This window comes from Orussus abietinus, unplaced genomic scaffold (genome assembly GCF_000612105.2).
Source record: "Orussus abietinus isolate OABI.00-Male unplaced genomic scaffold, Oabi_2.0 scaffold248, whole genome shotgun sequence".
NCBI lineage: Eukaryota > Metazoa > Arthropoda > Insecta > Hymenoptera > Orussidae > Orussus > Orussus abietinus.
In genome coordinates, this window is record NW_019394480.1 from 53,485 (window position 1) to 125,573 (window position 72,089).

Genomic DNA, 72,089 nt, shown 5'->3' on the forward strand with positions numbered 1-72,089 from the left:
CACTTGGATGTGCCGAATTTTTAGGTGCCGCCCTTTACCGCGTCTTCGAGGGTCCCAGTGACTTGCACTTTGCACGTGGGGTCGTCCGAGATCGACAAGAGTTGCCCGGGCTCGGAAAATTCCAAGTACCCCTAGGTAGTCGAACACTCGGGCGCCTTGGAGTCAACCTTTTTATGGGTTTATTAGGGTTTAACCATTTGAAACCGGAAATTTAGCAAATCCAAGGGTGTTTTTTTGATAACGAATTAAGGTGAAGTGAAACACGTCGAGGAACTTGATCGACGTCGATAAAGAAGATTTTTCTAAATGCCTACGTTGCCGACGTTCATTTTTATATTGACAGCTGTGTCGAATTATATTGGATATTTTACCAAATGGCATACTCCACCTGTCGTTTTTGTACAATAAATATCAAGAAATCGAAGTAAAACTTCAGAAATCCTCTGAATTCATGCTTTCTTGGGCCCTAATTGACTGCGGAGGGACCCCTTGCGCCATCTGTGATTTCCAGGTCAATTAAATTTTCACTCCGAGACCTCGTATTACCATCGTTTTAGCAAAGAAGCGCATACAACACTTTTTTTGCCTTTATCCCGTTCAAATGCGAGTTTATCGATTACCAGAGTGTGCTAAATTGTCGTAAAATTGTCCTGACCCTTTCGATTCTCATATCAGAGCCTTCGATAATTGTATATTGATCGAAATATGAGAGCTCGACGCCATTTTGGTTCTGGTCTGGACTGAGTTAAAAAAGTTTTTTGAAAAATCTTAGATGATCAGGAGTGATGTGTCAAAGTTTCGGACAGTGTGGTGTAATACCCTTAAAAAAAAGTGTTGTATTCGAATCGACTGATTTGAAGGATGTTTCACTTCACCTTAAACCGTGATCTTAAAGCAATATACGTCGCTCGGTTCGACGTTTCAAATAAATTGCTCCGACCATAGTAAAGCGATAAAGAAACGCGAAGGAAAGTTGTTTTCGGCATTGGAGCTAAAATCCTGAGAATTTCGGAAATCCGATTATTGAACGCATGAGATTGAATCTAATGTGTCATGGTGTATGTATGTACGCAACCCTGCAATCGAAATACATAAAAGTGGTATTGGAAATAAAAAGAGAAGCAGCAATTTCATGTCGAAGGAATGACGATAATGCAATATTTAGGACAAAAAAATATGAAAATTGCATTGTTTTAAATATTGTATATGGCATTAAAGCACTAACTTACCGTTACAGCAAGACTGAACGCACAAATGACGGAATTGAAATTCGTATAAACTACGAGAGGACGAAAATGAATTCTAGAAATATCGAGCGCCGTAGCCATAATCATCGTAAAACGTCAAGAGAATTCATGACCGAACAGAAAATATAAAGAGTAACCAATGAGGAAGCGAAGTTCGCATGAACCTCCTCAGGCAATAATCGTTGAGTTTCCGCCAAGGCTTAGCCTAGGGCATAGGTATGAATCAATATTGGCTACCAAGGCTCGATGTTCAACAATGGCACAAGTTGGGTAATATTCTTGATAAAACCTCGGGGCAAGGTCGGCCCAATCATTCAAATTTCGAAATGAATATGGTGATGGAAAATTCACGGACCAAAATTGGTTTAACCCTAGATCCTTTATTGGTGTATTCCAATTCTTGATGGTTTACCATGTCTCGAGAAAACTGTGGTCCAACTGGTGGACAATCAATGTTCGATTCTTTGACCAAAATTGGCAGTTGAATTCAGGTTTGTTTAGATGCCAATCTTGGTCACGGGATCGAACGAGAGTTAGCCCATAGTTCTCTAGACACATGGTAAACAATCGAAAATTAAAAAACGCCAATAACGGTACTAGGTTTGAACCAATGTTTGGATGTGAACTTTTCAACGCCATGTTCAGTTTGGAATTTGAATGATTGGGCCGACATTGGCCTGAGATTTTACTAAGGATATTACCGAAGTTGTGCCATTATTGTATGCCCAGCCTTGATAACCAATACTTATTCATACCTGTGCACGGGCTAAGTTTTTGCAGAACTTCGATGATTATTGCCTGGAAAATGCTACCAAATTTTTTAATAGTAACCTCGACGGGGGGGGGGGGTCTTCATATCAATGCCAAGGTTAGTATTCTTAAATTTGTACTACAGAATCGACTTTGAAGAAAAAGTGCGAATTGATGGTTCGATCCTAAAACCAAAATTAGCATTCAACATTTGTTTTAATTTTGTACCAAACTTGGTCTACATCCGTTCACAATGTTAATACTTTTATATTTTAGAATCTTTTACGAAGTATGGCCAGTACGAACCATTTTTGGCCCAATTCTTTAATTAAAGTTTAATCAAATTTGCAATAAATCTTAAATGCCAATACTCGATCGGCATACTCGATTCCAATACTCGGTTTATGCTCGAATCATCAGTAATGCAATTGTTTTTTCCGAGTTGAATTTTTAAGTACTTTTCGAATACCAACCTTGGTAATTGGATGAAGCCATGGCCCAAGCTGTTACCAAAGTTTGATGGAATATCGCGTTTCTTCAGATACCAATCATGATCACAAATTCAAACCAGAGTTGGCACACAGTTTTTTTGAGACATGGTAAACCATTAAGTATTCGAATACACTAATAGCAATACTTGCTTTGAACTAAATTTAATTCAGATTTTTCAATGCTTTGCTGATTTTTAAATTCGAATGATTGTACCTACTTTGGCACGAGGTTCTACGAAGCATGTTGCCGAAATTGTACCATCATTGTACGCTCAGCCTTTCCAATCAATATTGGTCCGTATCTGTATCATGGTCAAGCGTGGGAGATTATTCCCTAAAAATTTCGACGAGTTTATAGAAAAATCGCCATTCCGCTGCAAAGTCTTAGCCTAACCATGATCCAATTCTACCGAAGAAATAATCACAGAGGTTCGGTTAAGATTAACAACGGCATTCGTCAGGGCAAAATGTGGACATACAATTGATGGCACGATTTCGGTCAAATTCTTCGGCTACATCTTAGGCCGAAATCAGCCCAATAATTTAAGTTTTGAAGAAAATATGGCGACAGAAAATTCTAACCTTAACATTCATTCGCTCTAATGTTACCGTTCTATTTCACATATATTTTAATTTTAATAGTTCGCCACGTCTTGGAAGAAGTGTGATCCAACTGTGGCCCAACTCTGGTTGCAGTCTGAGACCAAGGTTGACATCTAAAAAAAGTATTAAGTTTCAACCAACCTTGATAATAGTATTATAAGCCGGAGCTTCTTTATTATTGATCAACATAATTTACCGATACTTGCAATTTTGTAGTATTTAAATATTGGTTGTTCGTAAACAATTTGTAATAACATCTAGAACCCACAATTATAATTGCACAAAAAAGCCTACATACTTACGGAATGCCCGGTAACTATATTATTTAATTTGAATCTAATTTAATTTTAACAGTACCTTGGTGATCAAAGTATGATCTGTGAGCCAACAGTCTCACATAATATAAACCTCGAATCGTTGTTGGAGTTTGTACATTAGTCCAGATAGTACGGTCAACGTATATTCACCTGCCAAACCAGAGGTCCCGGATTCAAGCCCCTTGTGCGGAGAACAAAAAGGAATCTTCATTTACTAAACACATGAATTTCTTCGGACGATTTGAATAGAGGCCAGATAGGAGTATTTAAGTTCAGTAAAAGCCATTGTAAATAACATTTCTAGTATTCATTTTTTTTATTTTTAGATTTATTGTAGCCAATGTCGTGTCAACGTTGGGCCAGTGGTGATTCGATAATAGCAAAACTGTGGCAGATGATTATCGGCCTTAGACACTGTGGTGACCCTGTAAAAACACCGTCATCATTTCATGTCTGATCCAGCCTCCAAGAGCAATCGTGATACGAGATTTGTAAAGAATTCTGATTCCAGAATATCAACCGTCCGTGGCCCTAGCTAGGCATCGGTTGTCGCCCAAATGTGGCAAATGAATCCGACGCTCCTAAAATCGCTGTTATCATTCCGTTTGGGTCAAGCTTAGTTATCTAACTTTAGCCAATGACGTAAAATATTGGGTCAAAGATGTGCCGTGATTCAATCGTTGCTTGGGTCGGCAAAAACTCTCGTTAGGTGGGCCCAGCGTTGGCCGCAGTTGCTCCAGGCGAAAGAGGACAGAATACATATAATTAGGCAATACTCGCTAGAAGGTATCCGGGAGTTTACGAGTAAAATCAATTAGCTAGGATAATCAAATCGGTAGCGCATTTGCTCGCGCAAGCATCCGGTATCGTATCGGAGTGGCATAAAAAAGGAATTGGGAACGAAGGGGGCAATATCAAAGGTATCGCGGCACTGTCCTTCCGGGCGTATTTGCCGGCGGGGTACATTCGGTCCGTGTGCTCTCGTGCACGTACGCAGAGCGACGGTGGACAATTTCACGCACGCGGGCAAAATGTAGAGAAAACACGGTACCAGAGGAGTAGACGCCAGAGAGGGTCGGTGGACGAGCGCGGGGGTGTTTGTAGGTGCAAAGAGAGACGGAGAGGTTAAAGTGGAGAGCGCAGAAGCGCTCGTGGTTGGCAATCACGCGATGCTCCTCGCGTTACCTTCTATCCTGTTGCGAGGGATGGAACGAATGTCACGTAGTATAGGAAGTTTACGGCAGTATCCATCACGAAAATTGCGATTTCCGCAACAAAGCCGGAATTGCGCCCGGAACGCGCACTTATTTCCTCGGATATGGCGCCTCGATGCGAGACGCTCAACCGAGGATCGTATGCCGGGTTAGCTTCTTCGGAACGACGCCGAGATAGTACGCCCCGTAAAATGAGCAGAACCCTCTTGTGTGTCGTTTATATGGATGGAGACAATACGGTATACCGGTGAAATGAGTTTCTTCGGATAAGTTTGTGCCGGGCGTGCGTGCACGATTTCGCCTCCTGCAAAGAGAATATTTTCAACTATTTTTAGGATAGGGTGAAACTATACGTTACGCCCCGTCGTAGTTTCTGGAAATGAATGCAACGTCGTCTCATTGACGTCCCGCGTTCGTCCAAGCTTTAACGTACAATCGACGTGGTTAGTCACCAAACGACTAAATTGCGTCACTCTATGAAAGTATTCTAAGAAAACACCTTAACGTCCCTAAACATGTGGGGAGTGACATATAAATGTAGGTCTTGCTAGTCATATTGGGTAATGTGTAATATGTAAAGGTAGGTTATTGTTGTAGAAACTACGGAACCTAACCTTAAATATTGTAATATATGAATATTCTCTGCATTCATTTTGCGATTCTATTTTTTAAGAGGGACATTATAAACCACTGAAATCATAAAACGTCCCGGATACATTACAGGTAATATATTCCGGGGAATCCGACATGTATGTTTATTATCCCTATTAAAAACTATTCAAAATTAAAATACAACGTCGATGCGGAGCTCGTGGATAGAACAATTGCTACAAAAGGAAATTACTACTCAATAAGAAATAATTTCACAAGACTCATTTGTTATTAATATATTACACTTAAAAAGTTTCTAATAATTACGTTCTCAGTCATTTCTTGTTATATTTTTAACTTATTTCAGATGTTACCGGAAACACTTATTTGTTAGATTATTTAAGTCGGGGTGTTTTGTCACACGTTCGGGATCTTTTATCCACCATGGTGGTAGCGAAATGCCCCGCACAAGGTTAAGAAAAACATTGTTACTTTATTACTTGTATTACGATCTTAAAAAATTTTAATTTAAAACTTAATAAAGAAACGTCCGTTAATGCTTATTATATACAAGAAATGAACATAGGACATATTATTAACTTTTTACCAATTTTATACTCTTTTAGCCATTATCATCTTGTTTAGAGGTGAGAGCTATGTTTTATGAATATATACAATTTCCCTAAATTCTTTAATCTACGTGTTTAATTGTTTGTCTAGTAAGAACTGTGGTATTCTAGCGACTTTAGACTGCTTGCACGCGTATCCCAAAATCGGCGCCAGCACAGACGTCTTCGCCGGATATAATTCAACACTAAACCTACCAACGATTTATACCCCCATTACAAATAGCATTTAAACCGGCCAATTTGATCGGTTTAAATGCTGGTGGTAGGTTTAGTGTTAATAAATGAGAGCATGTGCCCGTTGTCCGGTACTCTCCATTCCGGCCGAGCGTTGGATTCGGCAAGTCGAACATTGGAACGGCGGCCGTCTTGTCGATTTCAATGTATTCTTCTGTAGATTTACCCACTTTTGCCGAAATTTTCTGGCACCGGTGATCTTGCTCGGATCCTTATTCGACGCTTTCCAACATGCTAAACAGTCCTTTTCTGTCAGGTTGAAAATCAAATCGATAATGGCTACGGCAATGCCGATACATGTGAAAAGTACAATGACCGACGCCGGCTTCGATTTTTCCGGTAACAATGTAAATAAATGAGTTACATTGAGTTCGGTGATGTAAATAAATGAGTTACATTGTTCTGGATAGAATTGGCGATGCCGGTTTGGCTCTCGTTTGCCCTCCTTACTCTGTGGCATCGGATTTCAATTTTCTAATACCTTTTCTCACAATTAGTCAAATAAGAAGTAGATACCTGCCGACCTATTCCCTTGGCTTTGTGGGATGATTTCACTACTTTTTGTATGCAGAAGATTAATGTGGAACCTAAATAGTATTTTTTTTTTAAATGGGAAATTCCCAGCGGTCGTGTACTTAGCGAGATTTTCTTACATAGGCGTTTGTTTTCAAGGGATATATTTTACTTCGAAACTTATTTCTTTGTACGATGAATTCGTCCGATAAAAAGATTTGTATTGGATTGCTTGTTAAACTTGTATACCATTATTACTATACAGGGGCAAAGCAATACAGAAAATAGTTTCTAAATTACAGAGGTTCGATCGAATCTGAAACTAACTCGTGGATCAGCCGTCGGTCTACCCCAATTCTGTCAATCTCGTCGGTATTTCTTGTTAAATATGTACATATACTACAACGGTAATTGGATATTTTAAGATTTACGGTCTCTGAAAATAAGGACGTTGCAAGGAGCCATGGGTTTCGAAATAATTCTTCACCCTCGTTTGTTGTTAAATGCAAAAGTATCTATTATATTAACTAATCAAAATAATTTCTGCCATTTTTTTCCCTACTATGTATTCGTCAGAAAACAAGGCGAGCTCTTTTAATTGCAAATCTGTTGGGTTGATACAAAAATTCGTTCCGTTTTTGGCGCTAGATGGCATTGCAACGAACAGGACGAACTTTTGCAACAATCCAATAATATTTTTTTTATTAATTACCATTCTGAACTCTAGCCAGGGTTGGGTAATTCCCCATTTTTTGAAATTTTTCACGTATATTATGTAACAAAGTAGTATACCGCCGAAAATTGTGAAAAACCAATAAATTACGTTTCCAATATGATGATATATGGCTTCTGTCTTGTTATAAACGTCTTGTAGCACATATGTAAAGACGGACATATTTTAAGCAACAATTACTTAAGTTGCCGCTTGTATTCAAAATTGTTTAGAATTTTACGTTTTCAATATGGCGAATTTCACAGATGCATGATATATGTATTCGCGAGGTTAACGTCTTTTAACGCACATATAAACACGTAAAAATTGTTAAGAAATAATTTATTTGGCGTTTGTGTTCAAATTCTTTCGACTTAACCCTGTTTAATATCAAATCCCTAATTGAATATGTTATTTTCTATTTAAAAAGAAAAGGGCGTAATGTACTTTGCACTCGCGTAGAAAACTAGGGATGTATTATACGTTGCAATATACACCGCCTGTAACCCGAGTGGAAAAATTTCGGGCACAGTTTCCGGTCTAGATAGTGATTAGACGGATACGATCGAGATCATTTAATCTAAACGGTCCGACGAGGTTCCGAACAAGACCCGAACAGACTCAATAGGTGTAACATTTTTCTAAGACATTTGCCAACGGACTGATAAAAACCCGAATGCACTGTGACAAAAATATTACTATTTTATAACATTTATTTCTCTTTTATTCAGACATGGCGTATTAATTCCCCTTCAAAATTTCATAAAGTTACAACATGACGTTATATAAGTATACGTTTCTTAAGAAATTTACAATGAATAGTGATTCACTTTTAAGATATTAAATTTATAATTTTACTATAATCCGATGTGCTAAAAGTGTATGAATTTTATGAATATTTTTAAGAGGGCAGATTTAAGGGGATGTGAAAGTGGCATTCGAGGGGTCAATCGTTTATGATACTTTTTTCTTAACTGAACATACTGAATCGTTTCAATCCTTAAATTGTAAATATAGAGGTTAGAAGGAAGGTCCTGACACCTTTGAAAATTCATTTTTAATAAAAAATTTTTAAAATACCTATGAACAAATTATTAAACAATTCAAATTTCTTGGGTTTTTGGACCTTCCTTATAGCCTTCATTATCACGTTCTGAACTTTGAAACGGTTCGATACATCCAGTTCAAAGAAAAGTTTCATAAACGAGACCTCTGTGTAGCCACTTTCGCGTCACTTTAATTGATGAATGTAATAAGCGAAACATATGATTAAAATAAAGTTTGAGAGAGGCTACTAGGTCGCATCTAACAAACCATAAAAGGTGCTCCACGGGGACAACGATTTTGAGCGTATTTCTCAACCGATTGAGCTCAACAAGTGCTCGTTTTAAAGATAAAATGTTGACGTGTGTTTATATGGGAGCGATTTTCGATCAAGTACCTTCTTCCTAGGTAAAAGGGCATTGAAATTATGTCGTTGCACTTTTTTATATGAAAATAACCATTTATCGAAAATTGCTCCCACATAAATACAGGTCAACGTTTCATCTTCGATATGAGCACTCGTTAAGCTCGATCGGTTTAGAAATACGTTCGGAACCGTTGTCCCCGTGAGGCCCTGCAAAATCACTAGAGTGGTAAGCGCCCTTAAGTTTGGGCGTTTTCTAAATAACATATTTCGATGGTCTAATAAACATATTTATTCACCCTGTTCGTTTGGAATGCCTATATATATCATTTACGAATACTCAATACTACCTACCATTTTATATTGAAATGAGAGGTATCGAAAATATCAAGTAGGTTTCATAGAAATATCACAATTCATATCTTACGATGTTCAAACAACATAAGTGAATATTCGGACTATTATTAACGCTATTTAATTACCTGACCTGCTGAAATGAACTGAACGTTTAACAAAGATATCGAATGAATAAAATATTGTTTTCATTTACAGAGTCGGATTCTGGAAGATGCCTCAATTATGTGCAATTCTTGGTCGCCGAGACATAATGTAAGTAGTTAAGCATTGTGACCTTAATTTTGTAGTACTCTTCCTTCGTTATTTAGATTACGTATTAAAAACGCCATGAGAAATGGCATACCATAATAATGTTTCGATTACACTTAATGCAGATGCTATATATAATATAATAATCCCCCAAGGTTAGATTAATTTCAAATTCGAATCCTGACAAAGATATTAACTAGAAATTTTCGATAACTTATACAATGGAATTACTACGTTATTCGTAAAGATTCCGAGTAATTACTTTTTCCTGGAGAAAATTGAGTAGCATTTCCTGATATTGCATAAACAACAATTTGCTCTTATGTTAAATTCCGAGATAACCTAACAATTGAAACTACATCGAAGTCAACTGTGGCTACATAATACATAAACAAATCTTGTAAAATACTGCAGCTCTCTAGAAAACTTTGCGGATAATTTTACTTTAACGAACGGTTTTTCATTTATCTGCATTTTATATTATTTGCAATTCCGTGTTGTTAGATTAAATCTCTACTCCAAATTTTCATAATTAAATACCAGTGAGGTACAAACGTAGTATATATAAATACAAGAAATATGGAAAATTAAAATATATGATTGTTGATACTGTAACGTTTACACTTTAAATTTGAACTGTGTGTCAAATAAATTTTTAGTAGTATTACAAGCTTTCTTGGAGTAGAAGATTCAAGTATATAATCAGTTTGTTTTTAATAACGTGTAAGACTCTGTTTAAATAAACTATTATTGTTTAATTGTATTATAGTAGTCTAAATTAACTAAATCATATTACGCGTCTGTAAAACCGTTTTCGCAGCGATACCATCGTTACAATATATCTACATATATGCATACAAGTTGTCTCGTAAAACCTTTAAAATAGTATCAACTTATTGTTAATTTTGCACAATTCACAGTAAATGATCCGTTATGTTTACTAGTAACTCTTTGAAATTGTTTTAATTATTCCGAATATATTTTTTAACAATTTAGGATTCATTCCAAGTTAACGCCATACACTCATCAATTAATTTAATGTTGATGGTTTGATTGCAATTCCCAAGGACGCGCACTTAAACAATGATTAAATTTTAATTTGAATTCATTGACAAAAAGGCTCCAATGTTGATGACGATAACATTGATTGTCCTTATACCTGACTTTCTTTATCTGCTCAATTGTGGGTTTTGAAAGACGGAGACGTGATACCTTTTTGGGATGAGACTAGGCAAGTGAGGAGTTAAGTTCCAAAAAGCGCATACCTTCGTATTTTGACCCGCTGATTACGAATGTGATAGTGAAAATTGGCAAAAATGTAATTTTCAAGGTGAAACTGGCCATTTTTCGAACATTTTTATACTTATTCTTTCATTATTACGATTATTACAAGTTGAAGAAATAAAAATTATAACTCTCGTAAAAGTACATCTTTCATCTTATTACATTACATTTACAATTTTTCTGTTAATTTTCCGTTCATTTTGGAAAAAAATGAGATCCATTCCTGAATAACAAAAGTATGACTAACTGCGTGAGATACGAGAAAGAGGAAAGGGAGGAGGGTAGCAAGTGTTACGATAGGTTATATTTTTGGGAGGATCTGGGGAAAAAAGTTTGAACCCCTAGCCACGCAAAAAATACTCGGGGTAGTTTAAATTATTTATATAATCGAGAGGAAGGAATGGCGGCGCAGCCCCCCTCCCCCGTATGAACTTTAATTCACTAAAAGATGGCGCGTTCGTCTAAAATTTGCTGCCCTCGTTTAAGTTGGTAGCATTGTCTGTCATGCAGTGTTGTATTCTCCGCAGCGAAAGATCTACTGCCAATTATACCGCAGTAATTCAGGAATGTATCCCGTTTTCTCGAAAAGTAACGCTTTTAGTGAAAACAAATAACATTAGAAAAACATGACACGTAACGTCTACCGAATTTCAAACATTTTGCATCTATTAAAAATGCTATTATAACTCTAGAATATCGGTAGCTGCCTTCTGAGTGTATTTATGACAATTACCGCATTGAGTTCGGTCTTCGTCATTGTCTTTTAACAAGGAAACATTCCCAAGTGTCCGCCCCCGATCTTATTGATTTCCATATACGTTGAAGAATACAAAAATCTAAGAGACACGTGTTTTTTTATATCTGCAATGGTCCACATTTAAGGGGTGAAACAACCCCCCAAAGTTTGGCGAAAATTCAATTTCTATAACAATTTTCGTAGAAGCAATGGAGGGATTTCGACGAAACTTGGTATAAACGTATTCCGTATAAGGACGGTGAAAACACAATATTGTCCAGCTATGCTACACCCCCCTAAGGGGGTGAACTACCCTTCAGGCGACATTTTTTTGTAATATCTAATAAACAAGCACTCCTACTTAAGTTCCACTTACGCGATGTGATTGCTCACAAAAAATGAAAAATCCGTGTTTTTTGCTTTTTACCAATAAACATTTACACAACGGTTGTAAACAATGAATGTAGGTGGTATACGGGTATATTCCGAGTAGCTTTATTGGGTTATATCGTGACCAATTTTACCGTTTCACCAAGGAGATTGTATTACTAGTTGGAAACGGATGATTGAGTCATCGGATCTGTTGAGAAACTATTTTAGTCTCTTAAACTTTTTTTTAAATTTATTTATAAATAATTGCATGCTATGAAAACCAAGGACATTTTGAGGAATAAGCACGTTCACAAGATTTATGTACAATGAATTGGTCACGATGTAATCCAATATAGCTAGTCAAAATATACCCGTATACCACCTACATTCATTGTTTACAACCGATGTATAAATGTTTAATGGCAAAAAGCAAAAAACACGTATTTCTTCATTTTTTGTGAGTAATCACATCGCGTAAGTGGGACTTAAATAGGAATGCTTGTTTAATAGATATTACAAAAAAATGTCACTTGAAGGGTAGTTCACCTTCTTGGGGGGGTGTAGCATTGCTGGACAATATTGTGTTTTCACCGTCCTTATACGGAATACGTTTATCCCAAGTTTCGTCGAAATCCCTCCATTGCTTCTACGAAAATTGTTATAAAAATCGAATTTTCCCAAAACCTTGGGGGGTAGTTTCACCCCTTAAATGTGGACCATTGCAGATATAAAAAAACACGTGTCTCTTAGATTTCTGTGTTCTTCAACATATATTAAAATCAATAAGATCGGGGGCGGGAATGTTTCATTCTAAGCGAACTATATAGACCGTCTGTCTGACTCTCCTTGCTTGACTTTTTTCGTTGATATGTCTGTTTAAATTTTATTTTTAAGTTTTTCGTTTACGCTTTAGCTTTTTCTTTGGTTTCTTTTCTGTCATAAATTTATAGGGAAATGAATTAAGGATTTCACATCTTGCAGACTTCCGTTTTCGTGCTAACAGATCGTTTTTTCGTAGCGTCAGGCAGAAAAACAATTTTAGAATGTTATCCTAAATATTTTGTATACTGCTTATTGGCGGTAAAACGTTTAATGTATCCTCAATGGTATACCTAGATACAATCTTCGGAGCATTAGAAGATTGCACAGATCCTTTCTGCCAAATTCGAAATCAGGTCGCTCGTTTATGGCATTTCTTTCTATTCTTCTTTTTTTTTCTCTTTTTGGCGAAAAATATTTATTTCCTCTTGAAAACAAAAACAATTTTAAACAGAAGCACGACCAGACAATATTAATATGTTAAGCGTCCGGGATTAGGGGACAATATTTTATCCGGTACTAGGCGAAACTATAGCCAAAATATTATCCGGCTACTTAAACATAAATATTAAATATGCAAAATCCTTAATTAAATGTTTGTTCTAGCAAACGAAATCGGTCAAATACTTCCTGAACCACATAAAAATTCATATACAACATTGCAACTCATGACAACCTCCCAGGTATAGCAGTTGCACAAAATTACACGATAAAATGTCTTCTCGCTCAAATGAACAATTTACTATTTTCAGACAGGGTATTTTCGTCATCGGAACGTATTGAAAGATGCACATATTTTATTTCGTCCCGTCTTCCCTTTCGCACTTACACATTGCTTTGTCGCATTTCTAGTCTAGCAGATAGTACGGAATAATTTCTAAATGTTTTGTTGAAATATTTGCTAAATATTTCAAGCGACAGATTAGTTAAGATATATAAAATATTTGTTAAAACTCTAAATGACATATTTGGTTCTAATAATTTATAAACATACATCGAAATTATATTTTTTAATTTATGAACATGTAATAAAAATACATTTTTTTCTTTACGATTATTATCGAATACTTCATTTGGTATTAAAAAACTCGACACATTTTGGCAATATTTTTGTTCCGCTATTTCATTATAAGAACGAAACATGTGACTGATTTTTAATATTTTTGAAACGTTTATAATGTTTTAGGCAGGTAATATTAAAAAAATACTTATATTAAAATGAATCGAAATGTTTTGAATATTTGTAAGAAAAATATTACGAAAACACGTGGAAGTAATATTATACCAATATTTCAAGTGTCTGGTAAATATTTACAAAATGTACGATATTACTAAACGTACGGTAATCAGCTGGTCAAAGTATGTAAGCATACAGGTACTTTGCCTACTGAAGTTTCAAATTAATCGGAGATATGCGCCTCTCGGACTTTAGTCCCAAGTTACGTAAATTAAAAGCAGGCAGATGTTCCAAAATATTTGAAATGCTTACGCGAAAAATGTGGAAACTCTGGTGGAAAGGGGGAGTGGCTTAAAGTGGCCCTAGAGTTTCAGGACATCGGCTAAAAGGTTAGCATGCGTTTAATAATTAAGGGTTTTACTATGGGTGCTGAAAATGACTAAATAACGTTGAGGTGATCAGGTACAGTGGACGAGAAATCTTCAAAATATAACATTCAAAGATTTGCCCAAATTTAAGGTGAAGTGAAACACGTCGAGAAACTTGATCAACGTCGATAAAGAAGATTTTTCTAAATGCCTACGTTGCCAACGTTCGTTTTTATATTGACTGGGTCGAATTATATTGGGTATTGTACCAAATGGCATATTCCACCTGTCGTTTTCGTACAATAATTATAAAGAAATCGAAGTAAAACTCCAGAAATCCTCTGGATTCATGCCTTCTGGGGCCCTAATTGACTACAGAGGGACCCCTTGCACCATCTGTGATTTCGAGGTCAATTAAATTTTCACTCCGAGACCTCGTATTACCATCGTTTTAGCAAAGCAGCGCATACAACACTTTTTTTGCCTTTATCCCGTTCAAACGCGAGTTTATCGATTACCAGAGTGTTCTAAATTGTCGTAAAATTGTCCTGACCCTTTCGTCTCTCATATCAGAGCCTTCGATAATTGTAAATTAATTGAAAATCAGAGCTCGACGCCATTTTGGTTCTGGTCTGGGCTAAGCTAAAAAATTGTTTCCAAAAATCCAAATTTTGAATGTGTCAGGACAATTCTTAGATGATCAGGAGTTATGTGTCAAAGTTTCGGACAGTTTGGTCTAATACCCTTAAAAAAAGTGTTGTATTCGAATCGACTGATTTGAAGAATGTTTCACTTCACCTTAAGCTCCTCGAACGTGGGGCAGGATTATAATATAGAAGTATTTCAATTAGATGATCCAAACTCGGCCTCAACCTAGCGTCCGGTGCATTGTGAAACAAAAATGAATTGTTCATTCGATGTAAACAATAAGAAGATATTACAATGTGATTACAGAAGGCCTACAAGGGATGATATATTTTCTGGTATCTACAAGGTTACAAAAGTTCCATTTACCGTATAGGACATCGTACGATATTTCGCATAAAAATTATAATCGGTAAGATTATCAAACGCATACAATATTTATCTCCTTCGAAACGGTCAACGCGAAATAGCCGCCCTTGTAATGACGCCAGAGAAAAATAAAAAGGAAGTATTAGAGGAGGAACCGCAGAGACGAGGCGGTAGAAGAGCCGATGTCGCTATTCCGCCAAACTCCCCATAATACGTATGCTTTACGAAGCCACGTAGTTACCGTAGCACACCACACATAAACTCGCTAACTCGTGGTTACGATTATGGGGCAGGAGTAAATTGATTATTTAGATATACGAGGAGGTGGCGCGGACCGGTTGAGTGCCGTAAAAAGAGTCAAGTGTCGTTTATGCTTTCTCGTGGATACGGGGAAACGCGACTGTAGCTGCGGCACCGTCTATGAACCACCCAGGACACCAAAATGTCCTGCATGGTCGACTCTCTTCGCCATTTCGTTACCCCCCTTCCGCGCTGTCAGCTCTTAAATCGTTAAAAAGGGACACTCGTCCTCGATTACAGGAGTTTGTAACATATGCTGCGCAATTTTTCTGCAACGTGCGTGTTTAACTACTTATAAATGTGCAGATAAATATACCCCAAAAGAAACACCTTCGGCGTTAAGGGCGCTCACCACTTTAGCGATTTTGCAGGGCCTCACGGGGACAACGATTCCGAACGTATTTCTAAACCGATCGAGCTTAACGAGTGCTCATATCGAAGATGAAATGTTGACCTGTGTTTATATGGGAGCGATTTTCGATAAGTGGTCATTTTCATATAGAAAAGTGCAACGACATAATTTCAATGCCCTTTTACCTAGGAAGGAGGTGCTCGATCGAAAATCGCTCCCATATAAACACACGTCAACATTTTATCTTTAAAACGAGCACTCGTTGAGTTCAATCGGTTGAGAAATACGCTCAAAATCGTTGTCCCCGTGGAGCACCTTTTTCAGGATTTTCGAGTTTCTAGCGAGGAATTTGGGCATTCCTTAGCAACCGTTGCCGACTCTAGGCGGAGCGTCAAACTGGCGTGTGCGTGCGGCCGGGGATCACACCCGTTTCGGCGCCTAGTCCAGAGGCGTCTAGCCGTTGCGTGAGTCCTATACGTGCAAAATACGCACACATTTTTCGCCCGTTGTTAAACATCGCCCATTATGCGTCGCGTCTTCCTCATCCGAGCGAAAAAGTACGTTTTGGTTACCTCCCACCGAATTCGATGCGGATGCCATCTAGCGGTGGAAGTCATGGTCCCCACTTTGTTGGTGAACGCCGTTAAAGACCTTGCGTCAAATATATTTATGTACGAGTTTACGTTTTTATCCATAATACCCATAAAAATAATCGTACTCCCAAATATAATTAAATCAATTACTTTTGCCAATGTTCTGTGCGCGACGGTCATGCATTTTAAATTCATCGCGGCCTTAGAAATGTCTGAGAACTTTCCAGGAAGGGACTTGTTGCCTGCTCGGGCCAATCGGGCCATTTACCAATTTAGCAATTTTCTCCCTCCGAAATCCGTTCGTAAATTTTAGTTTTCTACGATATTGTTATATCGCCCCGTACGTCCCATCGCGGAGATTTGGGGTTCTTTAGAATTTTCTCGGGTTGACGTCCCTATTCTTTACCGTCGTACCTTTTTTAACTTTACCGCTAACACGGGCGTGCAGCATGCACACGGGCACACAGCACGTTTTTCCATCTCCTCGGTAAACAGAAAATTTCCGTTTTCACCCAACCGTATTGAACAGCTATCGACCAATCATGAGGCCGACTACTCGATTTTAACCGCCCTTCTTAAAATCAGTTAGCCAATCGCTATGTAAGAAATATGCTACTTTTTCTCCTCAAAAAATGTAATGCGACCGGAGGAGGAATCTTGTATTTTTTCGGTAAGTCAGTCTCTCCTCTCTCCCAGACTTTATCATCGCTTTTGTAACTGTTATCGGTATTCACGCGTGAAGAGCTGACAAAATTCAAAGAGTCATTCGTCAATCTAATGTTGTATTAAATTCAAGTTTTGTTTGTTCGCAACAAGTCTCACTTCATTCGGGTACGTTTCTTCTTTCACGTGAACAGTTGTATGAATATCCCATTTTGCAATTCTAATTGCAAAAACAATCGGGATTCATACAACAACTGCCCGGCGAACTTGTCGGGCAGAACAGCCAAATTTCAGAGCTTTGCGCGTTATAACTATACAGCGAATTGAATTTATTTCCCGTTATAAATATCCTTAAAAATGTGTCCACAAAATGAAGATCAACTTCCACAGTTAATAAAATTATTGTCCTTAAAGAAAGAGTGCCGAATTTATACCAAATTGGTACGTCTCAATCATCCGCAAAGAAAGCGATGAGACCACTTATTTTTGTCAAATACGTGCATTTATTCGTATGGTCGACAAAAATTACAGTCAATGCTGATTGTTTCTACAACAACAACAACAACAACAACAATAATAACGACACACCAATATCACGTAGAAAATACTCAATCTAAATAAAACAGACGACATGTCCTCATCCCCAGCAAAAGATAGTGAAATCGGATCCTTTTTTTCGTATATGCGCCGCGCTTTTTGCATGCACAAATAAAATGCAAATCTAAAATTAAAAAAAAAACGATTTTGTAAGCTTCATTACGCCGTAATTGTAGGTATTTCTTCCTAATTATTTGTACGAAATTGCAAATAAATATGTAAGGGGGCTCGCCAAATTGTTTTTTTAATTTTTGTTTGCACTTCATTGGAAAACAAACTCATTTGATTCGACCTTTACGTGGTTATAGCAGGCAGTACCCTGCCAAAAGTTATTGATTTAATTATTTTTGTATTTACGATCATTATGTTATGAATCAGTTTTGTAAGTATTAATTGTAAGGATAAAAATGTACATTTGTACATAAATATATTTGATGCAAGGTTTTTAACGCCGACGGTGTTCTTAAGGGATTTCACTTTTTTGTAATCTGTAGAATGATTTCTTGTTATTAAATGATAGATATGATCGAAGTATAGGGTCTCAATACTTTTTATAACACAATTGTTGTTAATACTCGGATGCGTTCAATGTTTATTATATGATGATCTTATATCATATTCTTATTCCCATCTAATAACTACATTTGAAGAGATATTTCATTATTATTTTTAATTTTTCTCTTTCTCCTTCTCTTTCTTTTCAGGAATTCATGTCCCTTTTTAATTGTCTTTTTAGTAACTCACTTTCCTATTTAATAATTCATTTTTATTTTTATTTTTAACTTCTCCTTTCAATAACTTTCACGTTTGTAATTAATTCATCCTTTTGCTTTATAAATAAAAAATGTGTAAAATAAAAAAGTGTTTCTCTCTCCTTAACAATAAAGAATGGATCAATAACTATACTGCAGTAAATCTAGTAGGGAGATTGATTCTAACGAAGAATAATAGTAGCATCGTTATAATGTTAATTTTATTCTATTCGTTGTGATCATTTAAATCATAAGAACATTTCGTTATTTCACTGTACAAAATTATTTAAAAATGTATATTTATTTAAAAATTAATAATAGAGAATTGAAAGGAAGGGATTAGTAATTACTAATGTTTATTTTCATTTTAACACTTGACCAGGTCTCATAGTCAATGTCCATGAAATGATCCGAGGCAATACCATATTTTTCTTCACCTTACAGGATTTATATCAGTACCACAATTGCACGAGAATGAAGGTTATTGCTGAAAATACTTGTTGAAAAATTGAAGGTATTGATAGCATACTGCATCTCTAATTTTAAGTCAATTTGACAAGTGAAAATATTTTTTCAGCTCATCAAAGAATCAACACTCTCGTTATTATTAAAAACACAAATACCTTGAAGTAGAAATAAAGAATATCATTAACTTGATGTATAGTGGTCGACTTCAGTTTAGTTACGTTACAAGTTAACGACACTTTGGTATTAATGTGGTATCGATGATTCACTTTATCATCATCAAGTATTTTGCAATAATTCTGCTACCAGTGGTAGTGGTATCGATCCATTCAGATTAAGAATAAATATGGTATTGCTTTAGATTGGTTTATGGACCAAATAAATAATACTTTCAATAAAAATACTATCCAGATGTACCAGTCAAATAACAGTCCTATTATCTTCACGATGTTGTCCGTAATAAAATAGGAAGTTCCATATGAAATTCAATTAACTTCCCAGCATTGTTTATAAGAGATAAACTTAATTATTATAGCAGGGTGGGTTTAAGACAAAATACGCACATACGTGTTTATACAGCTATAAAACATTTATTCACAATTTCAAATACAAACATCAAGGAAGAAGCCGAACCTCAACGGGTTAAAGTGAAGTGAAACCCCCTTCAAATCACTCCTGATCATCTAAGAATTGTCCTGACACATTCAAAATTTGGATTTTTTGAAAAAATTGTTTAACTTAGCGCAGACCAGAGCCAAAATATGCGTCGAGCTCTCTCTCTCTCTCTCTCTCATATTTCGAACAATATACAATTATCGAAGACTCCGATATGAGAAACGAAAGGGTCAGGACAATTTTTCGACAATTTGGAACACTCTGGTAATCGATAAACTCGCATTTGAACGGGATAAAGGCAAAAAAGTGTTGTATGCGTTTCTATGCTAAAACGATGGGAATACGAGGTCTCGGAGTGAAAATTTAATTGACCTAGAAATCACAGATGGCGCAGGGGGTCCCTCTGCAGTCAATTAGAGTTCTAGAAAGCACGAATCCAGAGGATTTCTGGAGTTTTACTTCGATTTCTTGATATTTATTGTACTAAAACGTCAGGTGGCGTATGCCATTTGGTACAATATCCAATATGATTCGACCCAGCTGTCAATATAAAAGCCAACGTCGGCAACGTGGGCATTTAGAAAAATCTTCTTTATCGACGTCGATCGAGTTCCTCGACGTGTTTCACTTCACCTTAACTGTCGAACACTACTGCCATGGAGCAGAAGTCGTGTCCCGAATTAAGTCAACTCAGTTTGCCTCGGTCAGAAGAGGACAATTTTCATTGGTTTTCGACCTCGACGCGCTCAGAGAAACAGGCAAAGTGTCCATTACTCTGTACTTCGGGAAACTACAACTCGTTTTATACCAGTTAAAAAATTACGGTAGCACGGTAAATAGGCAAAATCCGCCGTGAACTATTTTATTGTCTAATTAATATCAAAATAACCCAATAGACAAGGCCTGTTAACAAACATACGCTGGGCACCGCCATAGGACTCTAAGGAAATAGCCAAAGAGGAGTTTCCTACCTAAGGGGACAAAAAACACGTATGACAGCAACGACGATAAGAATGGTAATACCTGAATACGTTGAGCGAACAAAACCTGACCATGAAAATCTTTAAAGCGCTTTTATATGAACAAAATGGCATCAATAGATCTGAAAAAGAAGGTAGGGTAACTGCGAGAACAATTAATAGTTATATATTTCAGTCGTTAATCATGAAGAAATCTTAGACACGGAGGTATTATTACAAGTTTAGCATACTCAAACTTGGTGTTAAGGATTTGTTGGCGTTTGTGAAAAACATATATGTAGCATCGCGCATATCTACGTATGTATGTACAAATGCATTTGACGCGAAACTCTTCCCAGTTTCCTGATCGATCAGAACTCTACGTGATTAAACATATAAACATTTATTTTGTACAATACAAATTCTTTTATTTTAATTGATATTGTATATATGATTTCAAAACTAGATAATGTTGGACAATCTTAGCTCAAGTTCAGTACATACATTTTTCTACACTATTCCCTGGATCTTCCCTCGTACGTACACCTTATACAACAATGCTGTAGTTACTATTAATTCAAATCACCTTCGATGTATCGGAAATATATCGAGGACGACCCTGCATCTTCTCGGAGACGCAACTTTAATATTTCCGTACATATATACATGTGTCGGCCTTGCATATACTTGTACTCTGTCTTCTAGAAATATGCCAATGTAAACTCGAGTACACTTTGACAAAACTTATTCCAGGACTCCGGTGTTTTTGCAGCCTGGATATTGTAAATATTTAAATCTAACTGTCGTCTTCGATCAGATATATTTAAGTCGCTGCCCGAGCAAGACAATTTGGGACAAAGAATAAATTATTTTAGGAGATTCCTACCAAGTATCGATCGATATCCAGTCCAAGTTGGAAAATCATGATTTTATCCAATGATTTTAATCACTTTACCTAGGCTCTCATCGGCTCAATTTTGGCATTACACCTTGTGGGGTGAAATTGATGTTTCCCATGAATGGAATATAAAACTTATTGTTTTTTTATTACCTATACGTCACGATGTTCCTATCCGAAACTGTACAGACTATATTAATCAGAAAATGAACGTCAACTACAAGTTAATATAACATGTTTAATTGCACATTTGGTTTATTGAATATTAAACATAAAAATAATAATAAGTTGGAGTAATTTTATCTAATGAATTTATGATACGATTAATTTAAATTATGAATCTTTAAACATCAACGTTCAATATTAATATCGACCTTATCGTATATTGAGAATGTAATATTTTTTTATTACTTAACCATCCTAGAACGTACGAGCTGGAATTGCTGTACGGCCGTTAAAAATTCAGTTTTCATTTATATTTTTAGGTAATGATTACTAAAACAATAAATCTTTTCAACAAAATTAACATGACAATATGTGGAGAAAGGTATAAGGCATTAGATACCTGATAGAAACAGCGGTACTTCACAAAACTTTGTGACTGGAAGGTTGAACGGTGCAATCAAATTGTATAAATTTTACTCGGGAATATTGCACATCGACCTCAGTGGATCATAGTGTTATGCCGCGGAGGGTGATGGGTTTCATCTCGAAGAACGATTAACCCTTTCTTGGCATTGGACCTCTTTTTTATTATGCACAATGTTTACGTTCTAGCTTAGTTTTTAAAATGGCGTCAAGCTCTTATATTTCGATAAATATACCATTATTGAAGGCTCTTATGTGAGAAACGAAAGTATCAGAACAATTGAACAACAATTTAGAACATTTTAGTAATCGAGAAACTCGCTATTGAATGGGATAAAGTAAAAAAGAGCGTCTTATGCGCTGCTATGCTGAAACGAAGGTAATGCGACGTCTCGGAGACAAAATTTAGTTAGCACTGAAATCACAGATGGCGCAGAATGGCACTCTGCAGTCAATTAGGGCATCGAAAAACATGGATCCTGGGGATTTCTGGAGTTTTACTTCGATGTCATTGCAATTATTGTACGGAAAAGGTATATGGAGTATGCTATTCAAGACAATACTTAATATATTCGACACAGCTGTCGGTATAAATACGAACATGGGGAACGTAGGTGTTTAGGAAAATCATTTCTACCGACATCGATCAAATTTCTCGGCGTGTTTCCCTTCACCTTAAAACAGCTTTCCATTTCTAAAGAAGTTTGAATTTCTATAACTCGGAGTTTATTAGGTACTCCTGATAAGTAATAGAAAAAACACCTTTATGTTGTACGTATATGAAAAACTATATCCGAGATTCTAAATGAAAGAACAAATCAATGTATATTGAAATATTGACTGCTTACTTATCTTGGTCAGTTCCTACAAAATGTCGTCCTTTTCTAAACGGCATTGCTTTCCAAAGGGGACAGCTTTTCAAGAGCACTACCATCTTCTGTTCAGAAATAAAAGCTGGAAATATTCTTGCTATTCTAGCATTTTCTGTTAAATTCATCAGCAAATCTCTTGTCGACCGATCGACATAAATTCAAAGTGAAACTTAATTCAATAGTAAGATCCAACATTAATTGCCATGATTTGAACGTTGATCTAGAAAGATCGGCAGATATTTTTCATTAAATTGTAGCATCATCTGCCGCGATCATCAGTCACCATTCTCGCGTAGACTCATGATTTACGAACTCCCGCAAACTCCGAGAACCACCCCGGGAAGGTCAGGGTTACAAATGGAGAAGCACCCCGAGAGCTTGGGCGTAGTAATTCAATTGTAATTGACTAATCCTTAACAGGCCGAGACGTGAGACATGTTTAGCCTTGGGGTCAGAACGTGGCAACGGCGAAAAAATGACTCTATTAGTCCTGGCTAACGGGGCTGGGGAAGCAGCAACAAGTTTGCCAAACAACGGGGTGCTAACCGGTCGTTCTAACGAGAGCAATCCGTATCCAATGTTGGTAACTCCGTTGCTTCTGGTTTCCTCCATCTAGGGGAAAGCGTCGGTTAAGCTCTTCGTCTCCTCCCCTTGCAATGGCGCCCCATGTATCCCGTTAACGCTCTCGCCTTAAGCCCGAAAAGTACCTTTATTTTCCGCCTCTCTTCCGTCCACGGGACAAATACCAGCCGGGATTTATCGCCCCGTTAACGCCTACTCTAAGTGTTACATCTATCTCCATGAGGTTGCCGGCGAATGGGCACAATTCAAAAATTAAGCCCTCCATCTGCTCCTCTAAGCTCCTCTTTCTTGGCGATGACCGCAGATCTCTCCTTTCGAATATCCACGATGGTAAACGTCATGTGCTGTACAAGTATAAACTAAACTTATTGCTAATAACTCGTTTCACTCCCCTACGAATAATTTCATTTGTTTTCCATTGGAAGGACGTGCCTTGTAGTCCCATTACGAGATAGATAATTTCTTGCTGTTAAGGTGAAGTGAAACATCCTTCAAATCAGTCGATTCGAATACAACACGTTTTTTTAAGGGTATTAGACCAAACTGTCCGAAACTTTGACACATCACTCCTGCTCATCTAAGAATTGTTCTGACACATTCAAAATTTGGATTTTTCAGACAAATTTTTTAACTCAGTCCAGACCAGAACCAAAATGGCGTCGAGCTCTCATATTTCGATCGATATATAATTATCGAAGGCTCTGATATGAGAATCGAAAGGGTCAGGACAATTTTACGACAATTTAGAACACTCTGGTAATCGATAAACTCGCATTTGAACGGGATAAAGGCAAAAAAAGTGTTGTATGCGCTTCTTTGCTAAAACGATGGGAATACGAGGTCTCGGAGTGAAAATTTAATTTACCTAGAAATCACGGATGGCGCAGGGGGTCCCTCTGCAGTCAATTAGGGCCCCGGAAGGCATGAATCCAGAGGATTTCTGGAGTTTTACTTCGATTTCTTTCTAATTATTGTACGAAAACGACAGGTGGAATATGCCATTTGGTATAATACACAATATAATTCGACCCAGCTGTCAATATAAAAACGAACGTCGGCAACGTAGGCATTTAGAAAAATCTTCTTTATCGACGTTGATCAAGTTCCTTGACGTGTTTCACTTCACCTTAACTGCTAGATACCTTCTTGAAGGGAAGCTTCTTTAGACACGGTAGGGCGAGTTCGCTGCTTGGAGGACTTAAAATGATACGAAAGACCCCGTAATATTTAATTGACGTCGATAAATAAAATTCATCTATATCTTTTTCGCGGAAACGGCGTTTTAGATATTCAAGTGGTAACATAAGTTGGCACGCTAAGTTACCGACACTTATATTTACGTTGAAGACAGCGTTGTATCATTTGATTGAAGTGATACATTTAGACAATATTTGAACATGGATAGGGCAAGACACGCTTTCGAGAAAGAGTAACTTGGTATTTATGACCTTGGCTAGGGTGTTTTGACGTGGTCACTTCAGGATCTTCCATGGCGATGCATTTCCAAAGGTTATCGTCCGGATAGCGGACATCGCGGACTTTCTCAAAGATTCGAGGCAGTCCGTTGCGCCTTGGAGCGAACCCTTTAGAAATATCTAAAACCTACCAATCAGGATTCAGCATTCCAAGTATATCCCTCCCTGCGTCTCGACAGAGAAAAGGGAAGAAAATGCATCGACGATGCAACTTTCCATTTTTTAGAAAATCAGACTCACAAGGAAACATTCCCAAGTGTCCGCCCCCGATCTTATTGATTTCCATATATGTTGAAGAACCCAAAAATCTAAGAGACACGTGTTTTTTTATATCTGCAATGGTCCACATTTAAGGGGTGAAACAACCCCCCAAAGTTAGGCGAAAATTCAGTTTTTATAATAATTTTCGTAGAAGTAGTGGAGGGGTTTTGACGAAACTTGGTATAAACGTATTCCGTATAAGGATGGTGAAAGCACAATATTGTCCAGCAATGCTACACCCCCCCAAGGGGGTGAACTACCCTTCAGGCGACATTTTTTTGTAATATGTAATAAACGAGCACTCCTACTTAAGTTCCACTTACGAAATGTGATTGCTCACAAAAAATAAAGAATCCGTGTTTTTTTGCTTTTTACCAATAAACATTTACACATCGGTTGTAAACAATGAATGTAGGTGGTATACGGGTATATTCCGAGTAGCTTTATTGGTTTATATCGTGACCAATTCATTGTACATAAATCTTGTGAACGTGCTAATTCCATGCTAAAACCCCCCTCGGAGCGTCCATATTCGCATAGTAAACTTTCAAACGATTTGAAGCACCCGACATAAAGATATTTCATAAACGATTGACCCCTCCGATGCCACTTTCATATCATCTGGGTCAGCACCCGTACATCTTTGAAAAAGAACATTTCCAATGCATCCACTGCAGATTACCAAAAAGCACGCTAATGACGTATAAAGGCTCGCACACATTATGCCGAGGCACATCGCATTTCAAAAATCCGCCCAGAATCGATGTCATGAATTTTATATGGACCATCGCATATTATAGACGGAATATTGCGATGCACTGCGGCCCGCCCCATCTGTAATGTGCGCGAGCCTTAAAATGCATAAAGATAGTAAAAATGTCGTTCGATTCATAAATGCACGGTCTGTGCTGGTAGCCTTTGTTAAAAGATGTATCAATCAAGTGGCAATGATTTCACTTTGAAGGTCTTAAAGACTTAATTGGCAGTGCAGGCCGTGAAGTCGACCCGCTTCTGTAATTAATTCCAGATGAAATTGCTGAAAGAGACGAAAAAGAAACGGCAAGAACATCGCGACCAAGGTTCAGCAACCTGTCGGTCGCGGTGTAGTTGAGAAAGAAAGCGGGAAATTCATAAATAATCGAAGCACCGCAGCACGACGGTGGTTTCCGCATGAAATATTGATCGAGCGACGAGAACGATGCGGCTCATAATGAATACAGGGAATCACCTCTCTCTCTCTGTCTCTCCCTCTTTCGCTCGCCCCAACCAACCAGCTCCGGTTAATGATATTTTTCTTCTTCTCCTCCTCCCTCTCAACATCTACTCCGCCGCAATTATTCTTCGAGCATACGATACAATCGATCACCGTCTTCGATCTTTTTTATCGGTTCCCTCGATCGTCCGAAACCAATTATATCCTTCATTCAATTAACATTTCCGTAAGATTCTAAAGACAGGAACGAAAGAGTCTGGAATACCCAACGCTGGTATTGTTAACAGTGACTTGGGATTTTGTATTAAATAAGAAGCTTGGGAAAACGACGGGATGACTTATAAGAATTTTTAATTTGATAAAATGTAACATTTTTGTCCTTTAACGACAACTCAAAAGTGTATTTAACATCTTATGTAATTTAAGATGTTTCGAACAATATGTATTGCTAATAATTGGAAGCATAGGTTCCTTCCGAGGTAAAGATTAATTTAGACGCTAAATATCGAACGATAACAGATTGTTGCTTCGCTTCTTGCAGATTCTTTCACGTAAAGGTCGTAAAATATTTTAACCGTTTGATAAAATCTTCCAGATGAAATAAATTCTGTTTGTATATTTTTAATCCTCGGTAAACGTCAAAAGTTATCAGATACTAACGATTAAAATACGGATATCAAAACATTCGATATATTACAATAATGATAACAAAATAATTCTGGTCCCTCTCTTACCGTCATCTATATTTTATCTTCCCTGATACAATTTGTGCAACATTTGACTGCAATAACAACATAATAAATTTACCAACGTATTTCATGTAACATATGTATATTGTTATGTGATTTCCTACGTAAAAGTTTACACGCTGATGCTCTCACGTTGACGTTGGACCTAGGTGCCATTTTTCGGTAAAAACCTATTTCCCCTTTCCTTTCTTGAGATTTGACCACGTAAAGTGTTCTAAACTCAACGAAGGAATCGCAAAAGACAAAATGCGGCATTCGTGAAGCAATCGTCGATCTAAATAAGTCTCTTGCCCTTCGAAATTTCTTCTCGTACACTGTAACTCATTGGATCTCAACGAAGAACCCGAATGTATAAATTACTATTATAATAAATTGTACTTTACCGTGAGTGTGTAAAGAAATTCATAACAATATACAATTAAAAAAATATGATCATGGTAATTATAACATACCTACTAATATGTTATGGATACTTACAATTGATTCATACTCGTCATAATGATGAGCGAAACAACATTCACGCGGTGCAGCTCTCTCCAATTTCTGTACTTAGCACTTTGTCCCTCTCCGTTTACCTTCGAGCCTGCTAGAAATAATTAACACATTCGCGATCGGCAAATTTTTTCCGTTTCAAATACTGAGTACCGGCGAAAATAATGAAGTTCTGAAACTGGTTGCCACCAACTTGTATCGTGTATCGTTATGGACGTGACTCACGTCAGCGGCAATCAGGAATAGAATTTAAAATGACGTGAATTCACGTCAGCGGCAACCAGGAATAGAATTTAAAATGACGTGAATTCACGTCAGCGGCAATCAGGAATAGAATTTAAAATGACGTGAATTCACGTCAGTGGCAACCAGGAATAGAACTTGAAAAGACGGGAATTCACGTCAGTAGCAACCAGGAATAGAACTTGAAAAGACGGGAATTCACGTCAGTGGCAACCAGGAATGGAACTTGAAAAGACGTGAATTCATGTCAGTGACAACCAGGAATGGAACTTGAAAAGACGTGAATTCACGTCAATGGCAACCAGGAATAGAACTTGAAAATACGTGAATTCACGTCAGTGGCAACCAGGAATGAAACTTGAAAAGATGTGAATTCATGTCAGTGACAACCAGGAATGGAACTTGAAAAGACGTGAATTCACGTCAGTGGCAACCAGGAATAGAACTTGAAAAGACGTGAATTCACGTCAGTGGCAACCAGGAATAGAACTTGAAAAGACGTGAATTCACGTCAGCGGTCGCGAATGTGTTAATAAAGTAATCAATATAATTAGCACGCGTTGGTCGCAAGCCGCGGAATCGGCAGTATTCACAAATCGGCCCCTCCACGCGCTCTCCCAGCCGAAGAAAGTCGCATTTTCTATTTATTTTTACAAATACATTTACTCTTCTACTCGAAAGAATTTACATCTACGAGTATATAAGGGAGGCCGGGGCAAGTTATCCTACGGGGTAAATTAACCAATGTTTAACAACTTTTATTTTATAACTTAACATCATTCTCGATTTCACCTTACATTCTTAATCGTGTCCCACTCTTTTGTTGACACATAACATATTTGTTTGAAACGTTCTTTATTTATTACAAATAAAACATTAAAACTGCAATGATTAGTAAATTTGTTTAATCCTTTTTTCCTTATTTTTTTTGTGAAGTATACGACTTTCTGTCTTTTTGAGAATATGACATACCAAAATAGCATCTGTTAGCACGTACTATGTATACTTTTTCATGAAATAATGTACCGTTTTTCAATACGCCTTCGATTGTTATTATTTGTGACTGTTTGTGATTATCCGCCAACTACAACGTAAAAAATATGCTCTAACAACTTTTCAGAACACCTTTATTTTGCTTGAGCAAATCATGAAAAAATCTAAGAAATAAATTATTACGTATTTATAAATGTATATTTTGTTACTACTAGTAATGAGAAAAAAATTTGTAATTACTGCACTTTGTTATTTTAAATTTTGTGTGAATTTCGTGTGGATCTCATGCCGGGTTAATTTACCCTAACCAATAGGTCAACTTGCCCCGTATGCGTAAATAACGTTTTCTTTAATTTCTTGTAAAAGATTAAAGAAACTTGGACTGCAATTATTGTACCTGAATGTATGGTCTACACTTCGGAGTATAATATATTCGAAAATTTTCATTGTCTCGGTCACAATTAAATATTATTTACAAATTTGGTCAATTTGCCCCGGTCTCTCCTATAAAATTAATATTTTGTATTTGGAAGTAAATGTTTGAACCAAAGCTCAAGTCTTTGAAATGGAAGCATTGAATGTATTAAATAAAAGTCAGGATTAAAGTACTTAAAGTGAAACAATTACTATTCGCAATTTTGTTTACTTCAAACCCATTTTCGATTAGCATTGACTAACTTGAAAGATGGATTTAATTTGTAAAATTTAATATCGAGTCGAGTCAGTTCTCTTTTTTCAGTTATTTCATACACTACCCAGATAGACAAAGTAATGCAAAATTTGCATCAAATTTGTCTCATAAAAGATCATGAAATGAACCTCAAGGGTGTCGCGTATGAGTCCACATTTGGAACTCGTATCTGCAGGACACAATATCGAACCAAAAATACTTCAATATAAAACAAAATTAAGTACATGCAATGTCTCAATGTTAATCTACATATGAGCCGCTCAGTGCACACATTGATTAACTCCATAAAACAAAAAGTTGAGAAATGCGAGGAAGTAATGTAGATTCTTTTTTAAAATTCCTATTATAATATAACTTCAAATATATAATATAGAATACATAAATACAGTTATAGTTTTCATCTAACGGTATATAAAATTAGTAAGAAAGAATAGCCAAAAAATAATCGTCTGCATTTTATATCGACAAATGTTTTTGCAGGTATTAAATTTCCTCCCCTATTTCTGTATGCCAAACCTTTTGTTCCGTTATGCTTTTGTAAATTTCGTGCCCATTTATCAGGATTACGACTTCTTTTCCTCCCAATCGATGTGTTTGTTGGGGAATTTGTACCGTTGCAATCAGATGAATCCGAGAAACACGATAAACGTCTTCTTGCAGCAGACTTTCTACCGATAAATCGTATTGAAGAATCATCCCTGCTTTCCACATCCACATTATTATTAGTTTCACTCATCTTGATTATAACGGTATAATATTTAGTTCTTTAAAAACAATCAGGGAGTAATGTTGAAAAGACCAAAAAATATATAGTCCGTGTAATATTGGTGAAGTATACGGTAACATTCAGCGTGAGAGATCACTGTTATACTAACTACCGTCTGCATTGCGCTTCTTTCTATCCGTTTGCTGATGCGATTTTATTACTCATATTGTTGAAAGGGGGAAAGCATCTTCGGCTGTTTAAAAAAAAAAAGCGTCGATGTACGGCCGCAATAGATAATCCAATAATACTATACTGCCAGGTATTCGTCTACGATTTACATTAGAGGATGGAGTTAATCAAAATGGCTTCTGAAATAAATTACTTATTATTCAATGCCCAAACAAATTTTGCCGTTTAATGGTGTTAAACTCTATTAATCAGGAAAGATATTATAAATATAAAAAGTTATCACTATACCAAGTGCTTTGACACTTAAATTTAAAATTTTTCAAAAAGTGGAGTTAGTCGATGTGTGCACTGAGCGGCTCATATGTACAGCTAAATTTATCTCACGTATTGCCGATAAACAATTGCAGCGCCTGTAGCTCATATTTGAGCCACGGGGTAACGAATTTATCGCAAATTATTGTTCATATTTATTGCTTAATATGCGCACATATATCGCAGACGTTTCATGCAGCAAATGGTTTGCAAATTATTTGTATATCAATTTTCCTCATCGTATGATGATCATGAATTTCTATTTGGGTACTTTCTCTTATTTTGGAAAATTTTCGGATGTCGCATTTCTCTCAAGTTCCCACCTCCTCTCAACGATCTGATATTTTTACATGCGCATATGTCGGCGAAAATGAAATTTTAATTCTTACGTAAATTTCAATGAAAAAAATGTTTAACCATGCTCTTCGAACTTGTTACACGTGATTCGCATATTTTTCTGCACATTTATAACGCGCTTAGATAAAACTTGGCGAATAAAAAGAATGGACATCTTTAACATTACTATATCAACTATATTACATATTATACATATTTCATAACATATAACCAAAACAGGCCATAAGGCTGGATAACCCTTCCTTTATGATCGGTGAACATTTTCCGTATAACCGAGTTTTCCGTGACTCCAGAAAAGTTAAAAATCGCTACAATAACTAAACAAAATGTCAAACTATTGGCATATGTCCGTTTTGTAATATTTGCTACTTTTCCCTGGAAAAAAAGTATACTATAAATCTTATTGCATAGTGTGATATAAAATGCTTTTGGAAAATAGCCAGGATACATTGAGAAAGCATATATGATTACAGCAAATGTTAAAATGACATACGGTAACTGATTCCATTGTTAAAATGTTAAAATGACAAACGGTAACTGATTCCATTTTATATGATTACGAGGAATCGTTGCGTACTCCGTATCTTTGATGACAGACCTACAAGAAGAACAACTTAAGGTGAAGTGAAACCCCCTTCAAATCAGTCGATTCGAATACAACACTTTTTTTTAAGGGTATTGGACCAAACGGTTCGAAACTTTGACACATGACTCGTGATCATCTGTTCTTTTGTCGTGACACATTCAAAATTTGGATTTTTTGAAAAAATTTGTTAACTTAGCCCAGACCAGAACCAAAATGGCGTCGAGCTCTAATATTTCGATCAACATACAATTATCGAAGGCTCCGATGTGAGAATCAAAAGGGTCAGGACAATTTTACGACAATATAGAACACTCTGGTTGTTACGTTCGTAAGAAAAATGCTTGTAGTAATTAGAGTACATAGTTACAACTTCACGAGACCTCGTACCATCCTAGGAATTTTGACTTTTTCCGCGTTCTCACGGTGTGCATTTGGCCGCCAAATGTTGTTTGCCTTTGTGCGAAGAAACCGAACTTTCGCAAAGGGTTGGGTAAACAAGACCATAAAGAATACCCTCGGACGGTACGTGATCTTACAAAGGCATGGTCAGGCTGTACTCGATCTGGCTACCCTTTTGCTACCCTCGCTGCCGAGGTCGTGGGAGGCGATTTTTTGGGCATCTCCGCCAACGAACCAATCACGTAAAATTTAGAACAAATGTGTATCCCTTCCACAACGCGGCAACATTTTCTGAGGTACCGCGAGTCCTTGCGTGTCTCCAAAAAGGACACTCTGCTTTTTACAACGAACGAAGGAAGTCCTCGATTCTCAACTAGAACAACGTAACGCGAAGCTGCATCCCTCCGCACGCTTTATCCCAGTAGAAGTCTGGTATAAAAACAATTAATCAGAACTACTAGGAGCTGTTCGTCTTCTAGCGTGCAGTGCAAAGAAGACTGGTAGTCGATAAACTCGCATTTGAACGGGATAAAGGCAAAAAACGTGTTGTATGCGCTTCTATGCTAAAAGGATGGTAATACGAGGTCTCGAAGTAAACATTTAATTGACCTGGAAATCACAGATGGCGCAGGGGATGCCTCTGCAGTCAATTAGGACTCCAGAAAGCACGAATCCAGAGGGTTTCTGGAGTTTTACTTCGATTTCTTTATAATTATTGTACGAAAACGACAGGTGGAGTATGCCATTTGGTACAATACCCAATATAATTCGACACAGCTGTCAATATAAAAACCAACGTCGGCAACGTAGGCATTTAGAAAAATCTTTATGGACGTTGATCAAGTTCCTCGACGTGTTTCACTTCACCTTAATGATTTCATGTTCTCCGTGTCGAGCGTCATTCACCGGGACACCATCAACAGGAGCAGGCCATGTTCCGTTTCCATGTGGATATCTATATCTAATCGATTCGATGACGTTGAACGACTGTAGGAAAACGTTTGCTTGTTGTTTCAGGGCGACCTTTTCGGCGGTTTAAACGGCGGCCTACAGGATGGATTACTCTCGAGGGCGGAAGCTTTAGCCGCGGATTTGGGGAAACATAACGCGGGCACCCCGATGCCTTTGAAGCATGATCCCGTCTCGGTTTACCATCACGGTGCTCACATGCCGGCCCCCCACCCAAACAATCGGCCACATCACCAGGTACAATCACACCTCTTTGTGAGTCTGCATTGATGACATCTTATTCCCTAGTTGATATACCCCGGTACGCCAACCCCAATGCGTAGAAGATTACGATGCGTGCCTTAACATAAGCTAGGCGTTCTTTTCTTCTCTTACGTACAAAGTCGAGACTTATGCTTCGCAAATAATTGCCTAATGATTTCCATACAAATTGAAAAAGAAAAAATTAGTCACGAGAAAACAACGGAATGTCGACAGAGAAATTAATCACTTAAACTGTGACCGTTTATTGATAGGGATGTAATTGCTTCCGGGGAACATAATGTTCTTCACCCGTACTTGTATGCAAGAATTTATAACTTGTTGCAATTTATAATTTCGACGAGTTTTACATTCTTCTAATCTGGGAAATTGATGCATTTATATTAACACTTAAATGACCGCATATTATTTCCCGTAAGGTTACTCTGAGACCGGCGAAAAGAGATGCAAACGAGAAATCTCGTGTTAAAGTATGTATAGGGATTAACATATTGAGTTCCGCTGATTTAGACCTATATTACGATGGGCCTATGCTCGCATCTCCAAATCCTTTTTAATTTATGCTGAATTAATGAAACTTTCCTTACGGTTTTCTTCTTCAGGGCTTCCGTTGCGAGATCATGTGAATTTACTTTTGTGATCATGCGGTAGGTATCTCCACGATCGTAGAGAAAAATTTCGAACAAATAGGTACCATCTCATGGTGCTGATACGAAATGATAGAAACGCTTCCATTAGAAAACATTGTATCGTTTTGGACTAATTGCATGAAACGGATGCTGAACCGATGTGAATCGGTCGCGGGTAAAACATTTCTAAGTTCACAAGAATCCTTGCAGCCACCCTGGAACTTCATATAAGTAATAAGTAACTCTTCATATAAGTAATTCCGGCACAAATAAATTCAATCCAACTTTATCGCTTTATAATACCGCCTGTGTAAAATAAACGCTAATTTTTATACTTTGTTTTCAACATATAACACTTTTAAAATATCTTCTCGGATAATTACTTATTAACAAATTTATTCCTTCCAAATGGTGGTTTATCGGTAACTTTACTAATTCAAAGAAATTACATTTTTGTAATGTTTTTCAACACGTTTTCTGTATTATAGTGCTCTTATAAAGAAAATTTAAATATTACTCGAGCGATTCTCGTATGAGTCTCTCGTGAATATATGAAATACATCGAATAAACGAATTCCCGGTAGACAAGTTTCCTCGACACGTGTCTGCCTAGTCGATGAACATTAGAAGGGAAGACGATTTATTTGTAAGCACCCCTGCTGGAGGTATTAAATGGACAGTATTGTTCTCGCAATCATGAGGTTTAAGGGCGCTCACCGCTCTAGCGATTTTGCAGGGCCTCACGGGGACAACGATTCCGAACGTATTTCTAAACCGATCGAGCTTAACGAGTGCTCATATCGAAGATGAAACGTTGACCTGTGTTTATATGGGAGCGATTTTCGATAAGTGGTCATTTTCATATAAAAAGTGCAACGACATAATTTCAATGCCCTTTTACCTAGGAAGGAGGTGCTCGATCGAAAATCGCTCCCATGTAAACACACGTCAACGTTTTATCTTTAAAACGAGCACTCGTTGAGCTCGATCGGTTGAGAAATACGCTCAAAATCGTTGTCCCCGTGGAGCACCTTTTTCAGGATTTTCGAGTTTCTCGCGAGGAATTTGGGCATTCCTTGGCAACTGTTGCCGACTCTAGGCGGAGCGTCAAACTGGCGTGTGCAGGCGGCTGGGTATCACCCACGTTTCGGCGCCTAGTCCAGAGGCGTCTAGCCGTTGCGTGAGTCCTAAACGTGCAAAATACGCACACATTTTTCGTCCGTTGTTAAACATCGCCCGTTATGCGTCGCGTCTTTCTCATTCGAGCGAGAAAGTACGTTTTGGTTACCTCCCACCGAATTCGATGCTGATGCCATCTAGCGGTGGAAGTCATCGTTCCCACTTTGCTGGTGAACGCCGTTAACGAGTGCTTATAATGAAGATGAAATGTTGACCTGTGTTTATATGGGAGCGATTTTCGATAAGTGGTCATTTTCATATAAAAAAGTGCAACGACATAATTTCAATGCCCTTTTATCTAGGAAGGAGGTGCTCGATCGAAAATCGCTCCCATATAAACACACGTCAACGTTTTATCTTTAAAACGAGCACTCGTTGAGATCAATCGGTTGAGAAATACGCTCAAAATCGTTGTCCCCGTGGAGCACCTTTTTCAGGATTTTCGAGTTTCTCGCGAGAAATTTGGGCATTCCTTGGCAACTGTTGCTGACTCTAGGCGGAGCGTCAAACTGACGTGTGCGGGCGGCCAGGAGTCACACACGTTTCGGCGCCTAGTCCAGAGGCGTCTAGCCGTTGCGTGAGTCCTATACGTGCGAAATACGCACACATTTTTCGCCCGTTGTCAAACATCGCCCATTATGCGTCGCGTCTCCCTCATCCGAGCGAGAAAGTACGTTTTGGTTACCTCCTACCGAATTCGATGCTGATGCCATCTAGCGGTGGAAGTCATCGTCCCCACTTTGGTGGTGAACGCCGTTAAGTTTTCCTGCACGATACATCTCCTTTTAAATTGATAATACAAGGAGCTTCAGAAATAAAAATTTAATTTCCATTCTCTGTTATGCTAAATCAAATCGTTCCTATTAATTTCCGTAAATATAGATCCCCTGAAAACACCTTTGGTGTACACAAATTTAGCCAAATACATTTATCTTTATTCAATTAATTGCAAAAATAGCTCAAATCAGCTATTTTTTTGCCAGATATAGTAAAACATTCATTCCATTAAAATCTTAGCTAAAATTTGTGTGCCAATGTCACGGTATATTTGGTTTCACGTATGTTGTATGTACAAGAATTTTCTGCATCCTCAAACCAAAGACAAATATTAAAACTATATTGAAAAAAATAAAAAAATGAGAAACTAAACTTGAAAATATTATTTTATTTGTCGAGAACCAAAATGATCATATGCTAGGAGTATTCCTCTGGTGCTCGCCAAATAAAATATCATTTCAAATTTAGTTTCTAAGTATTTTATTTGTTTCGATATAGTTTTCAATATTTGTCTTCGGTTAGAGGATGCAGAGAATCTTGTACATACAACATACGTGAAACAAAATATACTGTGACATTCGGCAAAAAGATTTTAGCTGAGACTTTAATGGAATGAATGTTCTACTATATTTAGCAAAAATAGCTGATCTGAGCTTTTCACGGGAAGGGAGCAATATGAGTTATTTTTGCAATTATGTGAATGATATATTATTTGGCATATTCGATCCGCCATTTTGACTTTGAAATTCGCACTCTGTTGTCATATTTGAATTCAGCGATTCCAAGATTCTAGAGAAATCTTTTTTTTTTATAAAAATCAAATCAGTCTGAAATTTTTTGTCTGCCATATTGGGTGCGCCATTTTGAATATTGAAATTATATTATCGGACTTAGCTTCGGCGGTCTCAAGAACACCAGGAAACCGTTTTTCTATAAAAATTGAATGAGTTTAAGGCTGGGATGGGTATAGTTCCTTTTCATTCCGCGCGAGGCGGTGTCGCATGTTGGGTGCCCAAAAACTATACGACAGTCCACCTATCATGTCCGTGCGAAAAAAGTAGCCTGTGACTGGGGCGACGACGATGATAATAACAGAACCACGATTCTGACAGTACTTAAAAACTTTACGATGCTAAATCTTCAGGTAGGTACTGGCGATCGGTGTCAGGTAAATTTTAAAAAATTCCTGATTTTTTACTTAATTTTTTAGCTGATTAGACGTTTATTTCTTATTCAATAGTAATGTAGAGAGTAGACTCCCATTTACCCCACTCCTGAAATGTCGATCCTTAGCGTGTAGAACTCTGTAGCATCTCGTTCGAGCTCAAGCGCGCAGGGGGCGTTTCTCTCAGCACACGACGCTATTAGATTCTTGCTCAAAAATGAATTTGGCTCGAAACTCAACCGAGTTTCTCGATGTCTAGGAAAAAGTAATTTTAGGAACTCTCGGAACACGACGCTGTGAGTTCTCGCTCAAAAATGTATTTGGCTCGAAACTCTACCGAGTTTCTTGACAGGACCCTTAGAATTAGATAAAGGACTTTAAATCATTAACGCAAATAATGAACCAATTCAATTGACGCTTCCTTAATTAAAAATGAAATAAAATTTGAGTTGTGTATAAATGTAATAAATAAAAAAATCTCCACTATATTCAACGCATGAATAAAGTCGTACATTTTGATATTCTGGGTGAAAATGACGTTCAGTAGTTATATTTAAATTATATTCCGTGAAAAATGCTTTAACGTTAATAGCGCAAGTTAATTCTTAAATATATATATATTGTTTCGAAGTTTTATAAATAAGTAAATAAAAAGAAAATTTCAAACTTGGTTTGGCGACACATGCTGTCACTGGAATTAATGTCTTTTTCCTCGAAATGAAGCAACAAAAAAAGAAATGACGGCCCAAAAGATCACAGGATAAAAATGATTTTTACTGATTTCGAACTTCTTGTGTTTAGAAAATATTAATACTACACTTAATAGAGTTATGATACGTTTACTAGATCTAGATGTTGAGCAATTAAGGGCGGGTAAAGAGTTAAATATTGTCATGATCTTTATTTCACGTGGGGGGAAACTGTACGGAACATAGTTCATTTAGAAAGGTACCCTCCATTTTTAATTTCTATTTTACCTACTAAAATTATAAATTCTAAATAAAAGAATGGAGTAATTATCTTTGTAACGAGAGTCGAGCATCAATTAAAATTTAAAAAAAATTTACTTATAACGATAAGTGCTGTTTTCTCTTATTATTTTTTAATTTCTACCCATATATTTTGAAGGGAATTCTGTTACAGCCTTTTAGTCAAAAGTTTCAAAAGATAAAAATATGCCTGCACATGAACGTACGCATACCCAATGAGATAGTAATTAAAAGCAATTTTTAAGCTATAACGTGGTCAAAGAGAATATATGATTTTTTGAAATGAGAGATAGTATATTCATCGGTACTGTACGTCCTCAAAATTCGGAATTGAAATTTCCCATTTCGGTACCCTTCCATTAAAGTAACGTATAAATTTTACTTATTGCAGTCGAATCGCTGATGGGGAAATTGAAATTATTGAAGAAATTATTTTTTCAAGGGAGAGCAGACCCCTGCAAATCCGTTTTTTTAGTAACGTTTAAACACGACGAGATTGAACACAATGTACTACTTACTAAAACCGTCATGAAGACGTGCGGGGCGACATCAATGTTTTTACCCTGCATATACATACAAGCCCAGTTAATGAAATTTCAATTAGTTTTTAAACAAAAGCCCACCAGCGGTATTGCAAAGCACCCTGGACTAAAGGTGCCATACATCTTACAATGTAACTCTGGTAGTTTGTATACGAATAAACTGAAGCAAAGAAAAATAAAACTAGATAAAAGAGTTATTCACTACGGGCGACTGCGACCCCATCCACGTTTCAGAGTCCAGGCAGAAATATATTGTGGCGGGAAATGACGTCCACATTGTAAAAGGGATACATTTCTACAAAAAAATAAATTACTTCACGATTGATCGCCCGGAAAAGAGCAAACGGCGAGACAAATGTTTGCCAACGTTAGCGGGAGCAATCAGCAAAAGAACGATCATGCAAAAACGGTTTTAGTTCTTCCCTTCGTACGAGGACGCGTTTCTCAAGGATAATTTTCGGAATTATCTCTGACGACTCTTCCCCGAAAGTTCAGAAAATGTCTAACATTCGTTAAGGTGAAGTGAAACACGTCGAGGAACTTGCTCGACGACGATAAAGAAGATTTTTCTAAATGCCTACGTTGCCGACGTTCGTTTTTATATTGACAGCTGTGTCGAATTATATTCCACATTGTACAAAATGGCATACTCCACCTGTCGTTTTCGTACAATAAATATCAAGAAATCGAAGTAAAACTCCCGAAATCCTCCGGATTCATGCTTTCTGGGGCCCTAATTGACTGCAGAGGGCCCCCTACGCCATCTGTGATTTCCAGGTGAATTAAATTTTCACTATGAGACCTCGTATTCTCATGGTTTTAGCATAGAAGGGCATACAACACTTTTTTTGCCCTTATCCCGTTAAAATGCGAGTTTATCGATTACCAGAGTATTCTAAATTGTCGTAAAATTGTCCTGACCCTTTCGTTTCTCATATCAGAGCCTTCGATAATTGTATATTGATCGAAATATGAGAGCTCGACGCCATTTTGGTTCTGGTCTGGGCTAAATTAAAAAATTTTTTCCAAAAATCCAAATTTTGAATGTGTCAGGACAATTCTTAGATGATCACGAGTGATGTGTCAAAGTTTCGGACAGTTTGGTCTAATACCCTTAAGAAAAAGTGTTGTATTCGAATTGACTGATTTGAAAGGGGTTTCACTCCACCTTAAATCGAACAACCGTCGACGAAAATCCCATGGAAAAGTTAGGGAAAATAATGCCCATAAATTTGAAGATAGGCAATTCCATTGGGAACTAGAGCCATGAATTGCAAGTTGCAAAGTTGACGTAGGGCGGAACGTGACGTAACTTTCACCGAATTCCCCATGAAGCGGTGTCCCGAGGATTTCCCAACAGGACAGGTTAACTCGATGCGGGAACGACCCGGGAAGGGGGTTTATTTGTAAGCATCCTCGTCGGTCGTTAAATGGGCGTCTCGGACCCCAGGATCGTTCGGACTCACAGATGGCCGGGCAGTAAGTGGCGCATAAACTCCGTTTTTATTCGCGACGGTGACGAATTCAATAACGTGGCTTGTCCGCGGTCGTGGTGGTCCCCGGACCCCAGGCGTTGCGCGTTACGTCCACGGACGCGTGTAACGAGTTTCGTATGGGAGAGCGGGAGTGGCTAACCCTACCCTCGGTGTCGGCGTAATGATGAAATATTGCAGGAGTCTCTGGGGCTCGGCCCGAATGCCGCCTCACCCCTTGCACCCCTTGCACCCCTTGCTCCCCTTGCTCCCCTTGCTCCCCTTGCTCCCGGCGCCGCCCTCGCTCCGGTGGCGTCCACCACCGATCGCTCGAATCATTCGGGCTCACCTCCGGGGAACTACTTCCAAGGACCAAACTTCTTGCCCGTCCTTCTTTGACCAGCGGATTTATTGCCTCTGGTGAAATATTTCAACTCCGTCATTGTTAACCCTTTCGTTACCTTGGACGAGATATCTCGCGACCCGATACTGGCCGATCAACGCTTTTGACGAGATATCTCGCGACCCGATANCGGAATCGTTGTCCCCGTGAGGCCCTGCAAAATCGCTAGAGTGGTGAGCGCCCTTAAGGTATTTTGCTCAATTTTTGTCGTGACGTTGTATTTACTGCAACTAATCATAGTTTCGCCTCCTTTTTGAGAAAGATCTTTGATTGCGCTATGTTGCCGTATGTCGGTCCTTATTCCTCATACGGCGCAACGTAATTGCCTCGTTCAAGGTTGCCTCAACGTAACTAATACGATGGCACATAGAGAAAAGTATAAGGTACTACATATCTGCTAGACGGAACGGCACTTCACAAAACTTTGTGATAAACAACTTGAACGCTGCAGCCAAATTTTATAAAATGCCCTCGGAAATATTTCTTATCGATCTCAGTTTACCCTGAGCTCCTTCGGAGCCCTGGCAATACCCCTGATGTACTCTTCTTTGTTCTCCTAACTTGCAGAGAGAGCCACGAATATTGCACTTTTGCAATATGGTTAAAAATAAGCATGGGCCTTATTACCCAAAGTTACTTTATTTCTTATATTCCGTAGAAATCGTGTAATTATAATAAATGTAGCTTCGAAAACGAGTTTTCAGAATAATCCAACGGAATTCACGGTAGCGGTATTCAACAATTCTAAGTACGACTTGGTCGGAAATTGGATGGACACTTTTTATCGAACTGTCCCTATTCTCGTCGCACTTATGAATACTTATCGACGCTGCTGCTCTCAGGGGCAAGCGATTGAAATATGATTTAAAATTTCTTCAATCGTTCCCACTGAACACTGTTATATAACTGTTATGTAAATGTTACGTCTTCGAAGCTAACGTGTTATGTAGCATAAAAGTAACATGGAAGTTAGATGTTTCTTATTATTTCCCCCTCAATAAGGTAACATGTTATGTAACATGTTATATCAGTGTTATAAGTTCAGTGACCTTAAAATAATATTAATTTTTCAAACATTTAATAAAAAATAATGCAATTTTATAAAGAATTATGAAATTTTTTATTTTGTATCATTTTGTGACACTTGGTAATAATTAGGTATTATATAATAAATCAGACTTTAAACGAAGTTATATGAATCATAAACCATGATTTTATTTAAAGACTATGATTTCATTCGACTAGCAAACAGTTACTGATAATGTGTATGCGAGTACGAATTAAAATCACTTTTTTCATACGAGTAGTAAACAAAATATGATATATAATAATCTTATGACATTTGACGATGAATTATGACAATGACGATGACGAAGATGCAGTAAAATGGATGACAGCATCAATGTAGTTCTCTTTTGTTACAAATATGTGCTGCATATACACAGTAATATTAGGACAGTAACATAATGTAAGATAAGAGTAACAAAGTTACGCTACATTTATGTAAATATGATACTAACAAATGTTATGTAACCTGTTAGCTCCATGTTACGTAACTGTTAAGTTACTGCATTGTAACAAATGTCATCTAACTAGTTAGCTCTATGTTATGTAACTGTTAGGTTGTTACATTAAAACAAACGTTATGTTACTTGTTAGTTTTAAGTTACGTAACTGTTAGGTTTGGTGTTCAGTGGGTTATTGGTAATAATAAAAATTCGGATCGCGTATGCGGCAAAGCAAATGATATGTGAAATATAATGTTCGCCGTTGGGAGCATTTTCTGTTTTCTTTGAAAATTTTGTGCAAACGAATGACCCCAACGCGACCCTTCATCTCGTGGGAATAAATGTACGTGTCACGGCCGAGAGAGTAATTCGTAACATCGGCGAGCGTGGAACGTCACGAAATTGTCCCCTAGAAACTATTTCTCTTAATTTTCCGAATCAAAAGATCACCGGAAATAATTCTCTTAACGTACACAATGAAATATATGGTGGGAGACAAAATATTAGTCTTATCTTTTATTGGAAAAAAGCTGTACATATTAAAATTATCCGCTACCTGGTTTACATTTTAGGCTTTCTAGATTTATACGACATGTAATAAGTACACGGTAACATACAAGAAAGATCAAGAAAATATTTAATTCTACAATCTAGAGCTGAATGTTCCAAATATAAGTTATTAAATAGTGTTCATCCGTACGATGTTTAAAGAGTGGCTGAAGTATTATGAAGCTAGAATATCGGAAATATAATATTTTGTATACGATTGGGACGAAAGTCCCATAAAGTGGGGTAGAAACACTATTAAGGTGAAGTGAAACACCCTTCAAATCGGTCGATTTGAATACAACACTTTTTTTAAGGGTATTAGACCCAACTGTGCGAAACTCTGACACGTCACTCCTGATCATCTAAGAATTGTCCTGACACACTCAAAATTTGGATTTTTTAAGAAAATCTTTTAACTCAGCCCAGACCAAAACCAAAATGGCGTCGAGCTCTCATATTTCGATCCATATACAATTATCGAAGGCTCTGAGATTAGAATCGAAAGGGTCAGGACAATTTTACGACAATTTAGAACACTCTGATAGTCGATAAACTCGCATTTGAACGGGTTGAAGGCAAAAAAAGTGTTGTATGCGCTTCTATGCTAAATATTCTACAATATAACACGATGGTAATACGAGGTCTCGGAGTGAAAATTTAATTAACCTGGAAATCACAGATGTCGCAGGGGGTCCCTCTGCAGTCAATTAAGGCCCCAGAAAGCGTGAATCCAGAGGATTTCTGGAGTTTTATTTCAATTTCTTGATATTTATTGTACGAAAATGCCAGGTGGAGTATGCCATTTGGTACAATACCCAATATAATTCGACACAGCTGTCAATATAAAAACCAACGTCGGCAACGTAGGCATTTAGAAAAATCTTCTTTATCGACGTCGATCAAGTTCCTCGACGTGTTTCACTTCACCTTAATTACGCGGAGCTCCCGGGCAGTTTCTTGGATCCCACTCACGCATCGCAATCGTCGTCTTCGTTTAAAGTGAAGGAGAAAGTTTGAGGACGCAGTTCGATCTGTATAAACGTTTCTGCTGTGAGATGCGTAGATGAGGAAAGGAGCACACTGTTATTTTCCACTCGTGTTACTTTAGATCCCACTCTCTTCTTCCTAATTACTTATACTCGATGATGACGGTCAAAGCATTCTAAATTTGTGTCATTAAAATAAAAAGAAACTTAACTGCCATTGTATCAAAGGGACAACTCTGTAATTCTAAAATTATTTCGGATTTTTAAACGAGACCTTCTACACGTTAATTTCGTTTAACCTGTTCGTCAAAACAAGAAGAAATAGTTTCGTGTTCCTGAAAATTGTATCGTAGAAACCCCTTTAAATGCACACATCGGGTCGTATTTCACTTATGCGAAGAGCGCACGGAACTCCGTTCCCCTAGTGACGGAATTCTCGCTGTACTTTACTTGACATATGAATATGTAATCTGACGCCGAACTGGCACGTGTCAAATCTGACATCTATCAGCTTGTGTACCCATATTCTGTAAACCTGATATTTTTTCACATTATTTCGTCTAAACATTTTCCAATGCATGTTAAACTCACCATTATAGCTGAAAATGTAATTCCACTTGTATTAACATAACGTTCATTAACGAGTCAAGTTTTTCAATAATTCTGCCTCGGAAAAAGAAACAAAAGCACCTTGCAACCACCTCAGATCTGGAATAAAAAAATTCTTATCGCTTTTCTCTCGGAACAGGCCCTTGGTAATAATTGTTTTTAAACGGCCAGATTTTAGCATTTCGAAGAAGTTGTAAAATAAATGTAATACTTTAAACATAAACGTCAAGATTAATACTCTATTTCTGCTGAACCATCTTGAGAAACATTTTTTTGAAAGCTTGATGGCGTGATTTGAAATTGCTGGTCCTTGATAATAATTGTTTTTAAACAGCCAGGTTTTAGCATTTCGAAGAAGTTGTAAAATAAATGTAATATTTTAAACATAAACGTCAAGATGAATACTCTATTTCTGCTGAACCATCTTGAGAAATATTTCTTTGAAAGCTCGATGGCGTGATTTGAAATTGCTGGTCCTTGATAATAATTGTTTTTAAACGATCAGATTTTAGCATTTCGAAGAAGTTGTAAAATAAATGTAATATTTTAAACATAAACGTCAAGATGAATACTCTATTTCTGCTGAACCATTTTGAGAAATATTTTTTTGAAAGCTCGATGGCGTGATTTGAAATTGCTGGTCCTTGATAATAATTGTTTTTAAACGGCCAAATTTTAGCATTTAGAAGAAGTTGTAAAATAAATGTAATACTTTAAACATAAACGTCAAGATTAATACTCCATTTCCGCTGAACCATCTTGAGAAACATTTTTTTGAAAGCTCGATGGCGTGATTTGAAATTCCTGGTCGGCAATTCCGTATTCCCGTGAATTTCGATACGTAACACGTGGGTGCATCTATATATCATGACATAGTTGATGAAAATGCAGGTGAACACTGTAAACGGTATGCACAGGTGCGTTCCCGTGGGCTCATCGTGTACGCACAGGTGTCACGTGAAGCTTCTCTTGGATGGGAAAAAATATGAAGGGAACTCATAAATAATTTGTAAGGGGTCGCGTCGGGTGCCACTAAGTATGTGTTGTACATGTCGTGTACTGCGAGTGTGCCGGTGTGACGACGGTCGTGGCACGTGTTGCATAATTGTGCGTGCTAGATTGTACACATTTTCCGCTTGGTTTCCTTCTCCTTTTTCTCACTCTTTCTTCCCTCTCCACTTTTCACTCTTTCGTCCACGTGCGCTCGCACGTACACAGAAAAAAAATTCTGTTAGTTACTACTTACAGAAAAATCGGTAAAATGGGCAGATTGTATCTATTGAAATAGGGACAGCAGATTATAACTGTTAACGTTACGGTAAATATTTTATTACTCCAAATCCAGATAGATTACAGATAAATATTGATAACGATTGCACGTATTTGTAAGTATTATGGATAAGTACCTGTAAAGAAGTAACTGGGAAGAAAGCTGAATACCTGTAAAAATAACAGAATTTCTGTAAAGGTAACACGTAATATTTACAAAGGGTGCAAGTAAAATACTTTAATGTTTACAGATATATTCGTAAGGTGTCACCCTATTAAAATGTTAACATTAAAGCTTCCTTAAATTTCTAAATAGTTCTCTTAATGGCATGTGCTATTATAGATTTAACGAAACAGAAATTTTAAACTTCTTTACGTTCAAGAAGGAATTATATTATTCATTCTTTCTAACAATTGTATCGGGGTTTTTGATTTCCATTTCGTCATATTGAATATCTATAATTTTAGTATACCATTAATAGGATTATCAGAAATTTTCGTTTAATAATTAAATTCGTCGAATAATTCGTTTGTACATAAAACCTGTTACTGTTTTTTACTTTCAAGTTGTACTAGCGTTGTGCTTATTGTTATAAATATTGATACGTCAGTATTATAAAAAGAGGACAATCCACACCCCTAATTAAAGCAAAAACATGCAAGAATACTGACAAGCCGTACATAATAAATTTAACAAACGTGCATAATCACAAAAATGGATTACTGGAATGGTTTCAACTAATTAAAAAAAATACAAAATATTAGTCAGATATGTAAAATTTACCATAATATATCCAGTAATGTTAACAATAATGAAGCGAAATTTGACTCTTTAAACAGCAACAATTTTCGTGATTGTTCCTAGAAAATTATGGTAAAAATAGAACTGTTCGTTTCACTGCTTCCAAAAAAATAAAAAGATATAATAACTGTTACAACACATTGTAGTTCAGAAAATAAGTTAATTTTACTATAAAAAGTGTTTGAATCCTTTTCGAACTATAAAAACTGGTTAAAAAGTATTTAATTTAACTAGATCTCTTTCTCAGGAAGATAAGGGGATCGTGATAATCAATATTGCTATGATAATAATTTACGCCTGTAGGTTTATCGATATCCGATTGAATTACTGCAGGATTGAAATTGTTTAAGAAATAATAAGCCATGTAAATACCCTTTGATAAGGTGTTACGTTCAGGGCATTATTCTCAATTGTTACGGAGGGGGTTTACGAGGCGATATAATTTAATTTGAATGGGAATAAACGAATCTCTCGTTCCCCTTAACGGCGCGTGCCGGTGGCTAGCTGGAGGGTTGTAAGGGATAGAACCCCTAATCGCAAAGTGGATGGGAACCAGCAATTCGAGTATTAAACTTGGCACCGAGCCGTTGTAACGATGACAGAGAGAATTGTTGCGATCCACTTGATACGAGCTATTCGTTAGCTAGCTCTGTCTTCTGTAACACAATCGAAAGTTATTCTCTAGATATATTTAGATTCAGGAAGAAATGTAGTGCCTTAATTCATGCTAATTGAAATTAACATCTTATAAGAGTTTTTCCTCCAACATGCTCAGGCACCGCTAAATATTTAGTAGACGTAAAATACTCGTATATCAATTTTTATGAATGTATGTAAGATATATATAGATATCTATGAACATCCATCTTTGATTTTTGTAAGTCTGTAGAAGCTGAATATAAACTAGCAATTTAACATTTTCCAATAGTTTAACCCTTTTAGTGCCGGGCGAAAAAGAGGTGCTTATGCGAAGATAACCGGCCGAATTTTACGATTTTACTAGGAATTGGAAAAAGGCTCATAAAAACCAAACGAAAAGCAATATTTACATAATTCAAAAAGCAGGGTATTAAGGACAAAATAGAGAATAAAACGGTGTATATTCATTGAAAATTACATAAATAACAAAGGTATATGTGATCAAAAAAAGAAGAAAAATTGAGTTCTCTGTTTCAAAACGTAACTGCACATATGAAAAGTCATCTTTTTGTCATAAATTTATATAGACTGTTTATTGCAAAGTATATACTTTAAATTTCCAATCTATTTTTTAACAAAATAAGTAATATTGCACAAGAAACATAAAAAATAACTCCAAGGCACATGGTAGGCACCGGACGGATTATCTCATCTGAAACAAGTAATTGTCATAGGTTATAGGTTGTTATAGGCAGATTATAGGTTGTTATAGGTGTTGTTGTATCGTTATTTTAACTCTCTAGTAATGAAATTAGACTATTTATAACGTAGTATAAATTTATTTTGAGATAGAGATCTCTCGCAAAGCTAATAGTAAAGCGCTACAAGGTGCGGGCCGATATATCGGCTCTGGCACTAAAAGGGTTAAATATCTATATACGTTATCTAAACTCCTATGATATATGTATTGAAAATATAGACGTGAAAAAGATTTAAATATATTAGGGATACACATAAGTAATGAATTTTTTTGACCTCTAAAACACCTCTTTCAAAATAATTGATTATTTATGGGTACCGCTAATATATTTACGGGGTATTTTTATCATGCATACCATATATGATATAAATTCTCTGTACTTATGACCTAATTTGTACGTCCACTATATTATGCTTTATTTGTGCCTGATAATGCATCATAATTTATATAGTGGTTAAAAATCATGATGTACGGTCACCAGCCAAGGAGGAAGTAAATAAAAAATCAGAGTATGGACGAAATTAACAGTTTTATCAAGTTGAAATTTAGATATAAATATTAAGTATGTATTAAAAATATTAGGTTGCATGAGGTGTCTTTTTATTTTTCTAAATGTATTATCAACGATGTTGATTAACCTTTGGTAGATGTCTAACCAAAGCTATTAAACATTTTATATGTGTCAAAGAATAAGTAGATATTTGTAGATCAATAGTGGATACATAATTTTCTTCCACAAGAGACATAGATATTTACATATCGTTTAGATATTTCTGATATTTATTCTATAGCTACATACATAAAATATATCCATACACTTGCAAAAGATTTTTTTTTTAAGTTGGATGATAGACAATAACATTTACTATACCCATAGATCTAATTTATACTGGTAATATACGAATGTCCCACTTCGTGTGGTGCCTGGGAAGCCAGGACGAAACTGACACATTCCGTTTCATGTGCCATAAATCTTCTTCTTTTGACTTTTCGGGGAGATATTTGGATAAAATTCATTCAATGCGGCCAGGGGGAACATAAAACATACATCGATACATACCAGTTGCCGTCTTTCTCGTGCATTTTTTGCGAGTCAGGCGGTCTCCTAAACATTTTCGACTAGTACCTATTCAATTCTTCGGACACAATTGTGATTTTAGCAAGTACTAATCAAAGTATGAACATTTTATTTTGCATAAGCAAGTCATTAAGTCGTAAGAGAGAGTTAAAGCATCACAAATATTTATTATACAGTGTAAAAAGATTAATTGTTGCGTATATATAAATGTACATTTTGTTACTGTTAACAATGAAAACAATATTTTCAAACAAATAACTTATTATTTTCAATTATGTGGAAATTTCGTGAGGATCTATGTGCCAAATCAATTTACCTCGATTAATAGGTCAACTTCCTCCGCACCCGAAATAAATTGACCAACAGCGCAGGCATAGATAACTTTTTCTTTAATGATTTGCAAAATATTAAAGGATCTTGCACTGCAATTATTGTACTTGAATATATGCCCTAGATTTCCATGTATATGTTCGAAAATTCTCATTATCTTCCTCACAATTAAGCATTACCGAAAAGGTTGGTCAATTTGTCCCGGTCTCCCCTGTATGGAAGGTTTGCTAATTATGCGAACAGCATTAAATCTTTGAATACGTCGTCTAGGCAAAACAAATACAATATTTAAAAAATCTGTAGACCTACATAACCTATCGAAAATAACACTAAAGTATCTAAATAAATGATAGGGGTTATGAGCAACAATGTTTAATTTCCTCAGATACGAAATCTCGATAAGCTTTAACGAATGATATATTGAAATGCATATATACACTAGTTGATTCTAAACTTGATGTACTAAATTTACTAGATATACATATATAATATACTAGTGTTAGCGTTTCCGCTCACAGTCGAAGATTGTCCCCTCTTTGATGATCCTCTCGGCTTTTTCTGTCGGGCTCAGGTCAGATTTCCTCCTTCAGATAGTGGGTCGTATCCACCCCTCCCAAGCTCAGTCAAAAGGTGTTTAGTTAACACTGGATTCGAATGTACACGGAAAAAAAAGAATGAGTAGGAAAAACACAATTGTGGTAATCGTAACCCTATTGCAAGGCAACATACGGGACAATCTTGGGAGGAGGTTGCATTAACCAGCGTAACACAATAAAAAGAACATAGTAAGGGTTACTTTACGATTTAGTCAATGTAACTACAAGAAACAACTTGTTCCAATATTGCGCATTGTTGTAAATATCCATCTAAAAATTCAATTATTATTATATATAATATATTATATATAATAATATATATAATACGACACAAAATACGATATAAAAAATTCAATTATTAAGATTACAAACGCTATCCTTATATTTCTGTCAGGGTTCTCATACATTTCTACCTCAAAGAGTAAAATATATCATTTGGTACTCAAAAATGTGGTTACTCGACGATCACTTCTCTTTTCCTTCTTCTTCGGGAAAGGGTAGAGTCATTATATCATAAACATAAGGAATAGTAATAGGTCTTATATGCACACGAGCAGTCTACATCGTCTGCGAGTACTGCCACCTAGCGGCGCCGTCGGAACTAATGGGGTCAAACTATTGTTTCTGCAATCACATAGGCAAGTTTATAATAACTTTGCAACGGGTAAAATCTTACTATAATATGTGGTTACAGCGCCCAGATAAACCTTCCATTTTCCTGTGCGTATTGTAACCTCTTCATGTAGTTAATATTACCATTCCAAATGGTGTTCACTCCTGCACCTTTTAGGTGCAGCGCCATGGATACCCATGGCAAGGTTACATTTCCCATTCCATGTGGTAAACTTCACCATTTGTTATATTACTTCCCATCGTATTTTAACCATGTCACTATAATAATTGTAACCAAATTATTTTTTTCCCTGTGAGTATCTAATGTAACGTCTCCCAAGAGTTAACGATATCTTCTGAGAAAACAACGATTCGGATACATCGACGGCTGCTGATTTTAAATTGGAAAACCAAAAGGACATCACGAAAGAATAAAAAAAATGACATTAAAATAATTGATAAATTAAGTCAAGTTTTTAATTAAAGCACGAAATGGTTGGATCGGTAAGATAAATGAAAAAAGGCACTCGACTGCGATTTTGAAACGAAATAGAAAGAGGTTGGTTGGGGTCTCGTAGAGGCACGATTTATTCGGATCTGTCTAGTTTCGGAAATCTAGTAGAGATAAAAATTTCAGTGTTAAGACAGGTACGAAGAAGTGCAGAAATCTGTAATGATCCATCTCGCATCCTTATGGTCGCAGGATCATATTAGCAACAGCAATTGAAATTTAAAAATATAATCACCACAAATTGGAGGAGATGTAAGAAGTGATGTTTTGATTTTTCTGGGGGTCTTATGAAGACGTGTTTCATCCTGAGAATGTAATAGCTATTTATTTTGAAGAAGAACGTATGTTTAGTACCTGGGACGAAACTCGAATGATTTTCCTGTTCTTGTCGTATTAACGTAGTCGGTTCTATGTAATATTTAGGCAGATGTTTAAGTTCTGCAATCGTATAAATTAGTTGATGCATTCACTAATGCACTTATGACTTTTGAATATCTTTAAATGTGTACTAGATCATTTTAAAATGAAGCTTAAGTACACCACTGAAAAGGAAACAACCAAACGAACATTAAGCTGATACCTGTTTTGTTCCATTATGGACAGTTTTTTAAATATGTGTTTTTCAGTTGAAATGCATTCAGCTCACCATGTCATAAAATATTGACGGATCCATACAGTCCGAAATAGTAAATATTTTGTGATGTGGTTAACCAAACGCATTTGCAAGATTACTCTGACTTTCGATAATAAAGCCATACTGACGTGTGAATAAAATTTAGCAACTTTTATCAATACAGAAAATGCAAATCAATTTACTCATTTGAGTCTTAATTAATTTAAGGTGAAGTGAAACACGTCGAGGAACTTGATCGACGTCGATAAAGAAGATTTTTCTAAATGCCTACGTTGCCGACGTTCGTTTTTATATTGACAGCTGGGTCGAATTATATTTGGTATTGTACTAAATGACATACTCCACCTGTCGTGTTCGTACAATAAATATCAAGAAATCGAAGTAAAACTCCAGAAATCCTCTGGATTCGTGCTTTCTGGGGCCCTAATTGACTGCAGAAGGACCCCCTGCGCCATCTGTGATTTCCAGGTCAATTAAATCTTCACTCCGAGACCTCGTATTCCCATCGTTTTGGCATACAAGCGCATACAACACTTTTTTTGCCTTTATCCCGTTCAAATGCGAGTTTATCGATTACCAGAGTGTTCTAAATTGTCGTAAAATTGTCCTGACCCTTTCGATTCTCATATCAGAGCCTTCGATAATTGTATATGGATCGAAATATGAGAGCTCGACGCCGTTTTGGTTCTGGTCTGAGCTGAGTTAAAGAATTTTTTCCAAAAATCCAAAATTTGAATCTGTCAGGACAATTCTTAGATGATCAGGGGTGACGTGTCAAAGTTTCGGACAGTTTGGTCTAATACCCTTAAAAAAAAAGTGTTGTATTCGAATCGACTGATTTGAAGGGGGTTTCACTTCACCTTAACTCATTCACGGCCAAACATTATAAAAATGTCTATAGCAACGCGTCATCGGAGAAAATCCCCTTGTTTCCAATCCTGATTACGTCCTGAAAAACCGCCTAAACACCTCCCATTTTGGAACCCTCATTGAACGGGTATCTTTATTCATGAAATAATTCCAAGTCCAAAATGTTAATCGCGTTATGTATATCGTGTAGAGTATCTAATACAAATAGCAAAACACCTGTTCAGATGAGGTTATTTCGAATAGGGAAAGATATAGGATTTCTGATTACGCTCCGTTTTTTAATACGATCCTTGCAACGTTTCCAGCTGGGCTACACTTTCTTACCCCAATGTTGCACAAGTGTAGGGCGAATGGATAGCACCACACTTTCGGTGTTGACGATGTAGACGTTTTTCGTGTAGTTCGGGACTCCGTGACAGTGCTACCGCATCAGTCGAACGCACAAACTTTTGAAAATGACATTTATCAAAAATAAAAATGCCCGGCTTGAGATTTTTTGTCAATGACGTGACTGTTTTCATTAACTATCGCAAACATTTCTAATTGCTGCTTGTCGCTTGCCGCTCTCGGGCTGAAACTGGCATTAGTCATCCACTTGTGCACTTTTGTTACACTTTCTCCGACGACTCTTGTGAGTGGTCAAATCGTTAATGAGAGTATTCTCCGAATTGGGTGTACCAATTCGTTCCAGATTTTACCACGGGAATATGGAGGGTTTAAAGTAGGTCCTGAAACTCATGAAATTTCATTTTTCGTCAAACATTCATTTACTTATCATGGACTAGAACCAACATGGCGTGGTCCGTGCACGTTTTCGATGTTTTACGCTTCTTGAAGGCTTAAAATGGAAATTGAAGAGGTTCAGGACCTAGTTCGAACAATTTAGAACACCGTAGAAATGGATTATTACAGAGTCAGATGGGAAAATATGGAAGATACTTTCACCAACGATTGCAAGAAAATGCTGGCTTGTCCCGGGGCTAAGACGTTAATTTTTAGGAAAAATTTAGTTGCAGCTAATCGTCACAGATGGCGACGTTGGTCCTAAACAGTCGGAATAATAAATTCACGGAATTTCGATAGATTTACGTCGATCTTTTTATCATTACTTTACCGAAGTGACATATGGAACGCTTCAGTTCGTATAATGGTCAACGTAGACGTAAAAGACCAACATAAATGTAAATGTCGGTAACGTGACGCGCCAGCTTATGTTCCCACTTGAGTATTCAAAATGACGGTACCACCAAAAAAGGCACAGATGAATTTTAATTTATCAACCTCGATTAAATTTCTCAGCACCTTTCATATCATCTTAATGGTGGTACTCTACACCAGGGCAGCTCGGTGTAGCCCAGCTGATAACGCTATTAGGTAACTCAGTTATATCTGTTGCATTATTTCACGTTGAAATATAAATTCTTTACATTCAGCTTAATTGTCCGCTTACAGAATAAGTACAAAATGGACCATGCTGTTATAAAATCCATAGCTCCGTAGATAAAATATAAACCGATACGAAAATTTATTCGACAAATGGAAGACTATATTTTTAGAATGACAAAATAAGTACAAAATGGACCATGCTGTTATAAAATCCATAGTTCCGCTCATAAAATATAAACCGATACGAAAATTTATTTGACAAGTGGAAGACTATATTTTTAGATTGAATCTCGTAATCTTGACACGAATTCATTTTTTCGGTGACATGGAAATTCATGACAGAATTATAAATTATATGTAAAAGACTCCTTCCAGTTAAAATAATGATTATCTACTTAAATTCTGAAATGACACAACTATAATTGCGCTTAAAATATGAAAATATTGGATTAAATAATTAATCATTATTTTCATTATTATTATTTTTACTAATACACGCAAATACAACAAAACTGTGAAGATTGAAAATATTGTAAAGTTCCATAGATTGTTTAATATTTTCATGTCGTTTTTTAAGTCTAGATCACAGATTTGAAAAAATGAAGCTTTCGAATGATGAATAAATATTGTGTTTTTACTCCAGAAAATTGTTGTCCATTGTTTTTAAAAGAAAGTTTTGTTTCGCAAGAACTTATATCAGGGAAGTTTTGTGTATACACAACTGAAACTTTTGTACATAAATAATGAAATTTAAGTTTGTAATTAAACATTGCCGTGGAATTTTTATTTGCATTAAGATTACGTAGAGTATGTTTTTTAAAAACTCTCGAAAATATTTTATTTTTAAAACACGAAAACAATTCTCTGACTGAAACATTATCGCAGATAATCTGTCACTAATATATATGTATATTTAAGAAAATATTAAAGAATTATCCTAAATCAAGCATTTGATGCAGTAATTTCATGGGTATTTTCATTATTCAATTCAATTCTTTAGAGTAATTTTAGAGAAGCTGAGGTTAGGTGTGATTGAAACATATATTTTGAATTAGTATACCTACATACATGTTGTTTCAGTTTTGCTCGACTTGTATATATGTTTGAACAAGGTATTACATATTGCAATCCTTACACGACAAAAATTGAATTACATTTTATTAGTTTTTCCGGCAAAATGTGGCCAGTCAAGATTTAAAGTTTATCATTTTAAAATAGTCAGGTTAGACACAGTTTTGAGTTTGCTTTTTTTCTAAATCGACCACTATAATTTGAAATACAAATAAAATAAAGTTAACTTTGCACAAATTAAATTTTCACTAGATTAGAAAGATTAAATGTCGAAACAATGATATTGCGAAAAATATTATTCAAATATTGTCACAAGGAAAGGCAAAACATACTCTCCGGTTTAAAATTTATATTCAGCTAATGAATAACATTACATCTAAACATATAAGTACTCGTTCGATAAAAATAAATGGATTATTTTAATAAGACTACTACCAATCATTATGAATAAACGATATTTTTTAATATAAGAAATGGAAGAAATGAATTAATTTTACTGTCAGATTCCGTTATTATCAAAAGGATATATTTACGTTGATAGTTCCGTTCCGATGTATTTGCCGAATAAAATAATATTCCGTTCAAGATAATGCTCTCAAGTTACGAGTAGCACTTTCTGTAAACTTTACCTTCCACTTGTCAAACGTTTGTACTCATTTTGTTCAGCATTAGAGAGCGAATTTTGGGTGAAACCATTAATGCGGGATGTAAACTCTTAAAGAAACCCGTTCCATGGGAGTCCCGACATCCACACCTGTAAGGACCAATTTGCCAATCCGCGCGAATTAAAAGTACGTGGGTGGTTTGTTCCAGATGAGCCACCCAGGGATGGAAAGTCTAGACATGTTGGACCCAGCCAATTCGATGACAACGCTAACACCGATGTCAGAAAACACAGGTGGTGGACCGGGCCACCACGCAGGAATCCATGGCCCAAGTGTCTACGGTGGGATGAACGGGATGATGGGACACCATCACCACGCAAACATCGGTGGAAGCGTTCCACATCCTCATCACCATCCAGCAATGGCAGCGGCAGCGGCCGCTGCCGCCGCAGCCGGTCTGCATCCCGACGCGGACACGGATCCCCGGGAACTGGAAGCATTTGCCGAGAGATTTAAACAACGTCGCATCAAACTAGGAGTCACCCAAGCCGACGTCGGAAAGGCCCTAGCCAATTTGAAGCTACCAGGTGTTGGAGCTCTCTCCCAGTCAACGATATGTCGCTTCGAATCCTTAACATTGTCCCACAATAACATGATCGCGCTGAAGCCTATTCTGCAGGCTTGGCTCGAAGAAGCGGAAGCTCAGGCCAAAAACAAAAGGCGCGATCCCGATGCCCCTTCGGTACTGCCAGCAGGTGAGAAAAAACGAAAGAGGACCAGTATCGCGGCACCGGAGAAACGATCTTTGGAAGCCTACTTTGCGGTCCAGCCGAGACCCTCTGGAGAAAAGATAGCCGCTATCGCTGAGAAGTTGGACCTTAAGAAAAACGTTGTTAGGGTCTGGTTCTGCAACCAACGACAAAAGCAGAAACGCATGAAGTTCGCTGCCCAGCATTGACCCGAGGGTGGCTTGTGACAGCAGAACTGACTGTACCCGCCACCCAACCTAGAGCCCAAACCGGAACCCCTGAGCGAGTATCAGGGCTGGCCTTAGGCCTCGGTGGAATCATTCCGAAATCGCTTCGGATTTCTTCCGGATTATGGGACTTGGCTTGGGATGTACGGCGGTACACTGGTCGATCTGTCGCAGGCGGCACCTGGACACTTTTACTTGCGTGATTAGAAAACACGTGGAACAGACTATAGGGACTGATTGGGAAAGACGCTGCGAGTCGATAGAATGTGGGACACCCGCGGTGAGGGAAATGCTTCACTCGTTGTCAATACTTTATTAAGCGCTGTAGTAATTAAGGACCTCTGCATTTATTTTCTAGTCATTTTCCGTCTGTTTACTTTTTTTTCGACCTTCGGTTCCTGTTCCCTAAATTATGACAATCACTTCATTTAAGAAGGTTGTATTTAGTTCAGCGTTAATTGATGCTCCATGTTCGATTTTATATGCTACCGGAATAAAAGTCTCGGAGCATCAAAATACAAATTAATTTGAAATTCGTAGAGAGCAATGTTTACTCACATTTCATATGTACACCGAATGAAAACATTACTTTCCAGATGACATTATTTACTTACGACAATCTGAATGTTCCTTGTCAATGAAATCTCTTGGCTCCAGTAGAATTGATTTTGTAAAAGTCATTCGCGTTGCACCCCAAATGATGGCAAGTTAATATCAAGTGGAAATGATCTTGCAGAAAGAATTTCATGGACATACTTGACATGCAAAAATTATAAACGACTAATAAATATTGTTTGAAGTTGATGTAAGAATGAATTCACCAATAACTTTCAGAGATTTGAGACAAATATTGATAATTATGCATAAAAGGGTGATCCTCTCCAATTTTCGTGTAACTTTAATATATTGTAAAGGACGTCATCCCGAGTATATGCAAATATATAATTAAAGGTCGAACTTGAATAGTTTCGGAGTTATTAAATAATTGAAGAATAGCAGAATGGCTACCGGTGGGCTTTGCTCTTCAGAACCCCCCGAAACAAAGCCTAACCTAACCTATTAAATTTCAGTAATAGTTTAGGTTAAGTTATATTTTATGGGGTGTCTGGGAGGGGCTTCATCATGAGTGCAAATTTGAATTAGTCGCTAATTTATTGCGTTCCTTTACATTGGTGACACGCTCTGCCATATCGACCTACGACGAATCGGTACCAAGTATGTAACATACTTTGTTCTCTTTATTTATTGTAACTCCAAAAATATTCAAGTCCGACGCTTAAATACATATATATATATATGAAAATACTCGGAACGACGTCCTCTACAATATATCAAAGTTATACGAAAACCTGGCAGGGTTACTCTTTTATGCATAATTACCGAAATATCAAACATACTGGTAATTCATATTAAATTCCAGTTGTTACATGAATATTATTAATTCTTTCAGAATCTGTCACTTTTTGAAGGGAATCAACTATTAGTTCTGAAATGCTCATGTACAGTAAATTCAATGATAAGGAGACAAACGAACTTGATGAAACTAAGCTTAAGAAAATGAAGTATTATTTGCAATTTGTCTGAATTTTTTGTTCGATCAATCCTTAAAACTTGCTTTGTTAACAGTATCCAGGAGAGATATATTTGGCACAAGAAATTCTCTCACAGTAATCAGTGTTTATTTCACTCGGTGTATAGTCATATGAGATTGTGACAGCAATAATTATATATATTTTTAAGCCATATTGTCATCTACGTCTCGACATCAGAAGTGCACTACTACGTTCGTAGTACCTACACTCAATTTAAATTAGTTTATATTTCCAAATATGAACCGTTTTCCCCCAAACACCAATTTATTTGACTAATCGACTTGCTCATAATTGCAACGATGAAGATATTGAGAAAGACACGGACAACAATTTCATCCACTTATTATAATCCAATCAAATAGTCTCATGAGAAATCGCTTAAGGTTTATTGTTGTCGATTATTTTGTTTGTACCGATGTAATGCCATTTAAGAGTAACTTGCGATTTACTAAAAATCTTATAAAATCATTAAATTCAACTTTTTTTTTTCGATATTAAAACAGGACTAGTTGTTTCAAATAAGAATCTCTTTTGTTGTGTCCACTTCTTATAATATTAATCATCATTGATATCGATTACGCCATATTACACGTAGGAGATGTGAAACTTTTCGAAAACTACAAGCAAGTACTCACATGACAACATTGACATGCTTCTGAAATAGCGGAAATGAAATCAATCGTTTCTTAATATACCCTTACGTTTTATGTTGTATATATTTAGACTCGATGTATATTTTTGAATTTTTTGCACAATGTTTCTCGAGGACAACGGACAAGCTGAGGCATTTCCCCTGGGGATGTGTACATCGAGATTCCATGCTCAAACGCGCATGGAGTCCTCGATGTTTGGAAAGTACAATGTAAAACATAATATAAAGTACGTATCGTTATAAGAAAAAAAGTCGACGCGCGCATAGCCGCGCCGGAAGTGATATTAATCCTAATGAAAACGAAAATGGATTCGCAGTGCGGCGCGGCAATGGGAAGAGATTAAACGAAGTTTTACGTAGTGATATTGGACAATCAGTGAAAAGACTGTATCATATCATATCGAAGCAATACCGTAGAATTTAGCCGAGAATTTTGAAATCGCGATCCGATAAGAAAGCCGTCATTGTTCACCTTTGTTCCTTCCGGTGAGCGCCGGCTCCGCGGAGGTGGCCGTAGCCACGTCGCGGCCGAAACCCGAACTACGACCGTTTTCGCAGGAGGCGTTTCAGACACTTTACCGATGCGTGCGAATCGACGCCGGACAATTAGGACTAATCCGAAAAATATGAAATACGAGAAACTCGATGTAGCAACGATCGGCGACGCCGATTAGGGATCCAATACGATCGCGTCTCGTCTCTTCGAATTTCCCCATGGAACGGAGAACAATGATGAACAAATATGAGCGAAAAGGAGAATACTCTCGGCGGATTACCAATGCCCGCCCTTTGAGCAATACCACGTGACATGAGATTAACACTTGTAATAAAGGGCACAGGGAGGATGACATTTTTAAACTGTACATACGTGTAGTATATAAGTATTTTCTAGTCGAGTAAAGGAACTAGTCTAATTGCCACTTGGGTAGAGATAGAAGGTATGAAGAAATTTTAGTGCAATATAGAGGGTATAATCCGCGAAGTTTAATTCGTTGTTTATCGCGAGACGTCGTTCGGATGTACCGTCTACTCTCTACAACGTAGTTTTCCTTTTCCTTTGTCGAGCAGTTTTTTCATTTTTAGTTCAAGTCGCTTTGAACACGACACGGTCAGGAAGGAGACCGAAGAGGTCGTGTGACACGAAATTACCAAACTTATGGTATAGAGACTTAACTTCCCATACTGAATTTAATATATTTAACTGCTAAACTTTTTCGTGGGTACAACAGACGATGGATCGTAGTAGATGCTATTGTTTATTGTTTTTGGCCACCGTTTAAAGTATCAACGCCCACATCTTGTAACGTATTTTCTGCCCACCCATGTTGCGAGGGTAATTTTGAAGAATCGATTCAATGCTCCTACCGCTATCGAAATTAACAGTAATTTGCACGGTGTTGTAAAATTTCTGCCGAATCAATTCGAATCTGACAAAATTCCCGCAGCACGTTATTAATTGCTGCCAAATTATTAACGCACGCGAGAAATATTCCCTACTCATAATAAGTAAAGATGCAACAACTCAAAAACGTAGATTTCTCGTCATTTTGTAAATGAATAATTATCATTATAGGATACATCTGAATCGATATTACGACCGTGATTTCATTTACAAATTGAACCTTCGACTTCGGAGAGCTACAAAATCTGCATATCATGTATTTGAAATTGCATAAACTTAATGGAATTATTCATAACGTAGTTCCTTCGCATTGTGATATCGATTGGCAATATTATTTTGCGCGCCTCGAGGGACGTTTTAGACGCTCGATTCTACGGCAATCCGAAGTTGTCGAACTTTTTTTAACGCCATTACTCGGAAAAATATTCAAAGGATACTCGCCTTATCATTACGTCGATTCCAACCTTCTTTTTTTCCGCACTCTTGTATCATCGAAAGCCGTCGTTCCGGTCTGATGAGCATCGTGAAATATTAATTAGACACAGATCGATTTCAAGCACGTCACGAACTCGGACAGTCTTCGCTTTCCAACGTGTCTTGCCCTGGGAAAGAAACGGGGAGGACTGGGGTCGGCTTAAAACATATTCGCCATTTTGCTTCCTGCATTGAAAACAAATCTACGGTTCTTTCAACGAATATTAATTTTTCATTGGAGTACTTTTTCTGCCCACGCTTGTTGTCACGGAATAAAAAATGGTTACACTACACACTTGATCAAGTTCCTACCTCTTTAATCAAATCTATCGTTTTTTTCCCTTTCAAAACAGAGATCTCAAAATGGCATCATGCACACGATCTATCACATTTGCTCCATTTTCGGCTTTACAAAACATTTCATGCATAGGATTGTTTTTATTCCCGTTGACAAACACATGTCTTAATATAGAAAGTACTAACTGAATATAAATTCGGAGGCTATAAGTTGCATCAATTCAAGAAATTCCTGTTTTTGGAGAGAATTTTAAACTCCTTGCTTCGACGTGAAAAAAGAGCATTTTCATGTTTTTAGTTGTTTATTGTTGCATGTCGTGATTAAAATCTCTTGCATTGCATCGCAGAAAATCATATTCTTGGGACCCAACATTTTGGAAGGTCAATCGCTCGCTTATTCGTCGAATCAGACGAATCTTTTAGGTGACAAGTACTCAGTAGGTATCTAAACACAGGGTAAACAAGTCATATCACAATATGCTTCTAATAATCATTGTATACACTTAAAAAGCCTTGCAGTCTCTTGCACAAATGATTATGCACCTTAAGTTTTTTGCCGATGGATCGATACTAAAATGGAAGGGAACTCTAATCATATTTTTCAGTGATAAGCTTTGAGTTTGAGGTTGCTTATACGATTATTTCAATTTCAATATTTTCGTAAAGTTATGAAAAAATGAATTCGACTGTTATAAAGTCATTACAATTGACTTGCGTATAATATGATTACTTCGGACAGAAACATTCTGTTATCCGATTTTGCACAAAAGGAAAAGTATGACTATGGGAGATGATAATTTCCCGAAAAAATTGAAATAGCTTTGAAAAATACGTGGGTGCATAATCATAATTGTGTAACGTGTTGTACTCTATAAAATCACGTCAATAATAATCTCCCAAAACATGGTGGGGTAATAAAAACCAATGAACTAAGTTTAATAGGAATAGAACCGTAAAGTATTACGTGGAGTCGAAAGATGAACTTGTATAAAGGCTGGAAGAGGGAAGAAGGAACTACCGATTAGTATAAATAATTGAATTTAGTTTAAATGTTTATACAAGTTTAACGAAGCCAAAATGAATTGTTATGTCGTGAGGTCTCGTTCGTAAAAATCGGCTGAATCGTTTTCAAATATTCTGAAAATGAAAACCACGGTGGAATTAAATACAATCGGCATCGCGGTGATCCTTTCAATGAAGGTAATATCAGCGTTATCAATGAAATTGCCAACAACCAGAAACAGAGGGTCTTTTTAACAATGAGTCGCCTCGACCGGAAAGCTTCTCATTAAATCCTGCTTTTCCGCAATCTTAAATTTGAAAATGAGAAATGATGTTTTCCGAAAGAGACCTCGGAGCTGCTAAACAATATAAGGATATAACAAAGACATATCATAAAAATTAGTTGAATTGCCTGACAATGTAGAAATTTCTATGTATTCATAGATGCGCGCAACTGGATGGCTCGTACTTGTACGGCAAGCTTTGTTTCCCTTGAGATTGTATCGCGTGCGAGCTTGTATATATATACATATATTCGATGACTATGTAAATGATGTCTGTATAAATAAGTTTTGTAAAAAAATATTCCTTTGCGACATCACATTAGATTCCAACGGCTTCAAGAGAGATCTCGAAAACGACCCTAAACGGATTCTGTTTTTATGGAATTACTGCAACATCGATGTCATTGTTTCAACTCCTCTTGTCGGACTCTGGAAGCGTGCAACAAAATCATGGATGCAGTATGAGTAAAAACTACTATGTAATAAATATGTATGGAAGGGCCATTGATGTATGCCTTAAAAATATCCCCCGACCAATAATACTTGACACCACATCTATGATTTTTTGTAATCGCTAACATAGCACGCCAAAACAACTAAATGACGGCTTTGAGACTAAAGCATTTTTAGAACAATGATGGTTTTGTTATCTTTTGTTAATATTTTGAGAGGGTGTCCTTTGGAAAGACAGCTTTATAAATTGTTGGATAATAAGTACATGATGAATAATTGATATTCAGGTCACAGAGAGATCTCTCGAGGACGCTAAAAATCGACAAATTAAATATGTTAAGTAGTGAATTTTGTCGATGACGCATCGTCAGTGAGAAAAGATTTTGTTGAACTTTGTTTAGCTGATCCGTGTTGCGTGCAACGTAGAATGGGGAATGGTGAAAAGCTGCCCCAAATTTTGTACATATCATGTGCCATAACTCATTTAACGTACTTTGTGTCCAACTTTGTTCCAAGTACCTACTCAACTATAAATACTATAGTATAATAAAATAAATCTTGATGTTATTGATAAAACATGTGTTTTTGCTTTCACCCTTGTTAAGCGATCTCCTTCCTGTCGTTTATTCCTGCCGGTTTAATTGAATTAAAATAATATTCTTCAATTTTATTACTTTATACGACATTTTGAATTCTCCTTAATAACGAGCGCTGATAGATAATTTACTACGCATTATGAGGATACAAGAAGATGGCAGTAATCTTATAGTGCATATTCATATTACAAATAACAATGTGTATACCGTTTTACGTAAAAATATTTTTTCACATTCTGCCTTATCTTTGTAGTAGATTGACATCTATGCTGTTTCTTTATGTTGCATGATCTACTTCATTATTCTCTTTTTATCAGTCTACCATATTTCATGGATATTTATTACAATAATATAATAATCACATACCCTTACATTTGCCAATTTTCTACCGAGAAAAAAATTACGTACATTAATTCCTTTTTTAATTACTTATTCTTTAATATGAGCAACTTGAATTTAATTGCTCATTCAAAATTATATCATTTCGCTCCAACTAACAACTCACTCTAACGTTAATGCTTGATTTGACTTTCAGTTCAAATTCATCTTGAAATGTCTGTTAGAAGGAACCTTCAATTAAATAAAGCATTTGGACCTGAAAAAGTGATTTTTAAATGAAACATCAACGAGACAACTCGATGTTTAGATCATTACATATAAAGCCTGTAAAATAATAACTAAGATGCATTCAGTGGATCAGAATGGACAAGTGAAAAATGGCGTTTATCTAAATATCTTTGAGTAATAAAATAATAACTACCGGTAAAGCGGCTTCCCAAAACAATTTTAATGTCTTTGAAATATTTTATGAAGGGCATTTTTGTCAGTAATTGTACATATATATATAAGGTGGGGTATTTAACTTGAGACCCCAATAAATTTGATGAACAAAGCATTTTAGAGGAAAGAAGTTCTTAATAAAAAATAACTTCAAAAAAGACACTACAAAGTAAAAAAAAATTATGTTCAAACTACTTATCTACTAACATTCAGAGTCTTCTACGTATTTACTGCTTAGGAAGTTTGAAATCGACTAAAAAAAAAGAAACAAATGGTAACAGAATTTAAAATTAAAGACCCTGATATACTTCGCTTCTTTTTTGCGTTGACTTCAAAGTTTCCAAATAATAAATGCTTAGGATCTACAGTAGTTAGTAAATAAATAGTTTATAGATGATAATATTTTATTTTGTAGTTTTCTTTAAGTCGGCTTTTTATGGAAAAGTATTTATTATTCCATTTTTAGTTATTACTCCTTCCATTAAGGTTTAAAGATTTTAATTATATAAAATAAAAGAGGTTAGTTATAAGAAAAAATAATCCAACCATGGTGCGGTTACTGTCAGCCGTTCAAGATTTATGTTGTCTATCTTCGAATTCTATGATCGGATCATTATGAAACTTTGAACTACCTTGAAAGTACTCTCTTTAAGACAAAAAATAATGATCAAAATCGGTTAACTCGAGGAAAAGTTATACGTGCACATATATATGTAGAAATGTGTGTGTTTGCGCGTGTGAAAATTACGCTACACAGTCAATTAGAATTTGTGGTTAATATCAAAATTGCTTAAGGTGAAGTGAAACCCCCTTCAAATCAGTCGATTCGAATACAACACTTTTTTTTAAGGGTATTAGACCAAACTGTCCGAAACTTTGACACATCACTCCTGATCATCTAAGAATTGTCCTGACACATTCAAAATTTGGATTATTCAGAAAAATATTTTAACTCAGTTCAGACCAGAACGAAAATGGCATCGAGCTCTCATATTTCGACCAATATACAATTATCGAAGGCTCTGATATGAGAATCGAAAGGGTCAGGACAATTTTATGACAATTTAGAACACTCTGGTAATCGATAAACTCGCATTTGAACGGGATAAAGGCAAAAAAAGTGTTGTATGCGCTTCTTTGCTAAAACGATGGGAATACGAGGTCTCGGAGTGAAAATTTAATTTACCTGGAAATCACAGATGACGCAGGGGGTCCCTCTGCAGTCAATTAAGGCCCCAGAAAGCATGAATCCAGAGGATTTCTGGAGTTTTACTTCGATTTCTTGATATTTATTGTACGAAAACGACAGGTTGCCGTTTGGTACAATATCCAATATAATTCGACACAGCTGTCAATATAAAAACGAACGTCGGCAACGTAGGCATTTAGAAAAATCCTCTTTATCGACGTCGATCAAGTTCCTCGACGTCTTTCACTTCACCTTAATGCCAGAGTCAGTAAAACGTAGTTTGAGAATGATGGTAATTTGATTGAAAAGCTGGCTAGCGAAAGCGATCGCATGTAGCATTTTCATTGAGTCGAATCGAATGCAAACACAGCTCATGTTGCGTGCCGGCGCTGACGAGTCGCGTATGAAATTATAAATTTATAGAACAGAACTCGTATGCGACGGCAAAAAGATTGTTTATCCAAATCTCTAAACCACGTTGCATGCATTTCGTTACACTCATATTTTTTCTGACCTATCCTAGCATTCAGCACGTATGGTACACGTCGTCCACGAAACGGCTTAACACGCTGATCGTCACAAGTTATTTCATCCCTGATATCCTAATAACAGAATAATTTATAAATATTTTTTGCAATCTTGACTAAATATCTCAAGCGACAGCTTCTTTAAGATGTCTCGTAGATTTCATTTGAAGACATCTCAAATATTTGTGGAAAATCTCAATGGCATATTTAGTTTTACTCATTTAGAAACATATATTAAAAATATATTTGCTTTCACCCTTGTTAAGCGATCTCCTTCCTGTCGTTTATTCCTGCCGGTTTAATTGAATTAAAATAATATTCTTCAATTTTATTACTTTATACGANGCAAATATCTCAAATGTCTGCTAAATATTTATAAAAAGTACAATATTCGTTAAATGTATGGAAAATATAAGACAAATATTTTGTGCTATTCGGGTAGGACATCATTTTATTATAGGAAATGTTAAAATATCGGTTTATCTTTTTTGATTTAAAAATGAATGTACGTTGTTCAACTTAGAATTTGTTATGGATTCCGTTTAAGATTCATGAGTGTCTCGAGAAATTGGTTAATGTCATACAAGAATCGCAAAATTAGGTGCCAGTTATACATTTTCCCAAACGTTTTTGTTTGGTGCTTTATGAGAAATAGGAAAATGTATATGTTGTAGGCAATTTGATAAGTGAGCCGCTCAGTACACACATCGACTAACTCCATGTTTTGAAAAATCTTAAATTTAGGTGTCAAAGCACTTGGTATAGTCATAACTTTTTCTATTTATAATATCTTTCCTGATTAATAGAGATTAACCCCATTAAACGGCAAAATTTTTTTGGGTATAGAATAATAAGTAATTTATTTCAGGAGCCATTTTGATTAACTCCATCCTCTAATGTAAATTGTAGACGAATACCTAGCAGTATGGTATTATTGGATTATCTGTTGCGGCCGTACATCGACGTTTTTTTTTTTAAACAGCCGAAGATGCTTTCCCCCTTTCAACAATATGAGTAATAAAATCGCATCAGCAAACAGATAGAAAGAAGCGCAATGCAGACGGTAATTAGTATAACAGGGATCTCTCACGCTGAATGTTACTGTATACTTCACCAATATTACACGGACTACATATTTTTTGGTCTTTTCAACATTACTCCTTGATTGTTTTTAAAGAACTAAATATCATACCGTTATAATAAAGACGAGTGAAACTAATAACAATGTGGATGTGGAAAGCAGGGATGATTCTTCAATACGATTTATCAGCAGAAAGTCTGGGGCAAGAAGACGTTTATCGTGTTTCTCGGATTCATCCGATTGCAACGGTACAAATTCCCCAACAAACCCATCGATTGGGAGGAAAAGAAGTCGTAATCCTGATAAATGGGCACGAAATTTACAAACGCATAACGGAACGAAAGGTTTGGCATGCAGGAATAGGGGAGGAAATTTAATACCTGCAAAAACATTTGTCGATATAAAATGCAGACGATTATTTTTTGGCTATTCTTTCTTATTATTTTTATATACCGTTAGATGAAAACTATAACTGTATTTATGTATTCTACATTATATATTTGAGGTTATATTATAATAGGAATTTTAAAAAAGAATCTACATTACTTCATCGCATTTCTCAACTTTTTGTTTTATGGAGTTAATCAATGTGTGCACTGAGCGGCTCAAGTGAGGCAATGTGCACAAAGTTCATAGTGGCCATCACATATGCATAAACATAATCCGTTACCGGATCAGACGCCTGAAAATGCAAATTTCATATGCTTCAATGCCCTGCCTCATACATCCGATACAATTCCGAAACCTGACATCCGGTCCTGATGCAAGGACCCCACGACAGACGACCGAACCAGCGAAAAAAAAATCTAATCGTTAAGGTGCTGTGAAAGTGGCGTCAAAGAGGTCTCGTTTATGCTACTTTTCTCTGAACTGGGTGTACCGAATCACTTCAAACTTTACAATATAAATATAGAGAGTATAAGGAAGGTCCTGAAACTCATGAAATTTCCATTTTTTCAAAGATATAAATTTCTAAAAAAGATACAAATTTCGTCAAAGATATTTTTAAAATTTGTTAGAAAAAATCAACTTTCATGAGTGCCAGGATCTTCCTTATAGCCTCCACATTCACATTGCAAAGTTTGAAACGAATCGGTGCACCCAGTTCATAGAAAAGTTTCATGAACGATTGACTCTTGAGATGCCACTTTCACATCCCCTTAATAGTTTTTCATTACTCATTTTCCGGTACGAAATCCGGACGTTCATTGCCAGGATCATCCGCTGCTGATACGGTAAGGTTGCCAAAATTGGATAATTTATTTAAACATGTTTTTCGTGTTTAAGATAATAGATTTCCGCTAAATTCATTGTGTAGGTGTATATGTAATTTATTGTTTCCCTTTCCAATTACAAATATGATCCCGTTTCTCCCCGCTTACCCTATTAAGATTTTAAACCTAATCCCTTCCACCTACCTTACCTTATCCTAAACTACCTTATTCTCTGTTTCTCGCTTTCTTATCTTCTATCGTGCTCGCTCTCCCTCTCTCTCTCGTACGACCGCTCACTCCCTCCCTCGCCCTGCCGTCTCTCTCACCGGATCGAAATTTTGCAAACCAGGTTTGACCCTGGCGTTCTGTTAATACATCTCCTCCATACACGTCGGATAATTTTTTTCTTGCTTGAACAGCATTTTTACCTTTTTGATAGTAAAAAAGTAAAATATGCCGAAAATGCCGCTTTTCACTTTCCATATTTGAAAGGGTACCAACCAAAAACTACTGCGTAGAATCAATCAAACTTTTTCACAAGCAAGCCTTGCTTGATCAGCTGTCAAAATATATAATGATTATGCGGCTAAAGTGTGAAGTTGGCCGTGAAAAAAAAATTAAGTCCTCTGTTGGGAAACAACGAAATTACTTTCCGAACAACCCAATATATATATATATGTATATCGTGGGCAATGCGATAAATTCGAACAATGTGCAAAATACCTGGGCATTATGTATCATGTATAATGCCCGGGCATTCTTCAAAATGTCCGATTCATTACCTTGTCCGTAACATATACATTGCAATTTATTTCAAAATTAAAGTAATTTTCATAAATCAGTATCTTTTAGCACTATCCTTATAAATGCAACAATATTCCATTGTATTTAGAAAGTGCAGCTATCTTTTGTCATCTGCACCTTGTAAAGAAATTATTAATTTTATCTTGTTTTTATTGACATCAAGCAATCTTAATCTAAGCCACTTATTCCTATTATTCTAAATGATAAGTACAGCTTGCTTGTGTAAATGATGTAAAATTGCAAATAAATTTTTATTCATATATATGGAAAATTCGTACGTAACCATGTCCACTCACTAATGATTTAATTAGGTAATTCAAATTATTGCGATTAAAAATGACATCTCGTCCGCAACGTTCACGTACTGAAAACACTTTAGTATCAGGCTTTCGGAGCTTAGAAAAGCACGTAGAGGTATACGAAAGATCGTTTAAAAGTACAAAAATTCTCCCCAATGCCCCGAGCACTCGATCAGACGATATGATCGGTTAATCGCCAATTTATCGATAATTGACAATGGTGACATCTGCTTGACGGATGACTATTCGATTCCAAAGGACACGTTTTAAATCATCGTCATCCGCGGATCGACATTATTCGCGTTATGTGCGAATCCATGGTCAACCCTGGCAACCGCGTGGTCTGGCAAATCGGTAATTGGAGTAATTCGGAAACTGCACCAACTCGGTCGAATCATTTGTCATCGAGAAGGGTGCACATGCCGAGGGTATATATGTTACGAAAGACCTGGAGTGCAACTTTCAGATGACCCGACATATTATTTCGATGCCTTGCTCCCTCTTCCAAGCCTTCCCTATCGATCAATCACCTTGTCATTTCGAGAGACCTAATTCAGCGACGGAATTATTTTCGAAATCGATCATACGCAAGATTGAATCTTAGTCTGTACTTTCGGGACTGAATTAGTCATCATATGTCGAGAAAGGGACACGTTGGAATAGTAATAATAACCCCACCAAAACACCTTCGGCGTAAAAGTATCTTGCGACAAATATGTTCTTCTGCGAGGATTCATGTAGTGTCAGTGTCCTGTGCGATCCAATAAAGTTAATAGAATAAAAAAAAAGACGAAAGCGTTTAGCTATACGAATAGTTGTGTCGTCAATAAGGCAATAAAGATTAAGAATTAGAGTAAATAGAAGTTAGAGTGAAATGTAATGTTTGTATGATTGTGGGGTGAAGTGAGAAGTATTTAGATTAAATGACAGCTCGATAGGCGATACCGTTTAAGCGTGGTTGAGAGTTCGTGAAGTGCGAGCGGCCGTATGACTCAGTGAGTAAGAATTTTTATGCACAAAGAAATGTATCGATGAGTGTGGGAATGAGAGAGGGAGGAATGTGGATTGAGTGAGAAAGAAATTAGAGTGAGGCTGGAAGAGAATGATCGAATGAGAGTTAGTTCTGAGGAGAGCTCGAGCGAAGTCGGAGGGAAAGTCAAGTCCCTTTTTCTGAGATGTTTAAGACGTACTCTTCAAAGTATTCAATTTCTTTGTATTAATTTTTATTAATAAATCAACCGTTCATGTTAATCCTGACACTTGAAATTTGATCCTACATTCATTTTGTTAAAATAACTCTATAAACTGTGGAATTAAATTACTTAAGCATTGCAAAGCGACAAGAGACAAGAAGAAACATTTCAGGTTCTTAGCAGAGCGAAGAAATCAGTTAGTTTTGTCAAATCGGTGTATTGCGTATTACGTGTAAAATAAACTATGACTCAAGAATAAAAAATATTTGACGAACCCATAGTGATATTATTACGAATGTTACTTCATATTATGTGTCAATAACACTATTAGAAATATGTATATAACGTCTTAAGGTGTTAAAGAAAAGGTACATCAAAAAGTGAAAGGATTCGATTATAATTATTCACCGTTACTTTGGTTATTTATTCTATTTAAATATAAATACCAAATGACTGTTCGCGGGACTGTGTACGAGAAAAGAACCCAAGTATCCTCCAAGATCCTCTCTCTCGTCGCGGGGGTTAGTGACTCCTGCACGGTCCAGGATGAATCTACAGTTTAGTGGCAACAACTATTTAGGGGTCAGAAGGACAAGTTTCAGAAGCTCTATGTCCAATCTTGATTTAGGTGGTCCAAGATTTTTCGATAAAGTGGAGTCGCGAAGTTGGTGAAATAACCCCGAATACCCAACACTTATGGTGTTGGGTATTATATATTATACCCAACACTCCACGGTTGGAAGTTATTCGGAGAGACTAATTGTACAAACGAGGACACAAATAAAAAAGAAGAAAAAAAACGTCCAAAAGATCTCTATATTAAACAAACATGAATAAATACATAAACGAATAAATAAAATCGAATGATGCGCAAATTATAAATCGAATGAAAGAGACCGAGACAAATACAAAAACGAACTTAAAAGAATAAATAACAAAATAGTCGCGCTGACGGACAATATAACGATACAATAATAAATAAATATAAATGTAACACACGCCGGAATAAAAAGATAAATAGAAAGAAAGACGAATTAGAAAAGAAAATAGTACGAGAACAAGACGCAAATTATAAGTGACAATGATTAACACTAGGTTTACGGGCGTTTTATATATACCTGTTTCTACGAGCATCCGTCAAATTGACGGCTAAACGAAAACACGCATTTTCTTTAAAAAATCGATTTATTCAAATTAAGTCTGAATTAAACAACACTACGCTTTACGTTTAAATGAATGATTAATAAGTAAAAAGTCCTTTTTTAAAAATTATCACGGAAATGATTGGAATGCTCGTCCTCTCATCCTCGGAGTCAGAACTAGAAAGAATGCGCATCCTTTTCTTCCTACGACACCCTTACAAGAAGTTTTCCTCTTCACTATCCGAAGATCCTTCTATCTTTCCACTTTCAATGCAAACTCACTCTCATCTTCGCCTTACACTCTCTGCAAGGAAGCAAATATATATGGATCGTTTATGAAATTAGCTAGTCCGTCAATTTGACGGGTTTCGTAGAGAGAGAGGTATACTATATACAGATTTTAATAATTAGAAGGCTCAGGAAAAAATAATTGTGTGTACAAATTCTTTGGATGAAATGATTAATTTACGATACAAAAATGGTTAAAATTAATGCTATGGTTTTTTCGGTATTTCTTTTCGTTTGAAAGTTTGAATTCCGTCAAATTGACGGGTCCCGTAAACCTAGTGTTAAAGAGGGCTTACTTTTTTTGGAGGTGAGTATTAGGGCTCGCCTCTTTAACGATCCGCCGATTTGATTCCAATTAACAATACCAGGCCAGGCCTTGCAGGAGGAACGTGATAACAACTGGCCACAACGTACGTCCACGATCTTAAAAGAGTTCTGAAAATTTTGGCAACGGCCTTTGATAACCTCAGCCGAATTTCTTCCGATAAACGGAACACCGTTGATCCTCCTGGTTCCCTCTCTCTTGCCGTTCCCACCTTTCAGAATATTCGAACTCAAAATCCCCTCCTCTCATTTTATCTACCTCTCTCCATCTCTCGCTTTACAGATACGACTTATTAACCTCTTACGCACGACGCGCCACTATAGTGGCTTTC

At 36.6% G+C, this 72,089-nt stretch overlaps 1 protein-coding gene across 1 annotated transcript; it reads left to right on the plus strand.

Annotated features, from left to right (window-relative positions):
- Positions 1 to 9,267: 9,267 nt before the first annotated feature.
- LOC105696166 (inhibitory POU protein) lies at positions 9,268 to 56,146 on the plus strand. Its single transcript, XM_012418404.1, has 3 exons — positions 9,268 to 9,318; positions 33,005 to 33,193; positions 55,397 to 56,146. Exons 1-3 carry the CDS (start codon positions 9,289 to 9,291, stop codon positions 56,144 to 56,146), a joined length of 969 nt encoding a protein of 322 aa, XP_012273827.1. The 5' UTR covers positions 9,268 to 9,288.
- Positions 56,147 to 72,089: the final 15,943 nt, after the last annotated feature.

Excerpts from the sequence above, each read along its gene's own strand:
- LOC105696166 (XM_012418404.1), top strand. The coding sequence starts at position 9,289 with ATGTGCAATTCTTGGTCGCCGAGACATAAT. Across the intron at positions 9,319-33,004 it reads CTTGGTCGCCGAGACATAAT|GGCGACCTTTTCGGCGGTTT; the intron begins GTAAGTAGTTAA and ends TTGTTGTTTCAG. Across the intron at positions 33,194-55,396 it reads ACAATCGGCCACATCACCAG|ATGAGCCACCCAGGGATGGA; the intron begins GTACAATCACAC and ends GGTTTGTTCCAG.